This window comes from Talpa europaea, assembly GCF_964194135.1.
Source record: "Talpa europaea genome assembly, chromosome: 13".
NCBI classification, from domain to species: Eukaryota; Metazoa; Chordata; class Mammalia; order Eulipotyphla; family Talpidae; genus Talpa; species Talpa europaea.
This window is the reverse complement of record NC_140080.1, coordinates 82,339,559-82,411,013: the sequence shown is the minus strand read 5'-3', so window position 1 is coordinate 82,411,013 and position 71,455 is coordinate 82,339,559. Positions and strand designations below refer to the sequence as shown.

The 71,455-nt window shown below is 48.9% G+C and overlaps 1 protein-coding gene across 1 annotated transcript; it reads right to left on the bottom strand.

Moving 5' to 3' along the window:
- Nucleotides 1-27,263: 27,263 nt before the first annotated feature.
- Nucleotides 27,264-62,202, bottom strand: MAPK4 (mitogen-activated protein kinase 4; the record flags this gene model as incomplete). The annotated part of the gene is made up of 5 exons (XM_084252207.1): nt 61,648-62,202; nt 35,720-35,864; nt 34,261-34,422; nt 30,829-31,030; nt 27,264-27,960 (listed from the first exon to the last, which is right to left on the bottom strand). Exons 1-5 carry the CDS (start codon nt 62,191-62,193, stop codon nt 27,264-27,266), a joined length of 1,752 nt encoding a protein of 583 aa, XP_084108333.1. The 5' UTR covers nt 62,194-62,202.
- Nucleotides 62,203-71,455: the final 9,253 nt, after the last annotated feature.

The window sequence follows — 71,455 nt, the reverse complement described above, 5'->3', positions numbered from 1 at the left end:
ACACTAAGCAGAGGAACCAATTTAGTGCTGGGATTACTGACCCATAGAACTTGTTAGATAGTAAACGGATGTTATTTCAAGCTTCTCAATTGTGATTGGTTACACAGCAATAAACACAAATATACTATCTCCTGCATGAGCCACATTCTGATTCCTCGTAATTATCTACATTGTGCTTTACAAACCTTGACATTGATACAAATATCAGACTTATCTTTCAGATGGGTAGGCAATGATTCTGGAGTGAAACAATTTGCTAGCAACAGTTGTTATCTTTTTGTCTTGAATTGCAGGAAAACACAAAAGAACTGTGTGTCATTTGAACAGACATAATTAAATTGCCTCTCTTGAGGTCCTGTGTCAATCTGATTAGCAAGAAATTGTTTTTCTTTGAAATTTTCTGGGTTGTAAATATTCTCTATCTACTACCTCCCTTTTCCGAACTAAATTTATGATACTAAATAATAAAATAGTTTCAGGTGCAAATGACTTTTTTCATAGTTTCTTTTTCAATGCAAAGTTTATGTCATTTATGCATCTGATTTTATATTTCTCTTTCTAAAATAGGGACTTACATGGTCTAATAACATAGACCTCATGTAAGTGACTCCTGCTAATGGCTGTCTGCTAGGCAAAGGGCAAAGTCCTTTTTATCATGGAGACATAGCTGAAGTACAATCTGGACAGACGAATCATAATTTTCTGGCCTGTTCATCCCACCTTACAGGTCTGATTTACAGAGAAATGCTGTTGAATTGGAGATCTTGAGAATGGATAGAACCACATGGGCCAATTCTAGGCCACATAATTAAAACTAGTCAAGAACTCTGGTTTTGAGTTACTAGTAGGTGGGATTGACTGGATATACACTAGAAATCTGTTGAACAGTAAAAAAGATTTATTGCCCCCCAAATTCCAGAACTGGTTAGACAATCTAGGTCAACCCTCATAGTGCTTACAGAGAATGGGTTGCTAAACATATAGGATCCCCCCATATTGTCTGCAATTATCTAAATTGTGAAATTCCTTCTTTCCAATATCTACCTAAGAAATGACCATGGAGGATAAGCTACAATAAATACGCAAATGATTTAATCTATAGTTGGCAACGTGGAAGTTTTTTCAAGACATGTAAGGAAGAAAATTCTCTTCCACATGGAATAATCTACACAGCTAGGATAATGGGAAGATGTGAGCCATTAAGCTGCATGTCCTGCTGCAACTTCATCCTACCTGGGAAAAGTAGAGGTGAGGCAAGCTTAACCAACACCCAGGTACCACCCAAACCAGGATGGATAGGGAAGTGGCACTGTCATGAGGTGACAGTGGAGGGTGAGGTGCCAGAATACAAAGAGAAGGGTTAATGCTGTGCATACCTAATGGTACAAAATGCAACATAACAGGAAGCAGCTAAGGCAAAAACCCTGGAAATAAAAATCTGTAAGTTATGTAAAATGATGGTGATAAAGTTGAAAATTGTCCTAGAAGGAACAGAAGGGAAGTAGAGACAAGATAAATGACTATCCCAGAAGGGTGACATTTATCTAATAGCCACTCCAGAAACACAGAACAGAAAAAAACAGGTAGCAGGAATTTATTAAACAGTGCAAGAGTATTTACCAGATTGTCAGATTAAAAGGGCCCACCAAGCGCCCAGCACAATAAATGGGGAGGAAAATCCATATCAGGGCCTGTCACTGTAAAATATTATAACAGCAGGGATAAAAAGATAATCCTGAAAGCTACCAGGGAGAGGAAGAGGAAAAATACAACCAGGGCAACAAAGAAAAACAAGCCAGGCTTCTCTACAGCAATGCTGGGTGCTAAGAGCAAGGGAGATGTTTTCTTCAAAATTCTGGGGGAAAATGATTTCCAATCTTGAGGTCTCTTCCAGGATATTATCAATTGAATAGATATAATAAAGACATTTGGGATGTGCAAATCATTTAAAAAAAAACAAAAACTGCTGTAGACTTGTCAACCAGTAATTCCATTCTCCTCTAGCAAACTCCTTTTTCCCCTTTGAGTTGGTTGGGCCATGTGAGAGAGTACACCCTCCTAGTGGTTCACAGTCCTTGAATGCTCTATTCTGTTTTGGTTTTTCAGTCTTTGTTCTCTCTTTTTTTTTTAAAGATTTATTTATTTATGCATACAAGAGCTGGGGTACAGGCCAGCTCTTGCAGGGGGTGAGAGGATCCACCAGACAGAGTGGGGAACAGAACAGGCAGACTGAAGAAATACACTGCTGAGGGGAGAGGCGGGCAAGGCAGGAGAGGTCTGCTGCACCATGTGGGTTTCTCCCTGTCCGCCCGGGGATCAAACTCACACTGCAGAGACTGCGAATTGCTTCATAGTGCGGTGCTTCACCCCCAGCGCCACCAGGGAGGCCCAGTCTTTGTTCTCTTTGCTTGTCAACTATGGAGGTTTTTATTGAGGTATCTTCTAGCTCAGAGATTCTTTTCCCAGTCATGTCTAGTCTACTAATAAGTCCATTAAAGTCAGTCTTCATTTCTGCTGCAGTATTTTTGATCTCTAGCATTTTTTTCTTTCCCCCTCCTTAGGATTACCATCTCTCTGCATTGCCCATCTGTTCTCGCCTATTGTCTACTTTATCCATGAGGGTCCTTAGCAGGTTAATTATAGTTGTTTCAAATTCTTGTCTGATAATAATTTCAACATCCCTACATATCTTGTTCTGGTGCTTGTTCTGTCTCTTCAAATTGTGGGGTTTTTTGATTGCTTTTTTTTTTTCGCCTTTCGGTAGAGCTTGTAATTTTTTCTCAATAGCTGGACATGATGTTTTGGTAGAAGGAATTATTACTGGAAACAGTGTTTCCCTTTCCTCACTGCAGCACTAGTGATGATGATGCTTCCATAGCTCAGAGTTGGCCATGGGAGAAGGGGAAACTTGCCTCCAGCTAGGCATCTCCAACCATTCATTTAAGGGAGCAAGAAACAAACCTTCATTGTTAAGGGGCTAAGACCTTAACGCTGTGTATTACTGCAGGATAACCTAGTTTAACCTGACTGATATACCTCCCCACAATTTTTTATAAGAAGCTCCTAGAGGATATATTCCCCAAAATTAGAAAGTTAAAATAAGGCAGATGGTATTCCAGTAAAGCTGGGATCTAACTCAAGAGAGAGGAGAGGATTGGTATGTAAAGTTGACAGCTCAGCAGAGGCCTGGAGTCAGGAATGTCAGGCCAGAATGGAGAGGAGCCTAGGGAGCTCTAGGAGGGATCTCCCAAGGGGAAAATGGAACAGATCATCTGATGAAACAGCTTGACTGTATAGAAATTTTAACTGAGATGTATTTTAGAGAATTGGAGGTTGTGGGAAGATCTTCCCATAGGTTTGAAGAAAATAATTAAATTTAAAAAGAGACAATTATTACTCCAGCAAAAACAGAATACAAGAAAGGAATCACAGAACTTGACTTAGCTCAGCAATAAACACTGCCAGAGCAATAAATTCTGAATATGGGCTTAATTCAAGATCATTATTTCACTGGGATAAAGGCAACAGAAGGAGGTGTGGTATAAGATTAAAAAAAAATGTTATATATGGTGATTGGAATTCAACAGATAATGGTGACAGTTGCTAATCCAAAAAAATGTGTGAAACTCTGTTAGATGCTGTTGATGGGCAATGAATGATAGCTGCAATTTTTTCTTGCTTGTAGTTCTATGAATTAATAACTGTCTTATTATAGCATGTTGCTCATATGTTATCAAGTGTTTATTTCATCTCTGTTGCCATCTGGCTTCCCTATGCTCATCTGCCCGGAGGGCTCAACAGGGCATAGTGGTGTTGCTGTTATGATTATTCTCCCCATTGACTAAACAAGGTCACAGGAACAGTTGATCCAGCGGCCCCGATGGTTGGGAAAAAGATGGAACAAGTCTCCTCCACAATCATGGCGATGCCTGAGTGTGGTTGTGTTGTAACTCACAAGGATGTGACTTTTTGCAGTATTTCCCAAGGTGAAGAGGATGAAGACCTGTTCTCTTATTTCAAAATCTTGAGATATCCTTCAAACAGTTGAGAGCCTCAGGGATCCCATTTGTTGGGCAGAAATGAAACTAAAGGCAGAGATGAGTATCTTCTTATACCACCTATTTCTGACATCCGAGGGTTATGCATGTGCATGAGTTAGCCTGGAGAGCAGAACAGAAGAGTGACAGAGAGAATCCTGAAAAGGTGTCACAATTCGTAACTCCCAGTAGGCTTAACAAGTAATTGAATGAGTCCTGAAAGCAGATAATGCACTAGCCTCAAGCCCTGTTCAGCTGTCAACAGTGGTACATGCAAAAGAGTAGGAGAAATTTTAGCTGGGAAGGAACAGAATTAGGATGTGACAGGAAGAGGGCAATGATGGTTGGGTTGGGCCCAGGTTGAGCCTGCCACCAGGAACAAGAAGGGTTGGGAGTAGGGGACCTTGGGCAGCCTGAGAGCTGTGCTCCCTGTTGAGAGGTAAGTTGAGTGCTATCTGATATGGAGGGCCTAGAGGGCCTTTGGTTAGTTTGGGGATGAAACCCAAGTACTCTGTGAAGCCTCCAGAACTGACCAAATTAGTAGATGTTCTGTACCAAACTCAAGAATGTGGTTTCCACTCCCAAGCCTTGAGCCTTAGGGACCTCTCAATCCAGACTCCACCTGCTGACAGCCCGCATGGAGGGGCTGTGGACCCCATGCTTGGAAGGATGGGAAAAAAGGTGAACCAAAGACTGAGCAAGCAGGATCGAGAGGCCTGAAGAGAGGTGTCTGCTCCTTTTTACCTTCCTGCACTTTCACCTGTACCTATTTAGATTCTGCAGAATTCCAAAGAAAGAAAGGTGGATTAGTCCTCTTTACTGACCACCTGCTTATTTACTCACGTCCTCCAGCTGTGGATTCCCCTCATAGCTTATCGTCTATGTCTTGAAAGTGCCCAATTTTGTCCCTGCTTTACCTTTTGACTAGTTTAGATTCATGTCAGAAACTAAGAGGTATTTTGCTGTTGAAGATAAAGCAGAGGCTGGAAGCCTTCACTGGCAGCACACAGGTCAAAGGATCATTTGGGGCAGCCCAGATAACTCACACAGACTTAGCAAGACTTTTCACTGCTCAACCAGAACATAACAAGCAGCTTCTTTGCTTTATCACTTCCCAAAGACCAGACAGAGTCCTTTGGTCCAAAGTACTCTGAAAGCATGGAACACTTTGTTACTTTTAATAAAATTTATTCTGATATAATTTAATATGCTTCCCTCTTAATCTAAATAGGACTGGAATCCATAATGTTTGCCAAAGATCCACTGATTTTCTTGAAGGGGTTTTAACTATTCATTGTAAAGACCAGAATTCTCAGTTTGTTACTTATTTTTCACTGGGAAATTTCTTACAGAAACCATAAAAGTGGGTACTCATCTGATAATATTTCTTTGTGCAGCTGACCTCTCTCCTGTCACTCACATTACCTTGGAGTTTATGACTATTGAGCTAGACAAAGAGATTTGTAGAATCCAATCAATTGTCATTTTGATGGATTCAAATGGATTCATGGGTTGGAGGAACACTGTGAATAGGACAGAATTCATAATAAAGTCAAGTAAATAGTCAGATCCCACCCAGTGCCTGCCAGCCTGGTTTTGGGCTAGGTGCACAATCATTAGACTTAAGAGTGAGGTAATATGTAATTTAAACTCAAGCAACTTAATCAGTAAGATCACGCTGTCAAATTGTGGTTAAAGTTAATCCTTTAGAGTCACTTTACCAATAAATGCTTACTGCAAGAAGAAATTTTCCTTCAGCTATGTTTCAAATGTCAAGAAAACCAGTTCATTCCTTTTCCATGGTCTGAGTTAATTTGAGCCAGACAAGTGATGTCATAGTGAATTAATTTGTCATCAAGGTTATTGGGAAAAATCAATTTCCTATGACAAATTTAGCTTGTAACTACTCCAAGTGAACAAGCACCGTGTTCTACAATAAACATTCTTTCAAATGTAGTTACATACAACAAACATGTTAGTCTTAAGATTATGAGTCAAAATACTAGAAAGCATAAGAATAAATCTTTCAATCTAACAGCAAAGCTCTTGGCATTTTAAAAAGCCAACTAGATGGGATTTCAACTCTGATGACAAGATACAGAATGTGGATAGAATTAGCTTACATTATTTGTTCACAGGTGTGTAAATATTCACTATTATTTTCTTTTCAACCCTAATAAGATATAATGACTACTTCAGGACTTGTTTTTACAGAACACCTGTATCAACAATCTCTCTCTTTTTTTTTTTTCAGGATACTTCTTTAGCAACAGTTAACTGGGTCTTGGAAATTCTGTTCCACATTTTCTAGCCAAAGCTGAATGAAAGAATTTGTGGTTTATAATTCATGTTTCACCACTCCATTCAGGTTCCCACTGGCCTGGTGATGGTGGACAAGGCTCTGTGTCCTGGAGACCCACAGTTTATGTCCTCAAATCCTGCCAGAATCTCTGGTCAATTGACCAACTGAAAGGAAATCTCAAAGTTTACTGGAAATTCTGTAATTAATTGCTCCCTTAGTGGGTGTTATGGATTGAATTTTGTTTTCCAAAAAAGAGAAATTGAAATCCTAATCTCCAGGACCTCAGAATGTGACCTTATTTGGAAATAGGGTCTTTGCAGATTTAACCAAGTTAAAATGAGGTCATTAGGGTGGGCCCTAATCCAATGTGAGGAAAATCTGGACAAGATACATATGGAGGGAAGACAGTGTGAAGACACACAGGGAGAACACCATGTGGAAGTAGAGGCAGAGTTTGCACCACTGCAGCTGCAAGCCAGAGAACACTGAGGGCTCTGGCTGCAACCCGAAGCCAGGAGGGGCAAGGAGGGACTCTTGCTATCTCAGGAAGCTTGGCCCTGCCAGCTCCTGTGGGAGAATAAATGCTAATTGGTTTAAGCCACCACCCCCCCAGTTGGTGATACTTTATTATGGCAATCCTAGTGCATCTTTAAACCTGAGGATGATTTGGATTTGAGAACAGAGATTATAAAGCACATCAAACCCACTATTTTGTGAAATCTAAGATTAGCCTGTGCATATTGGTATTGGTCGTAGGCTGCATTCCCTCTTGAAAGCGGAGCTACCATGATGGCTTTGGGCCAGGTTGTTTATTTTGATAAGAATCCCAGGGAATAGGAGTAAAACAATAAAAGTGAGTGTTCAATTGAGTTGGTCATTGCTGTGGGCAACTGGGGCTCCATCCTGCAGGTCCCTCAGAGGAGCCTTGTGGAATGTAGCAGAGAATTGTCTGGCCAAGGAATGGTAGGGGAGAGCACTGGATTTTGCCTATGGGGTGTCAAGCTGCTTAACCTTCAAGGTCTGTGCATAAATGAACACAGAGCGGTTCCTGAGGGGTCCTTTGCCAGGAGTCTGAAAAGCAAGATAAGTGTAAAAAGCAAGAGATGGAGGATGAGAGGCGCTGTTAGGCCTCGCCTGTGTGAAGCTGGTGGCTACAGCGGACATTAGGATAGGCAGAGAGGGTGTGAGTGGGACATGGAGTTATCCAAAAGGATTTGGAGAATTTGTATTACTAGAGTCATGAGCAATTTAGATTTTAAAATGAAAGTCTAATGGTATCTGCAAACACCATTGGAACATTTACAAGAAATCAATCATCCTACCAGTAATTTATTAGCTTTATAAAAATTATTTAAGTCCCGGGCCTCCCCGGTAGCGCAGCGGTTGAGCCCTGGGTTGCGAAGCTGCCCATAGCCTCTGCAGCGCTGGTTCCATCCCCTGCCGCTGGATGAGGGTCCCACATGGCGCACAGACCTCTCCTGCCCACCCGCTGCTCCCTTCAGCAGTGTACCTCGTCAGTCTGCCTGTTCTGTTCCCGCTCTGTCTCTGGTGAATTCTCTCACCCTCCCATGCTTCTGACTATACCCAGTGCTTGTATAAATAAATAAATAAAATCTTAAAAAAAATTATTTAAGTCCCTGGGGAAGTTGACTAGTCAAGCAACTGTATCACTTTAAAAAGGAAATTGAATATATGGGCTTTATCAATACAGTTAAAACACTTAAATGAATTTAAAAGTCTGCTGAAAACTTGTCATGGAAACTTGCAAGATTGATAAATAGAATGTTGCTTCTAAATCAAACTTAAAAATTTAAGGGAAACCAGGCCTTTGCATAATTTGAATATTAAGTTTAAATTTCAAAGTGACTCTTGAATATTCGTGTCTGTACAAAAATAGCCAATTCTAAAGACTGAAAAAATTCATTACACCTTTCAACCCTGTGCAAACCAGCACTCTTACCTATACTGTTCATTTAAAAAACTGGGTTCTTCAAAAGAGGGATATGTATGTTATCCATTTAATTTGCAGCTTTCGCATTCTATCAGTTGGGGGTCTTTGGTTGCAAACAACAGAGACCAATTTTGGCAAAGCAAAGGGGATTTACTGAAAGGACTGAGTAGCTGAGAGAATCACTGGGAAGGAATCCAGTGTGTGAAACGGACAGAAGTCGGCTCTGGGAGACTAAGCAGGGTGCGCGGACTCGGTTGCAGGTGGCTTTAGTGGCAGTTGTCCGAAGTTACTCTGGCTCTTGTCTGCAGCAGAGAACTTAATGCTGCTCGTGGGGTGCACACACAACCCATGGAAATGCTGGAGGACTGAGCTCTAGAATGTGCAAGACCGAACTGCCAAGGGAAAGCTAACTTTGCCACTGTCAGGAAGGTCTAACCAGGTGTCCTTCCTCCTCCACTACCCTTAGAGCTTCTTGGTTTCTCACAGGCTAGAGGGACTAGAACTTTGTCCCGACATGCATCAGAGTCTTCCTTACCACTAGGACCAACCTCAGCCCAGATGCCTGAGTTGGATCTGATTGTTCCATTGCTGCTGAAATCTGCCTCAATACCTATCAGTGTGGAACTGACCGTATTATGTCATGGATCTTGCCATGTTCTAGAGCTTTTCTGGTTTTGACTTGCACCCAGAGACTTGGAAGAGACCTGCAGAGACACTTGGAAGAGATGTGGGTGAGAAGCACATGGGGAGGTGGCTCCTGGTCCTTGGAAGAGACAATGGCAGCCATTACCTTGATTATTATATTTTGCATTTTCTCCCTTGTCTTCTGTCCTAGCATCCTGGGACATGCCTAATCCCTTTCTTGTGGCTCCTGCCAGAAGTTACCTTAGACTAGTGGCAAGTTTTCAGGGCCCCTCTTCAGGCTGACCCTATTTGGCTGGGCATTTGCCCATGAGGGCATGGGTGATTTTTGGAGAGTTAATTGGAATAGCCTTTCTTTTCTCTCTCCGCGCACACCAATTCTATTTTTTAAAAAGCTGTCACACTCAGAGTCTGCTATTTTTTTCCTTTGTGCACACAGATGGGGGTTTTAGAGCATGTACCCCTTAGAGTATGTACCCCTTAACAGATTGGGGTATCTGGATACCCTTTGGTTGTGCGCTGAGTTTCGCAGGTCAGGAGATGGCAGTTTGGGAGGATGAAGGGCATGACATCAATTTTGAGTGATGGGAGAGCTTCAGACTGACACTCGCTGAATTGCCAATTGTCTTTTGGCCTCCAGATGTCCTCATTTCTTATTGTCTGTGTCAGCTGGAACAACAAAGCCCAAGGATCAAATTTAAATTGTGACAGCAACAGAGCACAACCTCTCTCCCCTATAATCAGTTCCTGCTCATTTAACTTCTTCCCTAATTCTCATGAAGTTTGACTCCAGGTGCCGGGTCTGCAAGTCGGAGCCTTGGAGGCTGAACAGTGCAGGAAGCTAGCGACCAACCTGCTGGAGAAAGTACTGAAGTGAGGGATGAGCAGCACAGATATCGGCAGGGACCTAATTCCAAGGGCAAGGGAGCCGCACGCCGCTTCTCTCACAGCCTCTGGCTTTCCCTCTCGGTGGGCGCCTTCTGCTCATGTCCAGATACAGGCCTGCTCTTGGCCTCCAGAAGGGCAGATTGTGAATTAGGGGAGCTAGCTGGGAGCATGCACTTAGAGATGCTTATTAGGACAAATGGTTCGTGGGGGTAAATACACAAAACCTAAATAGAGCAACATTCTAATTCATAAGAAAACAAGCGCCTGGTTGGTTTGTGCTGGGTGAGGTAAGTGGAAAAACACAATGTCATTCTAGCAGGGCTTGGTCTCTCTGTCACCCCTCCCCCGCGGCGCCCCTTTCCCCTGTGTCTCCTCCCTTCATCACCCTTCACTGGTTCCTTCCCTCTCTCCACTCCTTTGAGCCCAGGGTAAGTTCCCTCCCTGCTGTCATCACTCTTGGGGGCAGCTTCTGTCTTTTCCCAGGGTCCTCCTGGAGACCCAGGCCTGCAGAGTATTTCCTTAACTCTAAGGTGCATTCATTAACACTGAAGTGCAGACAGCTGGTAAGGCATGAAATCTTCTGGTTTCCAAGGCACTAACTGCACTGACTTTTTGGCAGGTGACGAGCATCTCAAATCTCCCTCCGCAAAGAGGAAAGGGTGCTTAATAGTGGCACTTTCTGCGCCTCCTTCTGGGCGGGTGTGGTGCTTTTTGTGTTTGGCTCTAACGTAGAGCCCTTGAAGTCATATTTTCTAGGTCCGTGCAAGGCCAGCGAGTTCAGAAGTCAGCTGAGCAGAAAAGCAGCTGAGGCGTGGAAGCAGGGATGGGGTTAACCCCTGAGTGAGTGGCTGTGCGGTGGGCCTGTGTACTGCCCCTCCCAGCCTGGAGCAGGTGGTCAGCAGACATGGGGCAGGACTCTCCTGCCTGATCCTTTGTCCTTGCTCCATTGACTCAGGTCTCATTGTTCTGTCCTCAGGCTTTGCAGCTGCTGCTGACTTTCTCAACTCTTCCCTGCCCCTGCCCCTCCCCTCCTCCATCCTCCTTGCATTTTTCTGGTAATTCCATCACCAGGCATTTGATCCAATTTTGGGTGCATGGCTTCCTGGGAATGGCAGGTGGAAGGCACCAAAGCCCCCAAATGAAGGGCTGACTTGGGACTTAGCCTGTGTCAGACCGTGACGCTGGACGCAGAGGAGGAGCCATAGCAGAAAAGCTGCCCTTGCTCACCTGCAAGTCCCTTCGGGGTGGGAGCGGGCCAGTTCTGTTCTGCTGTGTCCCCAGCACTAAGTGCTGTACCTGGAGCAGAGGGGACACTTTATTATCTGTGCTGGTGTGTCAACCACTGTCCCCTCCTATCCAGGCTCTTGTTACCATGGAAACTTTCCCAGAGAAAACCCTGTGGGCACTAGAGCCATCCATCAGGTGTGTGTGCACCTTAGCTCCTGCTTTTTAAGGATCCCTTCAGAGTAGAATATGTTGCACTTCGCGGCCCATCATCTCAGTGGGTCACCTCCATTGGGCCACGCTGGGTGGGGTCCAAGCTCTTCACAATGCAGGTGGCCAGGTGAAGGGTCCAGGATCCTCTCTCCAGGCTGCCTGTACCAGTACAGGGCTTCCAATGGGAGGCGCTATTTGAGGAATTCTAAGTTCCATTGCATGCACTGTCTTCAAGACAGACTAGCTTACCCCAAATAGCGACCTGTGCATGACTGATACAAGATTTGTGGCCCCTGCTCACTTGTTTCATGAACAGTCTGTGTTTTGGAGGGAAATGAATAGATTCTCTAATGATTTTCAAGCCCTTGAGAGTCAGTGAAGGTAGATGTCCACCTGTCTCGTCTCCTGCATCTTAATGAACCAGGGTCTCTGATGCAGGAGAAGAACCTACCACTAAAATCTCGTGTCTCCTTGCTTTGGGTCCACTTCTGTTCCCAAAACCTTCACCACATTTCTGCAGGCCTGCAGTCCGCCTCACCGCCCCTGTCCTGACCCACCCCGCCAAGTTCCAAGCTGACTATTAGTGTAGTCCTGTGTCTTATGACCCAAATGAAAACCAAGCCCTGCTTATCTTACGCAAATCCCTGGGGTTTCACAGCTACCTGCACCCCCCCCGTGCTGCGTAGGACCAAAGCAGAAGCAAAGCTGAGGCTTGTGGTTTCCTAAAGAGTGGGCTTTGTTTCTTCCATGTGCTGCCTTCCCCCCACCCCAGAAGAAGGGAGCTGGGGGCCAGGGGAATGGGGCATGGGTGTGTGAAGAGGGGCGGCTGCCTCCTGGCATGGTTTGGTGAAAAGTCTCCCCTCTCAGTAGTGAAGGAGATCAGAATGTGCCACCCCCAAATATGCCACTATGGCCTGAAGGTTATTTTGAGCTGAAGGCAATTGAGAATCAAGAGATGTAGAAAAAAGCCTCTTTCCTTCATGTAAGAGCAGCAAGTCCTGGGAACTAAGGCTGCCATAACTCCCTTCTTCAGGACAGATCTAGCCCCAGAAGGGAGAATGCGAGTAAAACCTAGGCCATGTTCCCACTTGGGCGGTGGGGGGGGCTTTTATTTAAAGCCCTGAAAGAGACGGAAAGTTCACTCAGTCCTGTAGATAAACGATACCAAACTTTTATCACTTGATTACTCTCTGAAAAGCTCATTTATTTTTCCTAAAGCTCATGAAAGCTAGGCCTCCCCAGTGGAGCAGCGGTTGAGCGCTGGGTTGCGAAGCTGCCCGCAGTCTCTGCAGCGCCGGTTCGATCCCCGGCCGCCAGGTGAGGGTCCCACATGGCGCGCAGACCTCTCCTGCCGCCCGCTGCTCCCCTCAGCAGTGTACTTCGGTCCTTCTGCCTGCTCTGCTCCCCGCTCTGGCTCTGGTGAATTCTCTCACCCTCCCGCGCTTCTGACTGTACTCAGTGCTTGTATAAATAAATAAAAACATCTTCAAAAAAAAAAAAGCTCATGAAAGCCTTTTTCTCCCTCCTCTCTTCCCCTATTAAGTCAGGAATGGAATCCCCTACCTTCAGTGCTGTAATGGACCGGCTCCTTCTCTTGGGGGCCCCAGCACATATCGCCTTGGCATGGCTGTATGACAGGGCTATATTCTCTTTTTTTTTTATTTTTATTTATTTATTTACACAAGAGCCAGGGTACAGGCCAGATTTGCAGGAGGGTAAGAGGATTCGCCAGAGACAGAGGGGACAGCAGAGCAGGCAGACTGACGAAGTACACTGCTGAGGGGAGCAGCGGGTGAGACAGGAGGGGTCTACCTCACAATGTGGGACCCTCCCCGGCCGGCCGGGATCAAACCCGCGCTACAGAGACTGTGGACAGCTTCACAGCGCTGTGCTCAACTGCCTGCGCCACCAGGGGAGGCCCTACAGGGCTATATTCTGAGCCAAGTGTCATCCCATCATTGTGCCAACTTCACAGAGTGTGATTACACGGACCGGGATGGGATACCTACTCCACACCCAGGCTGTGTGGCCCAGACTACTGGATTGCCACAGAGAATGTGGCCCTTCTTGACCGAGACATCATTAAGTGATACATGATGGGCAAATAAGCCTTTTCTTCCCGCTAATGTGTCCTTTGTCAGTTTAATTTACAGGCCCCTGGTAAAGAACCTAAAAGGGGAGAGGAAATGCTTTCCCTCCCTGCAGCTGCCTGTCATGACGTGGAGAACGAGAGCCAGCCGTTCCCAGAGCTGTGGTCTGTAATAGGCCGTGTCCTCCTGTATGGACACCCACTCACCTTCTCTTGGCTACTGCAGATGATTGCCGCTGAGCAGAGCACCATTTTCTCAGCCCTCAACGTGTATCTAGTGTTCGGTGTTTTACAGAGGTGAATTTATATAAAATATAAAAAACCTTCTGCGTTGTGATCTTCGCATACAACAATCCATACTCAGTCCTTATTTCTCACAGCATCCCTGAACTGCAAGAACAGCTGTTAAAAACACGGTCTCTGACAAATAAGGGTTTGTCAACAAATCCCAGTCTGATTGCGTTTAACCCATCACTTGTTGGTTCTTTTAAAACCCCTGTAATGTTTTGGGCCTATAATCGATTAAAAAAAAAACAAACAGTGTCTCACTTTCCTGGGGAGGTCAAGGCCTGGCCCTGTCACAGCGAGTAGGTGGTGTATGTCTCGGGGAGGGGGAGACACTGAAGGCAGCTGTTGGCTTCCAGCCGTTCTGCGTGGCTATCATTTTTGCCTTTAGTTCAAGAATGAGACTGAAGTCAAATCAGGGGCCTGGACGTAGAACTCCCTCCTGAGATGATGCCAGGGCTATTTACCTCGTAAATTCCCTCAAGGGGAATTCCTACAGGTGCCCAGACTCTCCGCCGTCCCACCTACTCCTCCTGGCTCCTGCCCCATGTTATTCACCTGCTCATACATCAGGAAGTGGAAGTCCTTTCTCCTGTCGCTCTTTCTCAAGTTGGCTGCACCTGGGCACTCGCTGGAATTTGTGGTTGGCACTGAGATGCGACTGGCAGAGGTGGGGCTGGGTTGGCACTTGAGAGCAGAGAATTCTGAGCCTGATTCTGATCTGTCAGCCCAACCAACCCAAGAAACCTCCCCCTACAAGAGCCCATTCCTAGGACCCCAGGCCATGAATTTTGGAGGCTGCTGTGTGACCCCACTGCTTTGTGCAAAGGAAATGTCTCCCCCATCTGGGCTGAAGCAGGTGGTAGAGTGACAGGAAGACAATGAAATGATTGATTTTGCCAGTGGCCACCATGGAGGGAGGGTGTGAAAAGAGAAAGCAAACTGAAAATTACACAGAGCAAGTGGGAGGTTTTCCCTGCAAGCAGCCAGAGGTGTCAGCAGTGAGGGCTCTCTGCTCAGAACAGGGCTTGGGGCTTGGGACTCGACTCTGCTTTTCAGAAGCAGATTGGTGTGGGGGAGGCTGGAGAGGACAGAGAACAGCTAGTGGCTGCTGCGGAATAATCGCCCTCACAGCTAGGCTGGGAGTTCATAAAACTTTAATAGTGGCTTCACACAGCCTAATTCTATAACCCTAGCAGGCTCCCCTCTCCCTCTTTAAGTCAATAGACTTTCTCCCTTGCACAGCAGGAGCTATGCAGAGGCTGGAGGGCTGGGCTCTGCTCGGAACCCTTTTGCCTCAGGGGATCCAGGCCTGTCTAGTCATCCTGCTCCCTCTGTCCAATGCAAGGGACTCTCAAAGTAAAGAGGCAGGAACCATAACATCCCTGCAGCCCCCACACAGCACCAGTTGACATTAGGCCCTAGTGGCCTCACAACTAACATGACCTTTCAGAGCCTGAGCTGGAGAGGGAGGACATGGTAGTGGACACAGGGTGGCAAAGATGTCTTCTTTGGTGCACACATGACTATGAAATTGGCCAAGGCAAAGTCCTTACTACTAGGCTAGAAAATAAATAAGAAATGCCCTCCTGTTTGTTGTTCTTGTTACCACAAAGCCAGCCTAGCTCTCAGGCAACTGGGCCTGGACACATAGCAACCTTGTTTTTAGAAGGAGAAATAATCTGGGCTTCACCACTAAGGGAACAGCCACTTCAGGGCTTCAGATTAGTAATGAGGCCAACCTGAGGAGGCAACACCTGTGGTACTAGTTGTTTCAGGTGAGGGAGAAATGAAGGTCAAACTCTGACACCCCACAGTTCGTGAGGTTTCCAATCTGAATGCACTTCCTCCCCCATTTAACTCCGTTGTCTGCTTTCTATGCGGCTCCACGTCAAGGCAGGCCTTGCTCTTGGCCTGACCTGGCTCTCTCTCCCCTGGAAAGGATTTTAGATTCTATCCCTTTTTTTTTTAAGATTAATTTATTTACTTATACAAGCACTGGGTACAGTCAGAAGCGCGGGAGGGTGAGAGAATTCACCAGAGACAGAGTCTGGAGCAGAGCAGGCAGATGGACGAAGTACACTGCTGAGGGGAGCAGCGGGCGGCAGGAGAGGTCTGTGCGCCATGTGGGACCCTCGCTGGTAGCCAGGGATCGAACCAGTGCTGCAGAGGCTGAGGGCAGCTTCGCAGCCCAGCGCTCAACCGCTGCGCCCTGGGGGAGGCCCTGTATCCCTTTTCTTTAGGGGCATTCCCGTTTGTTTTCAGTCCAGTTCAGCCTCTAGCTCCCCCACCAATTGATCCATTATTCCTCCACCTGGTTTTCATCTTTTTTTGTAAAAAGGTTCCTATATGGGAGGCAAAACGTTACCTTATCCCTCTTAGGTTTTCACCTAGGATTCTAACAAAAAGACAGATTAACAAGAGCAAAAGGAACAATTTATGATGTGCGTAGTGCCCATCCAAGAGAGAAACCTAAGGCAAGAGTAACTCAAGTTGGAGGCTTAGACCTCCTGTTTATACAGTGTCTTCAACGAGGGACAATATAGAGAAACGACAGGACAAGGGAAAGTAGTTTGGGACCTGTAAGAACAGCACAAAGAGGGACGGGAAATGTGTGGAGGAACGAGGAGAGAGTGAGGTCTGTTCGTGGATTCCCCAGGTGCCTTCTCCGGTGTCTGTGCGTCTGCCCCCCAAAAAGGAGAATTTACATCCTGTCTTTGGGCAGAAGAGGGGAAAGGCAGAGCTTTCCCGCATCTGCTGTTCTCAATTGCCTTCAGCTGAAAGTAATCATGACACCAAAGCAGCATATTTTGGGCTGGCATAGTTTGCATCCCTTCATTCTGTTCCAGGCTCTTCTTTTCTTGCCCATTTCATCCATACTGGTCTGATCTCTGTGCCTATTTCTAGGGCTTGCCCTCAACCTAGCCAAGCCAGTTGGGGTCCCAAGCTAGTACATCATATTGTTTTTTGCAGGATGCATGTGAAAATGGAATGACTGTGAAGCTGGAAGTGTTGGCACAGTGAGGCCCACAAGAGCAGGAGGGGAGGTTGGGGTCCTCTCTGCAGAGCTGTTGATCCATTTTTTTTGGGGGGTGGCATCTGCCACTCTCACAAGAGGACTAACCCTGGCTGCTTTTCTTTTATATCTGATCAGGTTCCTTTAGCTTTTTAAGGAATGAAGTTCTGCTTCCACAATCCCTCATATATGCAAATTTTTATAATTATCAGTTATCCTACTATTCAATACCTTTTGCCCTAGTTTCTCAAGCTCCCTGAGAATTAGAAAGCTTGCTCTCCATTAAATCAATGGCCAGTGCTTGACTCAGCTTCTTCCACTCTCAGATTTACACTGAACATTTCCTCTGTGTGCACAAAGCAGTCTCCTCTCATTGTCAACTCCAATAAATCACAGCTCAGAGCCAAGGGACCCAAATGTAAAATGCAATGTCTGGCACCACTGGAGATAAAGTAAATTACCTGTAATCTGGGAAGCAGGTCATTTTGATCCTCCACCCTCTTTTGGTGACTTCAGTGATTGATTTTGCTAAATTCAGATGAAGCAGAAGGGCGTTCATCTGCAGGGCGTTCATCTGGTTGGGACAAGAGATGAGATAATAGCACCTTTTGCAAAGGGAGGTGAAGAGAACCTTGATTCTTGGCTTCCCAAGGGCTTATGTTTAGTCCCTCATGGGGCTTGCTGGACACTTCTTGCTTCCAGATTTAGAGAGACTATTGTATCTGTTTAAGAGACACGCTTTTTAGTTCACAGAAGTTTAAGTGAGATTGTAAATAAACTTTAAGAGGCCAACACACTTACGATTTAACTTGAAAGAGACCTGACCACCCGCCCTGCCCCCTGCCAAGAACTGCACGTTCTTCTTTAGTTTGAGAAGATGAAGACCTTGCTGAAGTGAAACATTACTGTAAAAGGGTTAATAATTATGGGCCATGATCAACATTCTAGAACTGTGCTGTCCAACGGAAGTCACCCATGTAATTTAAAACTTTTATACTAGCCAGCTATATTTTAAAAAGTAAAAAGAAACAGGTGAAGTTAGCTTTACTATATTTAATATATTTAACAAGACATCAAAATGGCACAATTTCAGAATGTAATCATCATCCAAGAATTATGAATGAAAACTTTTACATTCTTTTGGGAGGGTACTAAGCCTTTGAAATCTGTGTGTATTGACACTGGAAGTGTTTCAGGGCAATCCCAATATGAAACGGGTTGCCTGACCGTGGGTCCTCACCCGCGCACTTTAAAGGGACTTATTAATACTCAACTGCAGACACACACAAAAGAAAGGGAAATGAATATCTCAGGAAGAAAAAGAGGGAGATAAATTCGTGAATGTGTCCTACCAGTTCCACTGACCTGGAATCCCAATGGCACGCCGAGAGCCGTGAGGCCAAGAGAGCCCCAAGGCCCACATGTCTGATTTTATACCAAACCTGGCTGCTTAACTCCACCCTCAGGTCCCAGCAACCTTCCCTTTGGTGATCATGGGATTTGTAGTTCCCGGTGTCTTGATGGCTTTGGTCTGGAGTGGGAGTGGAGTCCACAAAACCTGTATGGAGTTTGCTCAGGACATCCTTTCCCCCTAACAGAAGCACGTCTCAATTGCAGGTGACCACGTTTCACGTGCTCAGTAGCCCCTGTGGCCAGTGGCTACTGGTCTGGACAGTACAGACTGGGAACATCAGCCCACCGGATTTCAAAAGGGCTCTACAGATGCCTTGTGATGGGAGAACAAAGAAGCCAAAAACCTCGTTAAAGCAATGACGGAAAAAGGGGTCCTTCTTCATCTTGGGTGGTTCTTAGCCCTCCTCCCCACCTGCTGGATGGGCAGCGTGCTTTGGGGCAGGAGCACAGAATGAGTGAGTCTGTGGGCGGGACCTTGCTGTGTCCTCCTGTTCTGTGTCACCAGGCTGCTCCTCGCTGCTCAACTTGAAGGAGAATTACAATGGACTCATGAGAGACTGGATGTTGCATGTGGGAGTTTCTCTGGATAGATGTTTATCTTCTCCCAGCAAATGCAAGAAGGGAGACAAACACAGAAATGAAAGTCAGGAGAAGAATTTGAAAAAAGGGTGTTGTATCACCTCCCCCTCCCCGAGAGGAGCTAAGTACACATCTCAAAAAAATAGGCTGGGGAGACAACACGGCTAGGAACGATGAGGCTTCGCTGGGTGGCGGAGGTGGTGAAAACCAACACATGACTGTTTAGCCTGCAGGAGAGCTCTGAGGCTCAAGGGATTTGGAGCTGTTGCTCATATTGGTCATGGGGCAAATCGGGGAGCGGGGAGAGGGTTTGCGAGGCCTCACCTGCATACTTAAGAATCCAGGACAAGAAAAGCAGATGCAGAGAGAATCAAGAAAAAAAGTATCAAAAAGGATTTATTTACACCTGGAGTGAGGAAAGGGAGAGCTTAGAGAGAGAAGAAAATGTACTGGCCGGCACATGGCCGAGGCCCTCTGTCCTACTCCTAGGTAGCAGGCTCGGAGCAGAGACCCAGGTATACTCGGAAGAGATTTGAAAATACCTGTGCTACAAAGAGTAAGCTCGATTCACTGGGTTCCTTTTGAAGTCCGAATGGCGGCTCTGCTCCCCCCTCCCCCCCCATTCCCAGCAGCCTCTGTTCAGGAAGGAAGGGGGTGGAGTCCAGAAAGCTCCAACTTTCACCATAGAGTTGGCTTTTAGCAACCCTCTCTGACATAGTGTAGGGTAAGGTAAAAGCTATCAGGCTTTTCTGCCCTCCCGCCATCAGGATAGATGAGGGAACCCTGTGATCCTGAATGCATGCCTGATGGCGGGCACCTGAAGTGGGTACACCTGGGCTGAGACTGTGCTTTTAAGGGCGGCGTCACAAGGATGCCAGAAGCCGAGAGAGCAGCAGCAGAAGCCGAAGAGAAGCCGAGATCACCAGAGAGCCCAGATAGAGTGAGGATTTGCTGGGGCCTGGGAGGCCTGCCAGCCTCCCGGCCCCCCTGCCTGCCATATGCCTGGTGAACCCCAATAAAAGACCTGCAAAAAACCCACTGAGGACTCTGACTCCTCCTTTACCCGGTCTGCATGGGATCAGAAAACCTGCACTGTGGTCCAGTCCTGACCTTTACACCTGGAGATTGTTCTTCATGGTCCCTCTTACCATATGTTCTAGGAAAGGCCAGGTTCTTTGCAAGCACAGACATGATCTGGGCAGACATATGCCCCTGGGCTTAGTGATGTGGTCACAGGACATGCAGCAAAGTTTACTAACTGGAGGTGTTGGAGAACAAGACTGCACCAAAAGCTTTCCAGGCTGGGAGCCCAGACTGCAATGGTGACAGGAAAAAGGCAGTGTAGTGGCTGGAAGACACGGAGCAGGAGCTCTATGATCCGAGCAGAAGGGGTAAGGAGGAGAGAGTCCCAGAGCCCTCAGTGGCTTTTGCAGGCTTTTATTGGGATTACCAGGTACACGGCAGGCAGTGGTCCTGGCAGAGACTGGCAGGCCTCCCAGCCTTCACAAAGTCTTCACTCTTTCTGGGCGCTCTCTCTCTCTTGTGGTTCTCTACTTTTGTTTCTCTGCTTCTCTTCTCTCCTGTTTCTGCTGGAGCCCCCGTGATGCCGCCCTTAAAAGCCCAGTCTTAGCCCTGGTGAACCCCATCTACATAGGCCCACACCCCACTCCAGGTGCCTGCCATCAGGCATGCATTCAGGACCGCAGGGTTTGTCATCTAGCCTAATGGCGGGAGGGCAGAAAAACCTGATGCTTTTACCTTACCCTACGGTGTCCAAATTCAAAAGCAGGAAGCAGCAGGTAAAAGGTTTTTCTTTTCTGATGTCCTTTGAGGTACTGAGAAGCGTCTCAGGAAACATGCCTTCATAGCTCATTGGTCAGAATTGGGCCACTTGGCTATAGATTTTTCTTTCTGGGAAGGCTGGGAAAACAAGATTTTCAGCCACCTCAGGATAGACAGGTGAAAAGGTCTGGAAATGGTTCTAGAATAGTCAATCACGGTGAATACCTCAAGTCTCAAGATAAGGAATCAGCTGTAAAAGGAAGAGCAATAGTTACTGAGCCAGGAGCCACCAGCCTGCTATGTGACCTTCTCACCTACCTCCCTGACCCTATCACATTATTTCTAGCCGAGGGTTGTACCCATTAGATATTCTCTTTCTGCTCTAATAACCCTGATTTTATTAAGATTCCTTGAGGGTGTTGAATGAGCTGTCCAGTGTAATGTAATTAATTTAATGAGATCCATTTGGTAAAGGCAGCTGTGGCCCATCTCCTTTTCATGGTTAGCGGACATTTGTTGGCTGGGTAAACTCTCATGCTCACAGATTTTGATGGAAGTTTAATTACAACAGTAAATTGGTGTCCTTGGTCTCTCCAGTCTGTTCCTAGCGAGCATGCCACGGCCTCCGTATGTGCTAAAACAAAGGGACTTCTTGACAAGGACTGACATCGCCCTGCTCGGGTCATCAGCCCAAGGCAGAAATGTGGAGAAAATGAAATTGGCCCCCTGAGGTCTTTCCACATCTTCCTCTCCCCCGGTGTTCATTACTCCCTGCTTTAGGCTCCCCTGACGCTGGCCCAGCTTCAGGCCAAATCACTGCTCAAATCACTGCTCACAGAGGGCTGAACTACCTGTGCTAAAATGTGAATGGATGCTGGGGGACATGGCCCCCCCACTGCCAGTCAGGTGTGGGTGTTCAATGCAGGCTCCTGAGGGCCAGGCCAGGCTCAGGAGGGGACTAAGTAAAGGCTCCTCCCAGTTGCAAGTAACAGAGTCCCCTCAGAGGAGCTGCACATCGAGGGGCTTCATGGCTCTATTCCAAGGTCACAGGCTCTGGTGGGAAGGAAGGGGAGAGGGCGAACTTGGGTCCTGGCAAGGGACTGACCAGCAACACGAGGGGCAGTTTCCTCTCTCTCTCCCTCTCCTTTCTGCAAAGGACCAGATAATAAACATTTAGGTTTTGGGCTCTTTAAAAAAATCAAAATTATTATGGCAACTCTGGATCAACAGCAACATTTGACTTTTTTATTTTTTACTATGCAAAATGTTTTAATTTTTCTCATAGAAGAACTATAGACTTAACTGTCTGAATATCCCACCACAGAATATAAATTCCATAAGATGGGCCTTTGTTTGTGAGGCTCCCCTAGGTTTCGCACTGACACGTGCCCTGCCCTGTTCTGGGAGACACAGCAGCTAATCCACTGAACAAGGCCTCTCTTCTCGTGGAGCTGATGACTTAGTGAGGATGTCAGCAAGCAATAGGTAAGCGCACCCAGTTTAGAAGCCCAAGCTTCTGTGAAGAGATGAGAACTTCTAAGAGTTGCTGGCTACCCCAGAGCCAGAAGTCCAAGAGCACAAAGCATAAAAATTTTAAACAGACAGTGTGATATTGTGATATAATAAGAAATATTTGGACTTTGTCCCTGGATCCTCATACAGGAGCTTCTAAAACTCTTGAATTTCCTGTTAGGGATGCAGGGAGCTTACTTTGGTACAATCTCCATCTTAGTTCTGGGTTCTGATATAGAACTTCTAAGAACCTTGGAATCTTGGACTGAGAAGAATGTCTTTTTGGATGCTAATGAGGTGACTTTGATGGGCCCTGTAGGGTAAGGAAAAAATGTCAGGCTTTTCTGCCCTCCCGCCATCAGGATAGATGATGGATCCTTGCAGTCCTGAATGCATGCCTGATGGCGGGCACCTGGAGTAGGGTGTGGGCATAGGTAGATGGGATTCACCTGGGCTAAGACTGGGCTTTTAAGGGCGGCGTCACGGGGACGCCAGCAGCAGCAGAAGCCGAAAGAGAAGCCAAGAGAGAAGCAGAGAAGCAGCAGCAGAAGCAGAGAACGCCAGAGAGCCCAGATAGAGTGAGGATTTGCTAGGGGCTGGGAGGCCTGCCAGCCTCCCGGCCCCCCAGCACCCCTGCCTGCCATATGCCTGGTGAACCCCAATAAAAGACCTGCAAAAACCACTGAGGACTCTGACTCCTCCTTTACCCGGTCTGCTGGATCAGAAAACCTGCTCAGTGGTCCATTCCTGCCCTTACAGGCGCCTAGATAACTTCTGGATGGGGGCTGGTTGCCAGAGAAACCAACCAGGTGCTGGGAGGTGGGGGGTTGTAACTTCCAGCCCACTCCCTGCTCCAGGGAGGGGAGAGTGTTGGAGGTTGAATCAGTTGCCAATGGCAAATGATTTAATCACTTGTGCCTGCATAATGGAATCTCCATAAGAACCTTAAGGATGGGTTTAGAGAGTTTGGGGATACACCCATGTACCGTGGGTGGCACACCCTAAACTCCATAGTGACAGAAGTGCCTGCACTTGGACCCCTTCTGGAACCTCCCTCTGTACCTCTTCATTTGGCTATTCATCATTTGCCTTTACAAAATCCCTCCTAATAAACTAGTTATTAAAGTGTTTCCCTGGGTTGAGTCATCATAGCAAATTGTTGCACCTGAGGACGGGGTTATGACAACCCTGATTTGTAGCCAAATCAGGCAGATATGTGGCTAGCCCGGGCCCCATGGCTTGAAGTTGGCATCTAAAGTGGGAACACTGCGCCTCTGGGGTCTGTGCTACCTCCGGGGAGTTAGTGTCAACGATCACCTGCAGAACACCGTGTCCAGAGGCCTAGAGTATTGTTTGGTGTGGAAAACTCACACCTCTAGTGTCAGGCAAGCGGATAGATTCTAGGGTCAGAATAGAATAAGAAAAAGCCTCAGGGGAATAAGGAAGACTCCAGAGACAAGGGCGACAAATTCCAAAGGGTATTAATCAAACACCCCCCCCCCCACTCCACTAAGGTAACAGGACATTCCTAGATAAGGGTAATAAAAAAGTTAAGTACTGAGATGCAAGATGTAATTCTGGGCACAGAGACTCTAAGACAGGGCGAGTGAGACCACTGAGAACTAACCCATCACAAAGAGACTTGAAGGGGCTTTAGAATAACTAGGGAAAGAAGGTATATACTCCCCGAGGCATGACTTGCGGGCTTCCCTGCCCCTCCCTGGCCTGGTCCGTGGGCCTGGATTCCCATTTTGTTTCTGTTCCTTTTCTCAATAAACTTTTCCTAATCTCTAAATAAATTTGCCTCTTTTTACTTGCTTGCCTGAGAGTCAGCAAGTTCCTGTTGCAGCTTTGCTGGACACCAACCTGTCGTGGCCTAGTGGTGGGAACTCAGCGCTGCCCCTGCAGCCTGGGATCCATTCCTGCCTGGGAGACTAGGCCTGAAAACCTCAAATTACGGTATCAACAGGAGACAGAGACAAATGAGTGAGGGAGCTGCCTTCGCTCCTCTCGCTCCCCCCCTTAGTTGTTTGCTGTTGGAAGTGTCTCCACTGCTGCCCCAAACCCCACTTCCCATATTCTAGCAGCTGGGCCTTCAGGCCTCTCTGGTATCACCTCACCCCAGCCCCCGCAATCCACCCTCCCCCCCCAACCTGCCCTCTGCCCCCTCCTGCCTCCACAGCCCTGCTCCAGTCACTTTTCACTCATGTTCCCCAACAGGGAGACAGTTACTCTCCGCTGGCCCTTCGGAGGGAACCCTGGAGGGAATCCTGTCTTAACAGCATGCTCCTTCTGACCCAGATGCATTTCCAAATGCAATGGAGCAACCAGGCACAGGGCGGGCAGGAAGGCCAGGGGGCTGGGGAGCCTGGCAAGTCCCCCCCAACCCCCATTAAATTTTTGGGCTCTTTCTCTGGGCTCTCTGGCATCCTCTGCTCTGTCAAAAAGGGTCTCACCTTTTCTGTAGTCAAGCCGCTTGTCGTCATTGCTGCCACTGCCGTGGCTTTTAGCCTGACTCTAGGCTCAGGTGTGCACACTTGCACATGCGTTGCACACCCATACTCCAGGTGTCCATAATCAGGCACGCACGCCCCATACCCACGCTCCCAAGCGCCTTCTGCACTAACACTATTTTTTTTTTTTAAGAGGCACGTATTTTATTTATTTATTTGTTTGTTTGTTTAAGCACTGGGTACAGTCAGAAGCATGGGAGGGTGAGAGAATTCACCAGAGCCAGAGCGGGGAGCAGAGCAGGCAGAAGGACCGAAGTACACTGCTGAGGGGAGCAGCGGGCGGCAGGAGAGGTCTGCGCGCCATGTGGGACCCTCCTCCGATGGCCGGGGAGCAGCCAGGGATTGAACCGGCTCCGCAGAGGCCGCGGGCAGCTTCGCAACCCAGCGCTCAACCATTGCGCCACCGGGGAGGCCCTGCACTAACACTATTAAGGCAGCAAGTGATAGCCACAGAGGCCAGTGGCACAAAAAGCCTGATTAAATCATTTTCCCTACACCAAAGTAGAAAGTGTTTTTAATCAAAAGACCTTTCAGGGAAATAAACTCAAACAAAAAATTAAAACACTCTCTATTGCCTTTATTTATAATTGCTGAATAGTGCATGAAATTAAGGTGACTACTTTGACTTAGGTGTTACAAAGAGTGAATGAACCTCAGGTATCTGGGAGGTGTGGCTCAGGCAGGTATTTTGTTCTGGTTGATTTTCCCAAAATGCATGATGCCGGGAATGCAGGGAAGGGCCAGCCTTGGTCAGGTTGGAATTGGGTCTAAGGTCTGGTCTGAAATCTACAGTATGGACACCAGGCCTATCCAGGTGCTTCTGCAGCTACTTCCCTGATGACCAGTTGGTGTAGCGTGTCCCCTGCTTGACCCTCTTTCCTCTGGACTGTAATCCCTCAAACACTGGCCTCTAGAAGCAGGGAGAAGCCAGCCAGGCTGTGATGAATCAATTGCCAGAGACAAGATCAGGTAACGCATAATACTGAAATGAATACATGAATCTATGTTCCAATAAAACTTTATTTGGCCGGTCCTGATCAAGTTTAATAGATTTTTTTTTTTTAAACGTGAGTAGTAATAACAATTCCTCTGCAATAACAATTATACATGACCTCCCGGTCAAGGTCAGCAGCTTGTTCCTTTACCACAAAAGTAAAGCCGCCCTCCGAGGACAATGGCACATGAGGAGCGGGGTACATATTTCCTTTTCTTCAATTAAAAAAAACCCAAACGCTTTATATTTACATATTTTTCCATTGAAAAACTGATCAGTGTGATTAGTTGTTTTTAAATAAGTTTCTAATGTGTTGCAAGTTTCAATGTACAAATCCTAGTTAGCGGATTAGGTTTAAGGTGCTGTTGAGGTGAGGATGAACACAGCCCAGGTCCAAGCCTGGCGAATCCCCTGCTTACAAACTGGACTGACTTTCTGGGAGGACCTCTGGGGGTGTTGGGAGAACAGCTTAACACAGGTGGCAGAAAGGGCAAAGTATTTCAGGGGACTGGATTTTGCTTTCAGAGAGAGCCTGCTGGGCGCCCACACCACCCCGGGGCTGTGTGTGAGGGCACCTCTGGGTTTGCATGCTTCAAGCTCCTGCTGGCCTAAACTATGAAGGGGCATGGCTGCTCTGAGTCCCCTCCTTTGTTGTGGGGTCCCCATGCTGGTGTCTGATTCCTAAAGGCCCTCACTATTGGCTCCCCACTTCGCAAGACCTTCCAGCCTTTCTGGATTCTTGGTCCCTAGGTCACACTTGCAAGGCTTTGCTTTAGTGCCCGCTCCTGGCCAGGGCTACATGGACGGTCAAGGGCCAGGGCGGCATCAGTGGCATGTGATGGGTCCCAGGGGGAGATCTTCTCTTCTGACACACTTGCTCTGCGGTGGCAGCACCTGTGGGAGTGTTCCTGAGGTGGGCTTGAAGAGGAGCTGTGGGTGGGGATGGGGCGGGTTGAAGGCATTCTTGGGGTTGCTGTCTTCAAACTCTCCAGTGCACAAAGTCCCCTGGGGAACGCAGGCTGTGTCTCCATCAGTGGGGGCATCAGGAAAGTGCATAGGGCATTATTCTGGAGGAGGTATGCGCATGGGCCTGGGAGAATGAGCTGTTTTACCCACGATCCCAAACTGGTCAGATCTGAAACCAAGAAGTCCGGAGTCCGGTTGGGGGGTGGGGTTTGGGGGGGAAACAGGCTTGGTGACTAGGGGGAAGGAAACCGGCTGTTTCCAAGTGCTCTGAACTTCAAGACATCGAATGGGTCAGACGGTAATGGACGGGGAAGAAACGTTCTTAGACCAAGTGTTGTGCCAGAACCACCAGGGGAAGACTTTAGGTAGTGGACAGACAGTGGCCTTGGGGCCCTGAGGCTAGAGTTCAAGGCTGGCCCATGCTGATTAAGAGTCTTATTTGCATCCCTGGCCCTCACTGACCTTCCTTATGTCTCAGTGGAGGCTGGGTGGGCCAGGGCATTTCAACACTATGCCTGCAAGATTCCTCTGCACCCAGACACCCCTGCAGGGAGGGCACTGCAGTCTAAGACTCATTTCTTCCCTGGGCACCACCCATCACGAACCTCCTCTTTGCTGGGAAAGTGACCAGTCCCCAACTAGGCTCCTGTTCAGACCCTCTCCCAGAGGTTAAAGGCTAGTTATTAAGGCAGTTTAAGAAATGGACATTCCTCTCGCTCCTCGGATCCTTCCTGTGTTCTGCTAGCGCCAAGGCAGCAGAGAAGGGCTGAAGGGGTGGTGGAGGCGCAGGGACAGGTGGCCCCTCCTGTCAGGCCCCGTTTTTCGCGGATGACCTTCCACTCGGCACCCCTCCACCCTCACCACCTCTCTTTGGAAAAGGCCTCAGTCTGCACGAGATCGCCAGGGTGCTCAGTGATGCACGCGCCGTTGAGGTCGCCCAGTTTATTGTCCGGCAGGTCTTCGGGCTTGGTGCACAGTTTCAGGGCGCGGGAGATGAACACGTCCAGGTCGAACTGGGGGCTGGCGCCCCCGTCGATGGGGGCCAGGCGGCCGGGCGGAGAGGCTGACAGGCGGTGCTCCGGGCCGTCCGGGGGCGGGCTGGCGCGCTCCGGGCCGCCCTGCGTGCTCTTGACCCACTGCGCGATCTCTAGGAAGAGGCTGGCCGGCTCCTCCTCGCGCGCGCCGGGCTCGGCCGCCACCGCGGCGCTGGGGGGCGCGCCGGCCGCCTGCTTCCAGTGCGACAGGTCCAGGATGAGCTTGGGCTCCGAGTAGTGGTGAGGCTTGTTGTCGCGCCACAGCAGCTTGTCCAGGTAGGAGGGCGACCCCACCTTGTAGTCGCAGGAGCGCCCGTAGTCGGCCTCGAAGGCGCGCTCCATGGACGAGTGTGACTGCTCCAAGAAGCGCTCGGAGCTGCTCTGCGAGTCCTTGCCCGGGTCCACCTGCACGTCCTCGGCCAGGGGCGCGGAGCCCGCGCGCGGGTCGCGCTGCACCTCGCTCACGTCCTGGCACCGATCAGGTCGCCACTCTAGGTCCGACGACAGGCTCACCGGGTACCTGCAAGGGGACAGACGTAAGGGAGATTGGATTTCCCAAGCCCAGTGGCTTCGCAGAGTGAGCTAAGCCCCCTCACCCCGTCTGCCACCCAGAAGGGGTGGTGGAGGTGCAGGGACAGGTGGTTGGATTAACCCTTGGATTAACAGGGACTGGTTGGATTAACCCTTGTGTCTCTTAGCATTCACTCAATACCCTACACACGTTTCTTGTGCGCTTACTATGTGCCCAGCACTTTTCTAGGCATCACCCAACACAACAATGAACTAAGCAACAAAATCTCTGCCCTGGTGGAACTTACTTTCTAAGGCGCACCTATGCAGAGCTCCTCAAACTTTGATGTACACACAAATCACCTGGGGGTGGGGGTGTCTTGCTACAATATGGATCTTACTAAAAAGCAGATCTTGATCCAGGAGATCTGAGATGGGGTGTGGGACTTTGCATTTGTAACAGGCTCGCAGGTGATGTTGATGCTGCTGGTCCTTAGCCCACATTTTGAGGAGCAAGGCCCTAATGAATGCTTCTCAGCTCTGCCTCAGGTTAGAATCACCTGGGGGAGTTAAAAATAAAATTCCACGCCTGCCCCACACCCCCAATTCTGATTCAACAGGTCGGGGCCTGAGGTCTGGGCGGGAGGGAGATGACCCCTTCAGTAGAGACCAGAGGTCCTTGGAATTATGCTTTCAGTCAACTGTCCTGCAGCCTCGGAGGATGAAGTCAGGTAGCAAAGAGCAAGAAGGGCAAGTGGGTAGCTGTCAACTCAGGGTGAGCGCTCCGTCCTGTGCCAGGTGCTTCCTGCAGAACCACTGACAGGGACACAGGGAGCACAGAGGCGCAGCAGTCAGCTGTTCCCAGAACAGCAGGCCCGGTGCTCACACATGGAAACTGACACAGCAAGGACAGGCAGGTTTGGCTGTGAAGGGGCAGGTGGCCAGCGGCAGTTCTATAATGTGGTTGTAAGGTGGGCACTGCTGCCTTCCCAGAGCAGGGGTCACTCCAAGAGGTGAACTCTGTCTCTTCCCATGAGGGTCCTCGAAACTGCTGAGACTTAACCTTTGATGCCACACACCACCTTGATAGCAATTGTGTGAGTTTGTAGTACAAAAGAGGATACTGGTGTTTAGGGGTTGAGCAGTTTGCCCAAAGCAACAGAGGTTTGTCATCACCCCTGTCATCCTCCCTGTGCAGGTGTGATGGGGAAGGGCAGGGGTGGACTTGTGCCAGGTTTGGAAGTGGTCAGAGTTGCTGGGCAGCAACCAAAGAACCCCTGCCATGGTTCTTCATGGCACCAATCCTATGCCACAGCCTTAGTAAGCACAGGATGGACTTTGCTGAGCTAATGCTCTGTACCCCCAAATGCTGTGGAATGGATGGGGAGAGGCTGCAGGGAACCACAGTCGAGGGCAGACTGAGCAAGGAGCAAGCAGAAGAGAGTTTCATTAATCTCTATTTGCTGACAACTCTTTTTTTTTTTTTTAAGGATGTGCTATATCTTTTTTTTTTATAATAAATTTTATTTTTATATTCCCCATACAATTGCAACCCCCCCATTCTGACCCCAATCCCTCCCCTCCCGCCCCCCACCCCCCAAAAAGTGTCTCTGGTTTATAGTTTTTTGTTGATTTTGATTTTCACTTTCTTATAGTTATTCATTTTCCTGGTCCCTTATTTAAGTTTCTAGATTCCTGCTATGAGTGAGACCATCCGGTATTTTTCTTTTTCTTTCTGGCTTATTTCGCTGAGCATGATCCCTTCCAGCGCCATCCATGTTGCTGCAAATTGCATGTGTTTATCTTTTTTGAATTATTTGCTGACAACTCTTGATAACCACAATCGACAACAAACCAACAAACCAGTCCAAAAATAGCCACAATGCACTGGCCCTCCTCCTTTGGTGCTTCATTAATCTGAAGCCCATCATCTGTCATATGACTAAAAAGGAGAAATTGCTCATCTGTCACTTATGTAACTGGCTGTCACATTCCCACAACAGCGGGGCTCCCACTTATGCCCCTGAGAACCCTAGTTGCTAAGTCCTTGACTCCTATTTCTAAACTGAGCAGCTATCAGCCTCCCCTCCAAGGATTAGCAGATGGTGCTGTCCAAATGTTTAGCTGTCTGATCTACGAACATCAAAGCAGGAAGGGACCGAATTATGTGCCTACATGGATATTGTTAAAAAAGCATATCTTTATCCAACTCTGATCCACTGGTAGTAACTTCCAGGGACACTGTTGGGCTTGAGCCCAGTTTAGCAGAAATGAGTGTTTTGATTGTTCAGCAGTATGTGATGTGGATACAGATCAGGGAAGGATCCACATGGGCTGGGTGTTAGCTGTGTGACCCACTGCCCATCTCTAACCTCTCTGAGCTGTAGCTTCCTCATGTGAGTGGCAATAGTAATAGTAGTAGTGATACTAATAATGGCTCCTCCTTTAACAGCACTCTCAGGAGGTACAAATGATGAGAATCATAGCAGAGTATTGTGTTGTGGTAAATTCTGCATTGTTTTCTTGCTTTGCATTGCTGCAATTTATTTTTCAAGGGCAAATTCCCAGCCTGCTAGAACAGCACTCCTGCAGTAGGTCCTCATTAAATGTTTTTCCAACATTGCATAGTCTGTGTTCAGTACACTCAGGTGGGGAGGAAGCCTGGTGGAGGCTGGATTGCACAAAGGACCCACACGTGCAAGACATGGCTGGTCATACTGCGAGTGCGTGGGGATAGGAGAGAGACAGGCAGGGAGCTAAGTTGTGGATTGTGCCCAGAGACAGAGGGAAGGGGCATGGAGGATCTGAGGCAGCACAGAAGTGGAAGGACAAGCATGTGGGCTCTGGATGGCAGGGCTGGGTGCCCCTGAAGCCACACCTGTCCCAGTTGGAGAGCTGGCTCTGGTTGGCGGCCATCAGCAGGATGTCGTCAATCTCATCCTCAATGCGGAAGGGGTGCTGCGAGGTGGGCTCGTCCTCGGGGCAGGAGTAAGGGCTCATGTAGGGGTGCTGCAGCGCCATCTCAGCTGTCAGACGATCCATGGGGTTAAAGGTCAGGATTTTCTCCAGAAAGTCAATGGCTGTGGGAGCAGAGCAGACAGGAAGGTCATTTGTTGCCCCTGCCAAGCTGAGAACACGTCTCCCTGCACAGTGACATTCCCAGGTGTTTGTACTTCTCTGTCTGACAAAGGGTCATAGCCGTTTCTCTCTCATAACACTCACTGCAATCCAGTGACAAGTGCAGAGCAGCGACTGCCTCTTGACTTCACAAGTGAGCAGAGGCCCAGAGGTTGCTATGGGTTACTCTACTGTAGGTTGGATTTCTCCAGAACAAGGATTGGGGTGTAGGTGGTTTATGTGGCAGTGACCCCAGGAAGCACAGGTAGGGGAGTGGGGAAGAAGCCTCCAGAAAATGTGCCAATGAGCTGGCTCCTCTTGTGGGTACCTGGGGTTCAGTCCATTGGGGTTCCCCAGGAGACAGTGTGGGGCAAACACTAGAGGTGGTTCCACTTGGTGGGAGGGAACCTGGGATGTCTCCACACTCACCCCCATTCGTCATCAATTGAGTGCTGCTGGGGTGGGCAGGGGAATCTGTCCTTCCAGGTGCTGGCAGTAAGAAGACTCAGTGAGAACCCCCCGGAGGTGAGGGTGTGGGGCAGGGCCTGACAGCCCAGGGCTCTCCTATCATCCTTGGTCCCCGAAAGTTTGACAAACAAAGGCAGGCAGGCTTGTTATTCAAAATACCAAACAGGCTGTGCTCCCCTGCTGTGTGGGGCAGTGACCACTTAGTGGCTAAGTGGGCAGTCCTGGGCAGCTAGGTCCTGGGGATGGGAAGGGACACCTGGAGGCCTTGGGCAGTGGCTCTGTGCTAAGCAGCAGGAAAGCACGTCAAGACTTCAGCTGCAGTCGGGTTTTATGGAAATGTGCTAGCTGGACAGCAGTTCTGCCAACAGGTAACGGTGCCCTTTTCCTGAGGAGGGGTGGGAGCACCCTTTGAGCTCAGCCTTGGGTTATTTCAGGGCAAGGTCCAGCCTGGAGATTTTTATTACTTCTCAGTAATAAAGGGGGCTCCTCTTTTAAATCGTGACTTGACTAATCCTGGACAGCCCCATGCAGCTGACTTTCTCCTCGGAGGGACTCTGGGTAAAACCCAGCACACACCATTTCCTTGCTCCTCACAGCGCCCTGGATCTCTTTGCAAAAAAATTCATCAATGATTCAAGAAATCAATGGATTTTGAAGGTCAGTGCCTCCCAGGAGGACACGGTGATGCTTCGTAATCTTAGACAGAAAGATCAGTTGAGTAGAGTTGCTCTGATCATCCCCCAAAGCTCCGGGAGCTTAGAGGGTGCTTCTGGGCTGCAGACTTGAAAGAGTTTCAGCCTCCCAGATCCCAGGACTGGGGAGCACTCTGGTGCGGGGGGGAGCTCTGCATGGCTGCCAAGCCTTTCCCTCCTCGGGCCTGGCCCCCCCCCCCCATCAGCCCCACCTAGTATACTGAACCCGCTGACAAGGGAACGAGAGCATTAGAGCTCTAAACACTGGCGGGCCGCCTTCTGCCTGCTCTGCTCCCCGCTCTGGCTCTGGTGAATTCTCTCACCCTCCCGTGCTTCTGACTGTACCCAGTGCTTGTATAAATAAATAAAATAAATCTTTAAAAAAAAAAAGAAATGACCCAGTGAAACTGGAAGTTGGAAAGAGCCAATACCCAGGGGCCCTGACCCCAATAAGGATAAGAATGTCCTCCAGCCGAGCCGGGCTCTACCCTCTGGGCCCCCCACTCAGCCTGTTCTCCCTTCTCCATGATTGCCGCTGTCATGTCCCAGGCAGCTGTCATGTCCCTGCAAGCCTCTGTCTGCTGGCACCAACATCCCCCAGCCTCTCTTGCACTTAGATGTGGCTGTGTGACTGGTGCCAGTGGAAGTGGGGGTGGAAGTGATGTGTGTACCCCACTTCCAGGCCTGACCCATAAAATCCTCCTGTAAGGGCCTCTGCTCTCTTCCCCTGGCTTGGTTGCCAGTTGGTGCCCAGGGGGACCCTGAAAGCTATGTGTTGAAGATGGCAGACCCTCTGACACCCAGAGCCCAGGGCAGATCCCCCAGGTTACCCCATTTTGTTGGGACTTGAGGAGTGAGTACACTGCTAGTGGGGTAAGCCTGGAGATTCCAAGTTTTTCTGCCACAGTACTAGCTTTATTTTAACTCATAAAATCACCTTACACCCCCGACCCCCAAGTCCTTTTCTCTGGGCTCAACCTCCTCGGTTGTTTTTAAGGCATTTCTAATACAATGAGGTTTCTGTGTAACCTCATCACCTTCCTGTGGCCCAGTGGATTCCAAGCTGGACTCCTCTGGTGCCCAGGGGTTCTGGGGTCAAAGGCCTGGGATAAATGGTCATTTCACAGCCTCTCTGCAGCATGGTGGGGGTGCATGACCAGGTTCTGGCCAACAGGGAGCAGAAAGAGATACACGAATTCTGGCTCATGACCTTAAGGGCAAGGGGCCCTGTGCTCCTCCCCCACCTTCCTCCAGGGGGTGAGGACAACACCCTAAGATGGCAGAACAGACTGAAGGGGCTTGGCCCCCACACAGCCTTGCAGAGCAGGCCACCCTTGTCAGGTGACTGTCTGCTTTGGGATGGTCAGATGAGCGAGAAAGAAATGTCTTGCTTCTTTCTTAAATAACAAACCTTTTTGGCGCCATCGAGAATTTGGTTGAACCTAAATTTGACCACATGGATTTGTTTCCTAAGGAAGTTTCTGGGAGGTAGGCGGCCTGGGGAGCAGATACCACCTAAGATGAAGGAGCAACAATCCCAGGCCAAGGTTAGTTCTGTTTTACTTACTCCTCACAATGACATGTGTTACTACACCCATCATATAGTTAGGGAAACTGAGGCAGAGGGAAGGCAGGAACTGTGTTCACAGCCAAACAGCCAGCCAGGTGGAACTGGTCACAGAAGCTGAATCTGGCTTTGCACGACAAAGCTCCCATCCTCTATCTACACCAGGCCCGCCAAGGGCCAAAAAGTAAAGGAAGGCAAAGGAGGACAGGGAGGAAGATGATAGGGAAAAGGAAGCAAAACTGGGGGCTAGAATATGGGGGCCAATAAGGACCGCCCTGAGGGCTCTCTGATGGGCAGACTCCAGAGGCCTGGCGGTAACCAGGGCAAATGTGTTGAGGGACGACGCCTGGTGCTTGGTCCTTTTGAAAGGAGGTGGCCTACGGAGCTCGCCTGCCCCTCCCCCGCACAGCAGAGGTGAAGCCAAGGGCCAGCTCCGGGTGCTGGCCTGCCTCGCAGGCTCGGGTACCTTCGCTGTTCACTTCGGGGAGCAGCTTGCGCAGTGGCCTCTTCACCTCCCAGGTGCTGCTGACGAAGGACGGCATCACCCTGAGCAGCTCGTCCTTGTCCTCCTCCCGGATCACAGGGATGGTCTCGAGGATGAGCTGCATCTGCTCCAGCTCGTGAGCCCCTAGGAAGGCAGACGCCAGATGGTTTAGTGTGTTGCCCAAGTGACTGGGGTGTGCGAAGGCCTGACAGTAGCATCAGGAGGCCTGGGAAGGGTGACCGAGACAAAGACACAGCACAGCGGGGACACCCTGGGCTGGGAGTCAGGGGACCAGTTTTCTGGTTTCACTTTGCCACTCACTCACTGTGTGACTGTGGGCAGGTTGCCTGCCATCTCTGGGGCTTGGCTTTGTCAGTGTCTCTGCCTCGGGCTTGGACCAGCGTGACGTAGATTAAAGTGATCACTAAAGTAATGGGAACAGCCTGAGACTCAGACTTTCCAAGCGCTTCTCCCATGTGCCCTCTGCACGTTCTTTACCAGGCTGGGAAGGAAGTGTTCTGAGGGGCAGGAAGAGCCTTACTTTGTGATTCCAAATTAGGAAGATTCCAATTAGGAGGGAAAAGTCAGGACTGACAAGTTGGGTCTGGGGTGTCTTGAGCACACTGCCTCTGTGCGCCTTCTGGCAGAGGCAGCAGGATGGATATGCCAGGTCTGCGGGAGCAGCATGGCAGCGCAGCGTGGAGAGAGGCATTCATTCATTCATTCATTCATTCATTCATGCATTCATTCTCAACAGTTCTTCACTGCGCGGCTTCTCCCTGCCAAGTATCATGCCAGAGGCTGGGTGGAAGCAGCGCTCTCACCCCGCTGCTGTTAGGCTGACCTCCGCGCTTTCCCAGCCTCATTACCTCCATCTTCCCTGGCAGCTGCCATGACCAGGTTAAGTTCTCGTCCGACTCACTCCTTCGTCCAGACGTGCCCGGACTCACCCAGCTATCCCGCCTGCTCTCCCCTTCCCTCTGGTGCCCCCAGGGTTCCAGTCTTAGAGCGTGTCCCCCGGGTCCCTTTCACCAAGGTCCCTTTCACCTCTCCCTGCACTGGGCTCTTGGAGGGGCGTTCCAGGACTATGGGAGCCCCTTGAAAGGTCCCCTTTCCAACTGAGCACAGGACTAACTGCCCCCAGCAGCAGGGAGAGAGAAGGAAGAGGCTGAAAATGTGGGGTGGGCGTTTGCAATGATGCATGTGTTGGAATGCAAGGGGTGACTTGATTTTTGGGTTCTGTGCTCCAAAGGCTACTCTTAGCCTTGCCAGTATTTTCCAAGAGATGATAATAAAGGGCTTCCAAGTGGTGCTGTGAAAGCACAGGAGTAATTTCGAGGGAAAGACGAGCACGCTTCGCGGTTAGCAAGCGTCTCTGCGCCCAGCCCTCCCCTTGCACAGAACATCAGCGGAGAAGGAGGACGGCGTGACAGCCACTCACCTGCAAAGAGCATCCTGCCTGTCAGCATCTCCGCCAGGATGCAGCCAGCGGCCCACATGTCGATGGCTTTGGTGTAGTTGTTAGGGGACAGGAGCAGGCGCGGTGAGCGGTACCACTTTGTTACCAAGCCTTCAGACAGATAACCCTGGAAGACAGAACCCCTGGTTCTGATGAGCAGCCATCTGCAGAGCGCCTCCCTCCCGTGCCTCTTCACGCGGAGACAGAGCCCCCTTCTGGACCCCTTTCACCGTACCCGTTGATCATGCAGGCGCATAACAGCGGTCTGGCTAGAGAGGCTAGAGAGGGTTGTGGAGCTCAAAGGCTCTGGTGGGGGAATCTTATGAGGTCTGGGAATTCTGTATAGAAAGAGATAAAGGATTCAAGGATCCACTATTTTTGAAGGAATGCTTTCCCACTCCACTGGCGGTAGTAAGAAGGTGGGTAACTAGGAGTCAAACCCAAGCTCATCACCTCCACCAACAGAGTAATGACGAGACACTGGACCTGCATTTATCCAGTGACCGCATTGCAGAAATAGCTGTACATTTGCAACTAGCCAGTTGTGCCGGTGCTGGTGAGGTGAATGAATGCTGGATGCCAGGCTCCGAGCCTGTGCTAAGAACAGGTAAGCCCGGCTTCCTAATGAGTGCAGGTCAGGGGTCCAGGGAAGCAGTCGTCATGACAGAGTGGACACAGCTTTGGTTGGCCTGGAGGATTCTTTTTGGGAGATCAATGCTTTAGCTGATTCCAGCTACTGTTCAATGATTTGTGCTCTGGGATGGAATCCCTCGCTGTAGCATATGGTGGAGGCTGGGGTGAGGTTGGCGGACTGTCAGGTAGACAGTAGGGGTGGGCGGGTGAGCGGGCATGGGCAGGGCAAGCTGTCTGCAGGATGGCAGGCCCCGTGTAAGGCTCTCTGCTCTGAGGACACGGGCACCGCAGCTCCCCGGGGCCACACTCTGCGCAAGAGGAGAGTGGAGTTGCCCCTCCCCGAGTGTCCCTGTGCCGCTGCCCCCTGTCCTGTGGTGTTCCTATTCAGGTGGGTCCAGAGGCACCCCTGGGAGGCATTTACTATGGTTTCCTGTCTAGACCTTATAGTAGGCGCCTTCAGGCCTTGTTCAGCCGTTGCTCCAACCCATTTTGTTACCTTTCAGATTCAGGTACAGCCAACTTTGAAAGCTTCCAAGGTGTTTGGGAAATAATCTAGCAGCAGCTGCCCCAGGAAGAGGATTATTAGGGGACCCCAAATGCAGAGGGAAGAAAGTATAATGAAAGCTCTGTGCGTTCTCTTTGCAGAGGGAGCAGGGGAGCCCACACTCAGCCCGGCTCTCTGCCAGGGAGCTCAGAGAAGCCTTGTTCAGACTCACCCCAGAGTGGGGCACTCATGGCCGCTCCAGCGGCTGGCACCTGGGGGTCGGGGAGGTCCAGTAGTATTCGGCCTGCCCTCTCCATGACTCTGCCCATCCTGAGTCTGGTTGTTTGTGTCTGGGAGTCAGGAGGTTGGGGAGAAGGTGTGACTCCATAAACCTTCTACTCACCCTTTACTGGCAATGTGCTCCTGGACCCTCGCAGGGATGGGGTGAATTTAAATGCAGACAACATTTAAAGTCCAGTCAGCTGTAGCCCTGTGCTCCTGTTGTTGGTGGTGGTATGGGTGTTGCTGGGGGTTGTTGTTGGGGGTGCGGTAATGGTGGCCTTGGTGGGGATATTGTTGTTATTGTCAATGTTGTTGGGGGTGTTGGGGGATGCGGTGGTGTTAGTGCTTGTGTTATTGGCATTGGTGGAGGTGTGTTGGTGCTGGTGTTATTGGGGGTGTTGGTGCGGGGGTTTTGGTGGGGAGATGACAGAGTGGGAAGGGTTGTTTCTTGCCTCCCACTAAATGGCTGTTCTAGGCCAGGGTTGGCGGGGCTCAGACAGGCTCACTGTCTGGATCAGAAGTATCTGGCTTGTATCCCAAAGCCCAACACATGTCTCCTCTATGTGACAAAAAGGAGGATGGATAAGATCTTCAAAGAGCAAGTAACAAGGTTAGAGATGAAATGTTCACTATGCAACGATGATTACGATCAGTACTTATGCAGGGTTTGCTCTGTGCTGGGCACTGTGTTCACACTTCCCATGAATCCACTCAGGCATCCTTCCATCAGCCTTTGTGTGCAGGCTCTTCGAGCGGCAGTAACGTGGCTTGCCCAAGGTCACAAGGCTGGGAGTGGTGGAGGGTGTCCAGCCCACAGCCATACTAGAGTATGTCCGCTGCTGACCTCCACCGTCCTGCGTGCGCCACAGTGGACGGTAAGCAGCCAGGAGCAGGCAGGGAAATTTGCACAGAATGTGGATGGGAGATATTTTGTCCTGAGGTGGGTTGGCAAAGGCTTCATGGAGGTGAGGTCTGAGTTGGTCTTAATGGAAGGGGACACCTTAGAGAGCTGGACTGGAGGACATTCAAGGTAGAGGTGGTGCTAGGAAGCCAGAGTGAGTGAAGTCAGGGGGGTAGGAATGTGCTTAGGGGACAGAGAGATGCCTGAGCATACAGACAAAGGGAAGGGGTTGTGAGTCAGTGGTCCCGAAGAACCCCCTGCAGCAGAATCAGGGAAAGTGCTTGTGAAAAGTGCAAACTACCCAAATTTACGGGTGTGGAGGCCTCTGACCTTCATCTTGAAGGAGCTTGTTCCTATACCCGCTCCCAGTTTGAGGAGCCCAGGAAGAACACAGGAGTTTGGAGAGTTGCCCAGTGGGGAAGGAGGGGTGGTAGGGAGCCCGGGATGAGGAAGGGCCACCTGCCTCTCTGCTTTTCTCCTTAGTCCAGGGCAGGCCTGCATCTGTGGGGAGCCCTGCTGATTCCTCCTAGTGGGTGGGGTGTGCCTGGAACAAAGTGATTGCAGGCTCTGCACTCCTCGTCACTCCTGCCTGGAGACGCTTGCAAGCTGGACTGGCAGCAAACACGCTGCTGTTCTCTGGACAACAGGGGTTCGTGGGCTCAGGAAGGCCTTGGGAAGGCCCCTGGGCAGCATGTGTCCTTGGAAGGGAGTAGGATGCCCAGATGCACCCCTGCCCAAAGTTGGAGGAATTAGGTCAAGGGCAAAGGAAAGCGGGCTATGGAGAAGTGACATTCAGCCTTCGGCGCAAGTGGGGCTATTGTGTAGATGCTGCGATCTTGCGGAGGGGCAAGTCCCCGGGAACCCTCCTGCTGCACGTGTCCTGGCGTCAACGGCATGTCACAGAGAAAGGGAAAGGCCAGGCATGTTTAGTCTGCACAACGTGGGCACTGGGCTTCTGAGAGTTGCCTGCAGGCTTCTGCAAGGCTGTCGGGTGGACGGGGACTGAGCTTGTTCTTGGAGGCTCTGGGCACAGAGGAGAGCCAAAGAAGGAGCAGGATTCTGTGCCTGTGGTGATGGCTCACACTCACCGACTACTCAAACTGCTCTACCTTATGCTGATTAACTCATTTCATCCTCACAACGCCGTGAGGTAGGAATTCTCATTATAGTAATTTTCCAGTAAGGAAATGGAGGCACAGCAAGGGTTAGCAACCCCTCCAGGGTCACACAGGCTTAAATGGCGTAAGTGGGACGCAGCTCCAGGCGGTGCAACACAGCACCTTGCGTCTAAATAGGAGGCTCAGCTGCCTTTCACCACAGAGCCCTCTAAAGCCACCAGGGCTGTCCAAGAGGGGACTGGGCTCTCAGACAGGCAGACACATCCAAGCACAGACTGGATCACCTCATGGAGAGATCTGCCAACACCACCTCCCCTCCTGGGAGGTGCCTCAGAGCCCAGGATCATAAATCTTGGCATGCACTCCAAGACTGGAGCACCCAACTGATTTAATGCAGATTTCATTTCACCAGGGAACAAGGTGACGCCAGTGTGCAGGCCACAGCACCGCACTTGCGCCAGCAACGCCCAAGGTGGTCTTTACTATCCTGCACTGTCCTGAAGGTTTGTGATTTGCCTTGTTCACAGTCCAGGCAGTTTTCTCCACCTGAACAGGAGCCTGACCTATAACAGGGGTTAATTCTTTGTGTTACAGACACTCATCAAAAGCTCACTTAGAAAAGCAACACCCTCCCAGAGGCCCAGTTTAAGCAGAAATAATATGGCCTCCCTCAGCAGTCTTCTCCCTCTGAAGGTATAATTCCTGTCTGTGCCAATATCTGTATCAGGCATTTTAGAAGCCTTTTTAAAAAAGAAATAACACCACAGCCAAATAGCCTTTCTCATTGCTGACTCCAAGCTCATTCTATTAAACTCATTTCCATGAAAATACGCAGCAGGGAATCTCTCAAGCTGAGGGAAGGAACACAATCTTAAAAGCCCAGCACACTCCACAATCTTGGGCAAGTCATTGGTACATTCCACTTATGCAGCTGAAACACACACGGTGAAGAAAGAGTACAGTTAAATGAGCTGTGCTGGGTTTTCAGTAAATTTTCAGACAGCCTAAATGCTGCTAATGCTGCCCCCTTCCCCAGGGTTACCTCTTCCCCAGCCCATGCTCCTGGGGATCCTGTCCAGTGAAACCCACCCACTTGTCCCTGGTTTCCATGGAAATCAACCAAAAGCTCAGTTAAGTTCCTATAGCCTACAGATTCCATGTGTTCACTTTTAACTTTAAAAAATGATGATAGAACAGCTTTTTAAAAAATAATTTACTGTCATCCCTTGGTATCCAGGGGGACTGGTTCCAAGCGCCCCACCCCCATGAGCCATGAGAATATTAATCCAAAGTCCCTTATACAGAATGGCAAAGTATTGCATGTAACCTCCACACAGCCTCCCACAAGCTTTAAATCATCGCTGGATTACTGATCGCCTCTAGTACCATGTGCATGCTATGCAAATAGTTGTTACATGGCATTGTCTGGCAGTGATGCCAAGGAAAGAAGTCTGTCTTTGCTCAGGACAGAATAAGCACCACAGGCCTGACTGTGCAGTATGGGTTTTCTCTGTGGTTGGTTGAATCAGGCCACATGAGACTTGGGGATACAGTGGAATGGTTAGATTTTTAATTGTGATAAAATAGGCATAATATAAAATTCACCATCTTAAGTGTACAGTTTAGTGGCATTAAGTACATTCATATTGTTGTGTAATCATCACCACATCTGTCTCCAGACTCTTCATCTTGCAAGACGGAGGCTGTACCCATGAAACAAGTCCCCAGGACCCCAACCCCTCCCCAGTAGCCACCCTCTGCTTTCTGTCTCAATGAATTTGCTACTCCAGGTTGCTGGCATAAGTGAGTCATATGGTACATGTCGACTTGTGACCGGTTTATTTCACTCAGCATAAATATACTTCCTCTTTCTTTTAAAAAGCAGGAAAGTGGAAGTGATGGAGTTGGCCCTTTTTTTTTTTTTAAAGCTCTTTCTTGAAATGAGGTTGTTTTCTATTTCAACTAGAGCACACATTCACAGATGAGAGCTTTGGATATTATCCTCAGGGGATCCAATCTGGAGCTCTGCATTCCTTTACAGTTCAAAGTCATGGCAGAATGGTTTGCTTGTTAGGAGATGCAACAGGATCACCAGCACTGTTACCACCATCCTTGCCAGGACCTGGTGTTGGATGGTTAGAGACATGAATAAAGGAAGGCTCTGGCCTCAGTTTCCCCATCTGTTTGAGCTGGCGCTCTCCAAGTTTCCCTCTGTGGGGCACTAGTGTCCAAGGATACGGCACCACACCAACGGCCATCCTTTAAGTGAAAGGCCCTGCTGGGCCACAGTGATTAATTTTTAATGGGCTGCTCTGTGAGCAAGTGGCTCTTTTTAGGAAGATGCATTAACTGCCAGGACATAAATAGACATTTGTCTCGCTAACTCTGGCACCAAGAAATCTGGAGGCACCCTGGAGAGGCAGGTCACAAAACTGCTACATATCAGAAGCTCCTGGGCAACTTAAGAAAATCCCCATGCTCAGACCACCCGCCTAACCAATTACATCTGAGTCTCTGTGAGTGGGAGCCAGGCATTGGCCATTTTTTTAAAAATTATTTTATATATTTTTTACATCATTTTTCATTTTTGCACAATGTATGCATTTTCATCTTGGTTATAGTCCCCATACAATTCCCACCCCTCTTATTTTGACCCTAATCCCTTCTCCCCTCCACCCCCGCAGTGTGTCTCTGGTTTATAGGTGCTTGTTGATTTTGATTTTTTCTTTATTATAATTAGTTTTTTTCCTGGTCCCTTATTTAAGTTTTCTAAATTCCTGTTATGCGTGAGACCATCCAGTATTTTTCTTTTTCTTTCTGGCTTATTTCGCTGAGCATGATCCCTTCCAGCTCCATCCATGTTGCTGCAAATTGCATGTGTTTATCTTTTTTGAATGCTGAGTAATATTCCATGGTGTATATGGGCCACATCTTCTTGATCCAGTCATCTATTTTTGGGCATTTGGGTTGTCTCCATAGCTTAGCTATTGTAAATAGTGCTGCTGTAAACATAGGGGTACAGGTGCCCTTTGGAATTAATGATTCTGTGTCCTTTGGGTAAATACCTAGGAGTGGAAATGCTGGGTCATATGGAAGCTCCATCTTTAGCAGGTTGAGGAATCTCCACACAGCTTCCACCAGCAGTGCAGGAGAGCTCCTTTTCCTCTGCATCCTCGCCAGCATTTGTTGTAGTTTTTTTAATCTGTGCCATTCTCACTGGTGTAAGATGGTATCTCATTGTAGTTTTGATTTGCATTTCCTTGGCCATTTTTAAATCTCCCTAGGTAACCCCAACATGCAGCCATATTTGAGAGCCAGTGTCCTAAAATTCTCTGGCTCACTGGTTTTGGAAGGGTGATACTTTCACGGCCCCCAGTTAGTTCAGGCTTCTGTTTCCAGCTCCGCTCAAGATGCGATGAATCCTGAGTAGCCACAGGGGTCTTCCCCAGAGGCTGACTCATGGGAAATAAAAACTTACTGGCAAATAATCAATAACAATAAAGCTGCCATTTGCTGGGAACTTAATGATATGCAAGGCACTGTGCCAAGTGCTGCTTTATTATTAGTGCATTTAATTATCAGAACGAGCCTACGAACAAAGGATAGAGAGGCGAACAACCTGCCCAAGGGCAAATTAGCTAGTAACTGGCAGAGCTGTGAGCAAAACGGTCCCTGTGATCCGGGACCATGCATTTTAGTAGGAAAGACAGCGGAAGGTATTAGTGCATAACGCGTCTGGTGCAGATAGTGACAGGAGTTAAAATAAAGAGGGGAAGCAGAGCTGATGGTTTGGGTGGGTGATCTGGGGGGGCCTCTGAGATAAGGTGGCATTGCGCAGAGACCAGCGAAAATCAAGGGAGTGACCCCAGTGGCCGTGTGGGTGAAGAACTTCAGAGAGGTTGGCCTCTGAGCCCCAGTGTCCCCTCCTTGTCCCCAAATGAGGCTACACTCACCTTTCTCCTCCCACAGAGCCAACCTTCACTCTGCTCCCTCATTAATATCCAGGTATAAATAGCTGAGAACATCTTACAGGGGGAGGAACTAACACTTGCTGACTACCCATCACGCACAAGGGATTTTGCCAGCTCTGGCTCAGCTGACATCATCACAACCCTGTAAGACAAGTATTTATTTTTCCATTTTCTATCTGGGGAAATTATTGCAGGTCCCCTACCCACCTTGGTTTGGCTAACCTGGCAAGCCTTTGTGTTCCTTCACCCCCTCACCTCTAAATTTACAACTTGAGTAGGGGAGTCCCTACTGGGGGACTGATCTCTCTGCGGTGAGCAGAGCTGGTGCTCACTTAAATAGGCTGCATGAATGGAATAAAAACCTTCAGCTAAAGGAATGACTGATAGGCCCATGCGGGATTTCAGAAACGGCCACCACTAGTCCAGAGGAGATTATCTGGCACTGTGGTGGCCCTGGGAGAATCACAGGCCACAGGACAAGCCTCTAAGATCAAGACAGCTCTCTGAAATCTAGGGGCTTTCTCCGAGGTGGGGTGTGGCTATAGAATCTATTTGGCATTATCTTGATGCACCATTGTGGTAACTTGGGGCTAATCTTGCCCAGGGCCAATCTGGAGGTCAGGCCTGGTGTCTATGGCACCCCCTCCCTCTCTACTCCTCCAAAGAAAGACTATGGATCCCAAAGAACTTCTGAATAATGTACATACTAATCACGAGTATTTGCCAGGTGCTGTCCATAGGCGAGGGAGCAGCTGAGCTCGCCCTGTTTCTTCACGTGATTATGGGGTGGGGAAGTCTACAACACAATGTCTGCAAGTCCCCCAGGAGACAGTTCAGTCCCCAAAGTTCCTCTGCTCCCACACCATCCCCCTAACCAGAGGACCAGAATTCCACCCACCCACCATTCAGCAAAACATGTTCTGAAGAATAAAAGGACCTCCCTTGGGTGTCCCCTGCTCAGAAGGCTCAGGGGTACAAGCCACCAAGTTGCTGAAGATGACTAAGATGGAATCAATAGATTAAGAAAAGTACAGAAAGTACGTTTCTCTACACGTCATTGTCTTGCATTTTCCTATTGATGCAGGGTCAGGTGTAACTTAGAAGGGTGTGGCAGGTGTTAGAGGTTCCAGGTGGCTTAATTACACAATGGCACTGGGAGGGGCTGGCACTGGGCCCAAGAGAGCTTACCAAGAGTTAGCGTCCCACTCTCACAGGGCAGGGGCAGATTCCCGATGAAGGCCAGGAGTCTGGGAAAGAGGCACTGGTCCTTGTGGGGCCCTGCAGTGGGAAGCCTCTGGACCAGGGCCTGTGGACACAGCTGCCTACAGACAGTGGTAGAAGGAGGCAGGCAATCCCTGCTACCTCTGACCTTAGCTGGCTGCCTCTCCTGGAGTTGGCAATCGTACCTAGAGTCACTGCCTTTCGTTAAAGCAGTTTTTCTGAAATGGGTTCATGTCGCAAAGATACTAATGGGGGAGGTAAAGGTGAGTGGACAAACACCCTTGGGACAGGTTGGCAGCCACCAACATGTTTACTTATACAGACCCAGGGCCTCCTAGACCCTGATTTAGGATGCAAGGCTCCCACACGTCTGGTCCCCAAAGTTCCTCTGCTCACACACACGTCTGTGTCCACCTAACAATATTTTTTCCCCGGGAGACCCAATGTTTCTCTGGGGACAGTGACCTGTTTGGCCCACTGTCTTCTGTTAGATCAGCCAGGCTGTGTGTCATTAAGGCTCAGCTGAAGCTGCTCTGTCGGTCACAAGCTTCCCCGCTGATCTCTGAGGCCCCTGTGGGCAGGGTATTTGGACCTAATGTGTCTTCTGGGGCCTGGAGGCTTGACGAAGCTGAAGACTACAAAAGCCTTTAGCAAAGTCAGTTACCCTCAATTTAGAGGCTCCGGTCCAGAGAATAAGAAACAGGGACATTTGGGCAGAGGAAGGGCATCTGGGCAAGGTAGGTAGGGCGGTAAGAAGCTCTGAGGCCCCCTCGCACCAGGCAAGGCTGCAGAGATAGAGGGGGCTGCAGGGATAGAGAGGAGCATGACAGAAAGGCCCGGAGACCAGCCCCAACCCCTTCCAGTGCTGCTTCTGTCGAGGTGGAACTCAGCTCTTGGCTCAGTAACCCTTTTCCACCTTCACAGTGAGAAAGGTCTTCTTTCCCCAGGGGCTGGATAGCTTTTCCAGATTACATGATGAATCAGAGACTATCTATCTCTCTGAAAACACTTCTCTTCCTAGAAAAACTGCAGGTCCCCCGCCTGTGTCCTGCTTTTGAAGTCCCCACACACTGAGAAGTTGCTCGGGTCACCTGCTCCTGGGGTCCTGGCCCCCATTCAGAGACTTTGTTGACAGGCATTTCTTAGATGTTTCCCGTGGGTCTGGCTCTGGATGGGGGCTCTGAGCAGAGGACTGTCTTTGGGGCGCTTACAACCCAATTCTGGGCAGTGAGTTTGCTGTTTGTTTCAATGCAAAGACAGTCATTCCAACAGGGACTGTCAGCGCCAGTCACTCTGAGAAGGGCAGCGCAGAAAGGGGGTCGGGGTGGATCCAAGGGTGGGAGCACCTCCTAAAATATGAAATTGTGAACACAAGACTAGGTATCAAAGTGAATATTCTGAATCTGAAAACTGCAGCAAATTTTAAAAAGCTGCCAAATACCACAAACATCACAAAATTCATAAACATAACATGTTTACTAATTGGCTGCTTGACAAACTGCAGGCAGCAAACATGTGAACGTGCTGAAGCAGCTCTGATCCTCTCTTCTGTGACAATTTTGCAATAGAAGGTTTCACAGAATTTAAAGCTAATTCGGTCTTTGAAAAGAGAATTGAAAATATAATTCAAAAATTGGAAAGATTTCCTCTAATATGATTGCTATTTTAGAAGTTCTTCTCACCGTCAAAACTAGTTATTGAATGGATAGTGGGGGATTATTGGTGTTTTGGTGGTAACATATATTTGAAGAGGTGTGAACCTCTACCCCGAAATCATATACAGAGTGTATGCGATTACTTCAATAAGAAATAATTTCATAAAAAATAAAAATATTTTAAAGACATTTTATAAAAATAAACACAAAAAAATGAAAATAGTTATTGGTAATGCCATATAAATTTTCAAGATTATTGTCAAATTGGGGGAAAACCCTAGTAATTATTCTTTTCTATATGAGTTGTTAGGTTTGTGGGTATTTCCAGTTTTCTTACATGGTGACTAAACTTCTCTTCTTTGAATTAATGACATTTATTAACCAGGCTACCCATGATGTCCTAGTTGTAGTCGTGTATTAGGAGATGTAGGGAGTCTGTGTTTTCACTGGGTTGAGATATTCTATGTGTTAACTGGGTGGCCCTTGGGCTCCTATAAGTCATTCCTGTGGCTAGAGAGCTGTCAATAATTAACCTGTACATAGAAGTAAGCGTAAATCACATATCATATCCCACTAAACCTAACCTCCCTTAGATCTGCCAAATACCAGGTCATGCCAACACCATCATGAGGGAAATATGGTAGAAGACACGCCAGCATGGTAACAGATCACACTACCTGGCTCTTTGCTCTCCTAGTATCTCAATTTGCAAATATTACAAAAATACGTAACCATTTCAACACACGGTTGGGTCCCTCCCAGGGGTGTACAAGGGAGGGGCCCTGAGGTTGAGCCTCATAAACTTTAAGGTCAAGTAGACTCTGACCAGGAGTAAAGAGGGTCCATGAAGAGGTTAGGATGGAGGAGGACAGGGAGGCATCTTGTCAGGATTTGCAAGTTGGAAAGTTGGTCTATATTCTAGGAAACTTCTTTGAAGTGAACCATGGTGGGGCCCATCTTCTCATGGGCTGAGGTGGACTGTCTGGAGAGACTGTGAAGAGGCCCTGGGGCGAGGGAGTGTGTATGCAGCACTGTTCACAACAGCTAAATCATGGAAACAACCTAAATGCCCCAAAACAGATGACTGGATCAAGAAGATGTGGTACATATACACAATGGAATTTTATGCAGCAATCAAAAAAGATAAACTCATGCCATTTGCAGCAACATGGATAGAACTGGAAGGGATCATGTTCAGTGACCTAAGTCAGAAGGAAAAAGAAAAATATCCAATGGTTTCACTTATAAAAGGAATATAGAGAAAACTAAGAAGGGGTCCAAAAAAAATAAAAAGACAAAACTAGCAAGCAAACCATAAATCTCTAGCAGCAGGAGAGGGGAAGGATAAAGGTCAAAACAGGAGAGGGAAGAGCACAAGAGATTGTGATGGTTCATGGGTGATGTGGTTGGAGGGAATTTTATGGAGACAGTGCCACTCTGGGCCTCCCCTGCACTCCTACAGCAGCCCAGGCTCCAAAGTTGAAAAAAGCTATGTTGGAAAAAGCACTGGACCTTTACCTGGAGTAAAACCCCACCTACCTCTTCCTAGATAACCAAGCCTATGCAATTCTCAGTTTCCTCATATATAAGATAGGAGAAAATAGCAGCCACACCTCTAGCACAAGATTTTCATGGGGATCAAATAATAATGCAGTAGGGAGCAAATCAAATGCTTGGAAGGTACATGTAGACTCAAAAGTGTTCCTCACCTAAGACTCTACGGTCACATTAAACACACAACTGGCTACTTAAAATACACTGATTGTGGTATTTGGATTTGCCAGGCACTCCACTTAGTGCTCTTCAGCTGCAGGAGCTCAAGGGGATCCCCCTAGAGGAGGACACTAGAACAAAGCTGGGTGGATTGAAACAGGTATCCTTGTCCCAAGTTCTCCAAGCCTGGGTTCAGTAGTCCCTCTGTTTCTTTTTGTCCCACATGCCCCAGCTCCTTTCCACCCAGTGGTAAAAAGAACTCCCTGCTAGGCAGTGGGAGATACACACTTTGCATTCTTTACTCCATTTAGACCTTAGAACAAGCCTATAAAGCAGATACTGTTAAGTCCCTTTAACAGGGAAGAAAACTGAGTACAGAGAGGGTAAATAACTTGCTGACACAATTTTTAAGGAATTGCCCCTTGATTGTTCCTCTCTGTAGGAACAGGAGAACCCTCTCTCCTGGGTTCTCAGCAGTGAATTCAAGGTCCTCTAGACACTGCTGTCCAGATTTTCTCCGAAAAAGGCACAGTGATCTGAACCAGAGGCTTCATAGGCACCATTTTGCACATGGAAGGCAGCTATGCTCACCGCTATACCACCAATGCCACACAGTGCGGCCCCATGGCACATGGCAAACAACAAATGATTTCCACCAGAGAAGCAGAGGGGGGCCCACTGAGAGAGGTGAGGCCCTGCACTGAGACTTTGGGTGAGAATGCCTAGGGCCTAGTCTACACGAAGACAGTAGTCAGGAGATGTGAATTCTGGAGCAATAGAAGGTTGCTTAAAAAATACTGCCTCCACCTGCTAGCTGGTGCCTGAAAATTTCTTTCCCCTTAACAATCAAAAGTAAATAAAATATAATCACCACCACTGCCTGTGTGGCTTTGAGTTAAAATTCATACTAAAGTGTAAATGACTGATACAAACTCCCTTTTTAAGATCTATGGAGTTTTTTGAGGAGGAAGCACCCAATGGTGCTCCTCTGGGTGTGAGGGAGAATGGGAAGAGAGATAGGCGACAGTAAACTGTGGGTGGGAGCTCCAATTCAAAGAAAGGGGTACAGGGAGGGGAGGCTAGAGGATTGAAGCCAAACTACCAGCTCTGCAGTTTTGTTTAAAATCAGTTCCATTTCTAGACATTCTCATTCTTTTAAGCCTGTGGAGCTGGTCTCTTCACAAAGGACCAGAGCCTGCTGGTAAAACCTGAGACTAATCAAAACCTATTTTGCAAAGGAATTCTTCAGGCTAAAATGTCTTTTTATATATGTATACTCTGACACAAGGCTGACTGGTTTTGGAAAACTGCCTCTCCTTGAATACCTCATGGGTATTAAACTGATAGTGTGAATGTGTGGGACATTCTGTTACACACAGAACAGCTTTTACACATAATAGGCCCCAGTATTTGTTAAGTTCTGTGGTACTGACCTTCATAATCTTTTTTTCTTTCCTCAGACATTAATAATAAAAAAGTCAAATTTCAAGTGACCAGGAATCCTTTCCTTATAGAGTTAAATGCAACTCTTGCTCATCCCTTCCTCTCAGTACCCTGCCCTTCCTAGCTATGCTTTGCCTTCCTGCCCAATTCATTTCTGGAGTTTTCATTTTGCCATCAAGAAGGAGAGGCTTGGGTCTCCCCGGTGGCGCAGCGGTTGAGTGCTGGGTTGCGAAGCTGCCCACAGCCTCTGCAGCGCCAGTTCGATCCCCAGCTGCTCCCCAGCCACCGGAGGAGGGTCCCACATGGCACACAGACCTCTCCAGCCGCCCGCTGCTCCCCTCAGCAGTGTACTTCGGTCCTTCTGCCTGCTCTGCTCCCGCTCTGGCTCTGGTGAATTCTCTCACCCTCCCGTGCTTATGACTGTACCCAGTGCTTGCATAAATAAATAAATAATTTTTTTTTTTTTTTAAAAGGAGAGGCTTGTATTTTTTTTTTTCCAGTTGCAGAAATGGTACAGGATCATTTTTTGAAAAGTTCAATCATGAAAGAAATCATTCCTTGACTCTCAGGATACCTCCGGCCCCATCTCCTAGAGGGAATCACAGCTCAGTATAACTTTCCACCTTCCTCCCTCCCTCCAAAATGAAAATCATTTCTACTACACTGTGCCTTAACCTGCTTTCCTTTGTTTAAAAATCTCTGTTCAATGTTCTTTAAATTGTTGTCCCAAATATCTTGTTCTCTATGTGAGACGGGGCCCTCTGAATATCTTATCCTTTGGTCCCTCACCATGTCGTGGTGCTGTCAGCGGCAAGATGCTGTTCAGAGAAGGAAATCAGTATAGTTTGCATCAACTTGCACCTGATTCTAAAATAGTAATGGGAGTGGATTAGAAATGTACACTCAGGCCTCCCCGGTGGCGCAGCGGGTTGAGCTGCCTCTCTGTGAAGCTGTCCGCAGCCTCTGCAGCGCCGGTTCAATTCCCGGCCGGCCACGGAGAGTCCTACATGGCATGGCAGACCTCTCCTGTCTCGCCTGCTGCTCCCCTCAGCAGTGTCTTCAGTCCGTCTGCCTGTTTTGCTCCCTGCTCTGTCTCTGGTGAATTCTCTCATACACACCCCGCCCCCCCACACCTCTGACCTGTACCCCAGTTCTTGTATAAATAAATAAATCTTTTTTTAAAGATTTATTTATTTACACATACATGCACTGGGTACAGTCAGAAGCGCAGGAGGGTGAGAAAATTCACCAGAGCCAGAGCGGGGAGCAGAGCAGGCAGAAGGACCGAAGGACACTGCTGAGGGGAGCAGCGGGCGGCAGCAGAGGTCTGCGCGCCATGTGGGACCCTCCTCCGGTGGCCGGGGAGCAGCCGGGGGTGGAACCGGCGCTGCAGAGGCTGCGGGCAGCTTCGCAACCCAGCTCTCAACCGTGGTGCCACCAGGGAGGCCCTAAATAAATAAATCTTTAAAAAAAATTAAAATAAAATTAAAAAATAATGTACATTCATCCTGACCTGTGTCACTTTAAAATGGAGGTTCAGTGACTAGGTCCCTTTTCTACTATTTATAAGGAAAAGACCATGGAGAAAAATCAGGTCAGAACTGCTGGCCAGAAGGTCACCTTAATGATGGGAAACAGCCAAGGCATGTGGAGCTATATGGAGCAGCGGGCAGGAGCCCCAGTTGGGGCTGGATGACACTTGTGGGGCCCTAACCCAGTTAGAGACAGGTCCTTCACCCTCTTTCTTTGGGCTTTATGGAGAAGATATGGGGGGCACAGTCTTCCCTCTTGGACCTCCCTGCTCAGAATTTGGGATGTCGTTCCTACCCCTATATCCCTCTCTAATATGCAAAAGTGGAGCAGGAGGAACCAGCTTCTCTTTCTCCGATGGTCCTGGGCACCCTTGTGAATAAATAACCGAGATAGGCTGCAGGAATGTCTCAGTGCCTATTGCAACAGGAGCAGTGAAAACCTGGGCCCACGCTGGATGGAGGAAAATCTCTCTCTGCTTAAAATGCACAAGCTTAAAGGGAACTGCAGGAAGACCGTTTGCAATTTTTGGTTTTTGGATGCCAACCAACACGCCCTTATTTAGCACCCAACAAGCACAAAGTTGGGTGGATTTGTGGCGCTCACATCAGGAGCTACATCTAAGAAGAAAATTCACTGTTGGGAAAAAAAAGAAGAATGTTGCAAAGAATGTAATGTAGATAAAGTTTCGTTGCTGTTGAGGAGGCTCTGGTATTCTGGCTGAAGGAGGGTTAAGTAGAAAAGACTGCTTCAACCCCAGTTGCTGGAAATATCGATAAAAGGTGCCCATTCAATTTCCTGCCTTGGTACACAGCACTCGGGGACCAGAATTCAATCTTTCATGACGGAATGACTTCTTCAGCTTCCAAGTCTTTCTGAATTTTAGATCCTTATGGTGCAAGGCCACAGACAGAAGCAGGGAAAACACGGAAGACATGTGGCACGGTCACGCTTGGTGTGTAACATCAGCACTAGAACTAGTCTTGGCCACATGGCAGCACTGAGAGGGGCTCCCTAGCTGGTATCCTTTGGGTTAAACACACTCCCTCAAGTCGGGACTTCCTAATCAATCCGTTTTGACCAGCTGATTCAAATAAAGTTTTCTGCCTTGTTCCCACTTGTCGCTCCTTCCATTTCTATTTCAGAAGAGAAACCAAAGCAGAGCCAATTGCCTCAATAAAATAGAGTTAGTGGTGGCGTTCCAGGTATCTGAGAAGGCAGGAACCCCCTCCAACAGTAACAATCATAGTTTAAAAAAGCCAATATTTACCGAGTGCTTCTCAGACGCCTGACACAGTGCTAAGAATTTCACACACATCATTTCAGTGACTCTTCCCACAGCCCATGAAGTGGAATCACAAGGGACCAAACCAGCCCGAGGCAGGTTCAGTAACTTATCCAGGGCCACCTGATACCAGTCTCCCTCCTCCCCCCTAAGGAGGGGCCTCCTGCCTCTCAGGGGAAGGGCACACCCAGGCCAGCCCCAGGGCACACCGGGGACCCGCAGGGGCAGCAGTGGAGGCAGGGCTGCCACTCTGGGTGGGGAGGCGAGAGTGGGCACCTGGGGCAGAATGGAGCTGTGGGCCAGGGTGCACGACCGCCTGGGCCAGGTGCCATGCATTTGATCTTCTCTCCTGGGAACCACATGATTTGGGTCTACCCTCTTTTTTGCAAGAAACACGTTCTTGGTAAACTCACTCTTGGAGCCAACTTTCCCAGCCTCTCATCTGAAAAGGTGATGGAAATAAAAGCAGACGTGTTCATGGTGAACAATTTTGAGAATTATAGAAATCTAAAAATGCAGGGAAGAAAGCATGTGTTGTCTAACTGTTGGTAATATTTGGGAGTTTTAATGTCAATGTGTCCTTTTTCTTCTTGTTTTAAACTACTGATCATACCATTGATATGATTTTGCCTTTTTTTTTTTTTTTTTTTAAAGATTTATTTATTTATTTATACAAGCACTGGGTACAGTCAGAAGCGCGGGAGGGTGAGAGAATCCACCAGAGCCAGAGCGGGGAGCAGAGCAGGCAGAAGGGCGGCAGGAGAGGTCTGCGCGCCATGTGGGACCCTCCTCCGGTGGCCGGGGAGCAGCCAGGGATCGAACCGGCGCTGCAGAGGCTGCGGGCAGCTTCGGAACCCAGCGCTCAACCGCTGCGCCACTGGGGAGGCCCATGATTTTGCTTTTTAAACCTAATCATTATTACATAAACATTTTCTATGTCATTGTAAATTCTTCAAAAACAGTGAGCTTAACAGAAGTTAACTGGTCACAAGCTCAATAATCGCCAACAGTATAATAAGGTTGTCCCCCCCAAATCAGCGGCAGCATGAAGAGTGGAGATTTCACACTCCCAGTCACCCTGCCCCACACGCTGTCTGTACTGGAAGACACTTTTTTTTTAAAAAATAGTGTTTCTTTCTTTAAAAAAATTGTTTTATATAATTCTTACATCATTTTTCATTTTTGCACAATGTATGCATTTTCATTTTGTATGCATTACATTCCCCATACAATTGCACCCCCTTATTTTGACCCTAATCCTTCCTCTCCTCCCCCCCAACCCCATAGTGTGTCTCTGGTTTATAGTTGCTTGTTGATTTTGATTTTTACTTTGTATTAATTAGTCTTTTTCCTGGTCCCTCATTTAGGATTTTGGGTGGGAGGAGATCAGTGAAAGGACAGACAGGATAGAGTGAGCTCTGTGCACACTGTCAGTTAAACAGCCAGCAAGGCAAAATGCTCAGTGGCTAAAACATGGCCCCCAATGTCATGGGGGGAGGAGACAGACCCAATCCTTCCATTTCCTAGCTGGGTGACCTCGAACGAATGAATCTCTCTGCCTCAGCATCTTCCTCTGTAACATGGGGAGAACAGCACCCTTAAGTTAGAGTATGAAGCAGGTCCATACCACAAGCACTTAGAACAGTGCCTGAATATTACTGTGTGAAGACAAAGGGTCACAGATGAGGAGATCTGAAGGGGCAGATGGTTTCAAACATTTGAAAGCTTTATTCTGAGAGGTTCCTGAGGACCGTGCTTGGTTCAGTGGAAAGGCAGAGGTGTGACTTCTTTAGTGAGTAACTATTTAATGTGCCTGTGTCATGGGTCTGATGCTGGGAGGCGTCCAGAGAGGAACGAGATTCATGCTGTAGGGAAAATGGAATGATTCAGGCTCTTTTTTGCCTCCCACCGCCAGCCTCTATGGCTGCCACCTGTGGCCTTGTTTTCCTCCTAGGCTTGGCTGTCCACATATAATAACGTGTTACTGCAAAAAAAGTGCTTGGAAGTGTGAGCACGGGGCACACACACCTATATAGACAGACGCCTGGGCAGGGAGATGCTGGAAGAGAGAGCAGAGAAGCCAGAGAGGGGAGGGAGGGGTGAAGAAGAGTGAGGAGAGAGGGGGTGGCGGGCAGGAGGGTCTGTTGCTGCTCGCCTTCCTGCCCACTGGTCTGCCTGTATCTGGTTCCCTGCTTCAGCATTAAAGGCCTGTCAAATCTACCAAAGGCGCCAAGATTCTCTTTTTCTATTTGCCTGAATCCACAATGAACCTCCCACCCTGTGCATGGTCGCCCCCACCCATGCCCTTTGCTAAGGGCCCCACCATCTGTGCAGAGAGGGGTGATACACAGCCCCTCACAATCCGAGGAGAGAACCACCCTGGGCAGCAGAGGAAGGCATGATTCACTCTGCCTTAGGGGGCTGGGAGAGCTTTTGCAGAGAAGGGCTCTCCAGCCAAGTCTGCAGGAGTAAGTAGGAGCTACCGTGGGGGCAGAGGGAACAGTGTGTGGGACCAGAGCTGTTGCCTAGAGTTTATTTTCCATGGTACGGTGACTAGTTAGTGATTACACAGTAAAAGGTGAGTTCAGTGGCGGCAGAAGCAGCCAAAGATAAGAGCTGGCCTCTCGGTGCAAGAAGCATGGCTCATGTAGAAGATGGCTGGGCACATCGAGATAATAACAACAGGGCACTCAGCCTTGAACCTTCCATTTCTAGACTGCTGTCCTCTCAATGGGCTATCACAGCAAAGTCTGAATCAGGAGAAAATTGAAAAGGCTTTGCTTCAATTTTCCAATCACTCTTCTTCGGTATAAACACCGGAATAGCTGCTTATAAAATAAGACAATATCATGTTCCTGAGACATTTACAACCTGGGTGCACCTAAGGGGAAAGCCTGGAGCAAGGACTTGAGGTTAGCAAAACTAAATATATTATCTGAAAGGGAGTTCCCTCACTGACACATCTCAGGATGAAAGGGAACAAGGAGCACAGTTTGCTGCACCTGTCTCCCAGGTCTCCCACTTAATTCCATTTATTCAGATTCATTAAGCCACAGGGGATGGTGAGGGAGGGGCTAAGCAGGTCATTAACACTTCCTTCCAGGTGCTTACAATCTAGCATGAAAGACCAGCCGCACAGAACTGGATCCCTAAATGTCAGGTCTGATCATGACAGAGTCACTGGTCCTGGCTTTGCCCTCCTGTTGCCAATGACTCTAAAGCAGGACAAAATACAGAGCAGATGTTTTCAGGCATCGGACAGCAGACCGGGCAGGCTCCCCAGCAATGGGGAAAGCACAGGAGGTGAGCTTCACAGTGGCCCTTCCACTCTGCCTGGGTGGGCTTCACTGTCACAGCACAATGGGCTGGAGCAGAGGACTTGAGAATGTGGAGACTGGGGCAGTGGAAGCCTCTGGAGCTGGTGGGACAGGTTGCTGGAGAGGAATATAGGGCAGAGGCCCAGAGTTTGTGTGTGTGCGGTGGGGCTGGGGGGCTCCCTAAAGATCTCTGGCTGAAGATGGGGCTGCCCATAGACAGGGTGAGAGACTGTGCATTATTTAATCAACTGCTCACCCCAAGTGGAGCAGCAGATCCACAGGCACTTGCACAGGGTCACCTCTGAGATGAAGCCGCAGTACAGCTGGCTGGCATGCACCGGGTGCACGGCCAGTTGTTAGAATCGTAGAATGCCGGCAGATAGGTGGGCAAATAGCCACTGCTCCAGGCACCAAGTTTCCTCGCTCATGAGATACTCAGTCCCAGATACTCCCAGGTCTTCCTGTGATCTGGCAATAAAGGGTCACTTTCTGGTAAGCAGGGCGCCTCTAGGCCCCTGGCTTATGACTCTGGCTGGCTTCCTTTCTTACTGGCTGTGCCTGATTCGAGCCAGTTGTTAAAGATTTATAACATCACCTCCAAGTGGGATGTGTCCAGGAAGGGTGGTCTGGGAGTGGCTTGAGACCTTGGGCTAGAGTGAAGATTCTGGTCCTGGGGGCTGGGGCTGCAATGAGTTGAGGAGAGGAGGCTCTGAAAGCCAACATTAGCTTTCCAAGTCCGCATAAGTGTTCAGGGACACTTGACTCTCTGGTACAACCTCTGTCCTAATCCCCTAGGTCATATTGTTCCCTTTGAAAAAGGGATATTTCATAGCCTTTTAAATAAATATCTTCAGCTCCACTGATTTGGAATAACACACTTAGCAGCTTAAGAACTTCTAGCTGGGCCCTCAGTAAGCTGTTCTTCCATGAGCCCTTTTTCTCAAGAAATCCTGGCCTCTGAGCATAGCTGGGCCTCTCCGAGTGCCAGCACCGCAGACCCCAGCTCTATTCTGGGATCCCTGGACAGCCCTTCCTTAGTCCCTGCACCATGGGGCTTCCCTCTGCCCTGCAGAGGCCCCCATCACACAGGCACGCAGAGCATCCAATGGACAGAGAAAAGCGCACTCCTCACACCATTTCAGGGAGTTTGTGCTTTAGGGTGCTTTCTGTGAGTGTCCAGCCACAGGTGGAGGGAGTAACCGCGACCTCAACAGACAAGACACCATCAAGGACGGCCAGGAGAGGGAGGAGGTGAGGCTGAGCAACATGATTAAACCAGCCTGACTGCACTGACCATGCTCCAGCAGAGCCTGTTCTGCACCATGTGCCTGTATCTCCTTCGACTTAGCCACGAGCCTTCACAAACCACAGCAATTCACTGAGCCCCAAACACCGGCCTCGCTGAACTGTGAAACCACGGCCTCTGTTTTAAAATAACCTCTAGGGATGTACATTACCCCAGAACAAAAAAGGTATGGTGGCTAAAATCATTTTTCCAATCACCTAACTACTGTTGACATCTAATGGAAAGAGAAGTAGCACTCCTGGCGTGGGGTCCCTGGCCTGTGTCGCTCTGCACCAAACTTGAGTGACAGTGACCGAGGTGCTTTCCAACATGATGTGGTTGAGGTTGGGCAGTCATCCTGCCTCTGGCAATCTTCACAATTCCTTGGCAGGCCTGACACCCCCACCATTTACGTCCCCTTTTAGTTGAGGTACCTGCTTCAAATACACCCGGGTTATCTGGGAGGGGTTCCTAGTTTTCTTACTGAGCCGATCACAGACCCTGCAGCAGCAAACATGACAGGGGCATTGGCCTTCTGTCCACAGACAAGTTACTAGTGCACACCATCAAGCCAGTGTTTCTTAAAAGTTAGTGAGTTAAGTATCAGTCACCTGGAGGTTTATTAAAACAGCTTTTGGGGCCTTGCCCTGAGCATCGGACTTAGTTAAATGTGAGATGGGACCTGAGAATCTGCTTCTCTAATAAGTTTCCAGGTGATACTGATTCTGCTAGTCCAGTACCACACTCTGAGAGCCACTGGACCAGCTGATCGCCAAGGAACCATCATGAGATGCAGAGGCAAAGTGTGAAGCATTCTGGTCGTGAAATAGGAGGGCAGAAGACCCAGACAGGAAGGGGTCAAGGGTCAGGGGCCCAAAGGCAGGCCAGCCTCAAAGAAGAGAGACTTGCTCACATGACCTGCCAAGACACAAGAGCCTCTGGTGGCCCACGTTCTCATGGGCCTCTTGTCCTTTCTTTTCTGGGTGTTCTCTGCCTACTGCCTGCCCAGAATGGACCACCTGCTGATTGCCTCCTGTGTTTTAGTAAGGGCGAGAGATGCTCCTTCCTGGAGGGAGGCATGCATGCAGCGGATCAGGCTGCCAATGGGCCGCCCGGGGCTCTGCACCCTCTCCCTGGGGCCCCTGACATTTCTGAGAATTTACACGGGGCTCAGAGAAGTCTTAGGCATCATTTCTTTTCTCTCTCTTGAGATCCTAATAGAATAAATTCAAAGGAAAACATGCTCTGATCTTTCAGCCACCTCTTCCTGACACAAACAAGGAACTAATTAGCAGGCCTGCTGAGGAGGCAGGCAGAACGGGCTCTTAGCAGACCACAGGCTGGGCATCCCCTCAGGTGGGGACTCTGGGCTCGCCCTCTGGCCATCTTGTCATTATAGGGGAGAGAGATATCCCCAGAATAGTTCTGTTCGTGGTTAGCCCTTGGTACATCTGAAAGCACGCTGACACCCCACTTTCACAGGACTCTGATAACAACCCTATGAACTCGGCAGAATAGGAACAATGCAAACATTTGGTAGATAAGATCACAGGGAGTTGTAACACCGGCCTGTATGCCTGGCTCAGCCACCCAAGTGAGACCTTGAGCCGGTTCCTTGCCTTCCCAAGCCTCGGTTTTATCATCTGTGGAACGAAGGAGATGGTCAAGATGGCTGTGACCTCGTACCCTAGGAAGAAGCTACATAAGGAATAGGCCAGAGGTCTTGCAATTAGTGGGGTGAGTAATAGCATGAGACCAGCGCCCCCACCACCTCAACGGCACCCACTCCTTCTCCCGGTGGTGCGGGCTGGTGGTCACCCTCTGGACCTCACAAAGACCCAAACCACAAGGGGCTATGTAGTGGGGGATTCGTCCCCAGAACGCTCCTTGATTGACTTGAAGCTGCTTATTAACAAAGAGAAGGCCAGTTCCTTTGGCACCTCCCTCACCAGACAAACACAATGGGCAGCTACTTTGTGCCAGGCGTCGTACCAGATGAGGGGATGTGGAAGTGAAGGAGACTGGGCAGAAGGTCACAGCAAGGATACTGAGAGTCCATCTGCACCATATGGCTGGAGGGAGAGGGGGTGCACTAGGGGCCGGTCCAGCCTCTGGACAGCTCACAGAGCCTGACCCTGGCACTGGGCAGAGCAGCCTGGAAAAAGGAGTGCCTTGTCTGTGCCCTGCACACAGGTGGTACCTATGGCCCAGCTGAGCACGCTCTTCCTCAAGGTGAGTGCAGAATCCCCAGATTTTAGAAGGGGTCAGGTTTAGAGCAGTTTGCATATAGAGACCTCTCTCCAAATACACTGTGGGGAGCAAATGCACACTTCTGACCCCAATTAATCTGTTGGCAGAAGGAATGACATGCTCTCTGTCTAGAGTCAAACCTTCTAATGGAATCGAAGAGGAAGCTGGCTCCTATTTGTAATGTGCTGGTAAACATTTTGCTCCCACCTGTTCCAGAAAATCAGAGTCGACTGAGGGCTGTGGCCAGACTCCCTGGAGGAAGCAAGATGAACATGAGAAGTAAGGGGCTCTCAGCCCAGGAGAGCACAAAAGATGCAGAGTAGGGAGGGGTTGGTGCCAGCAGGCAGAGGGTGTGGGGTGGGTAGAAAGCCTCCACAGAATTTAGAGGAAGGCAAGGTTAATTCCAACTGGGCATCCAGAGAGCCTTCATGGAGGAGATGGCACATGGAAAGAGGACCCATCAAGACAGGAGAAGGCCTCAGTCCTAGTGTCCCTTCTGCCACAGTCAGCTGTGGCAGCTTGAGAAAACTATGTCTCTCCCTTTAAAAATGGGTGATTTGCCCTTAGCACTCCAAGCATTATGAGGATTAAATGAGAACTGATTTAAATGCACATCGGATAAATAAAAGCACCAAATTAAAGCCTTTCGTCATCAGTTGGGGAGGAGTGTGGAGGAAGCTAAAAGCAGAAAGTATACGAGGGAGGAACAGGGTGGGGGCGGGTGGTGCCTGCCAAACCCAGGGCTGATATAAACACCTACGGGCCTCATAACTGGCTCCTATGATTTTTTAAACTCCCACAGCTAATTTTATCGAAGAGAGCCCAAGAAGAGTAAGTCAGAACATGTAGTTTCTTCCACATGAGGAAAATAAAGTCCCTACTAGAGAAGTGACCTCCTGCCCTGCGTAACAAGGAACCAGTCACTCGCAGTGGGTGGGCGGTGAACCTGGGTGTCCTGCCCACTCCAGTGCGGGGCAAGCACTCAGCAGGTGCTCATGAAGTGAACCAATGGAGCCTAGTGCCTTCTAAGGGACTTCATACCTGCAGGCAGGGCAGGTATTCCAGATGGGGAGACTGCGAGAGCAGTGACTGTCCGTGTCCCAAGCCAGCACTGACAGAAGGGAGCCTCTGCCTGCTCCTGTGGGGTCCCTTCCTCACACCATGCCACCAAGAATTTTTACTAGAGCCAGTCTTTGCCCCAACAAATCCCCTTCCCTGACTTATGAGGTCGACAGATGGTGCTCTGAGCACTTTCTTGCAAGGCTGCACATGAGCAGACCCTCACAGAGGGAGCGCTGGCATCCCCAAGCCTGCCAGTTTATTCCAATTCAGAAAGTAGCCCTGTGCATCCTAGATGAAGGAATGTCATGAAATCTGTTTGTTTGTTTGTTTGTTTGTTTACCAAATAAGAAGTGATTTGGGTTAAAACCTTTGGGTCCATTTTTGGAGTCATGGCTCCTCACAAAAAAAAAAAAAAAAAAAAAAAAAAAAAGGTAGCTAGCAGAGGGCATCAAGGGCATCAGGAAGACAGGAGGCGTTCCCAGTGCTGTTTTATAACCTCAGACATTCCTACATTAACAGAGTTGGCACTGAGTTTTGACAGATGACCTGGCTGCAGGAGGGAAGAGCAGAGGTTAAGCTCCTGGTTAATGTCACCTAAGGGCTAGAGCCATCTGGGCTGATTTGGGGTCTGAAATCTGGAATCTGGGCAGGAGTTCAAGTTCCCACCAGTGAGGGTGGTACAGGGAGCCCTTCCCTCTCCCCCTCCCCCGCAAATGCCCTCCCACTGCAGCTACCTGACAGGTCAGTGTCTGTGATTCTTCAGCCATAGGCTAGCAGAATGGAAGGGAGAACAGAGAAATGAGGCCTCAGAGGCAAGATGAAGCCTGTTCAAGGTCAGAGCTTGGCTCCCCTTTTATGACCCACCAGATCCTCAGCTGGTAAACTAACAGCTGAGGGTTCACCTACTTCCTAGGGATGCTGTCATTCTACCAAAAAACATGTAGTACAGAGGTTTGACAGGAGGCTGGAAATGGCACCTATCCCCAACTCTGTTGGTGCTCAGAGGCTCCCCTAAAGTAGCAGAAATTGGGGAGGGGAGAGACTTGAGGGCTCCCAGCTCTGGAGCGGAGCAATGGATTAGGCAGGAAGAAGTCTGAGCCTTGAGGACAAGTGTCAGTGTCTCTACCAATGTGGCCAGGTCAGCTCTGCCCTCTGCGGCTGGTGAAGTACTGGGCCACCCTCCAGCCCCCCATGGGGATTCAACAGTACCATCAGCACCCATATCTTTAATATTACACGAGGGGCCTGGGAGAGCTGAGCCATTAGCTGGATAAGGTGTACTGAGGATTCATGGATCAGATTCATCATTCACGTGCCCTGTCTAGTGATGGAGAGAATGGGACACTGATTGGGTGGGAGAAGTAAGACAAATCTGGGGGCATAGGTTTGTATGCTAGAAGCCTCCAAGAAGTCCTGAGCACACAGTAGGGAGAGGAGGCAGGGACAAAAGGATGCCAGAGGCAAATTCACCAACTGCATAATTTACAACCCTAGATTAGAGCTGGAGGAAATCTTAGAGATCATCTAGTCCAAGCTCCTCTAATACAGCCCAGAACTATTGATCATGGTCATTCAGCAGAGTCAAGATTAAGAACCAGAATCTCCCCCCTGCCCTCCCACCAATACCAGTGACCCTTCTGGATGCTCTATCCTCCCCTGCTACTGACCCCAGGTCCCTGATTCCATGGCGCGAGGAATACCCTCTGCCACACTCAGTGTTCTTGAGGATGCCACACACCACGCCTTTCAGCCAGACCTACCTTGTGTGAATAATGCTGATCGACGATCCTCGCCAATCCGAAGTCCCCAATCTTGAGCACAAGGTCCTCTGTGCTGATGAAGATGTTGGCAGGCTTCAGGTCCCTGTGTAGCACGTTGGCCGAGTGGATGTACTTGAGCCCGCGGAGCAGCTGGTACATGAACAGCTTGGCGTGCTCCTCCGTCAGCGTGCCCTGCTCCAGCAGGCGGGCCAGGTCAGTCTCCATGTATTCCTGGACGATGTAGGCCACGCTGAACTTAAACAGCTCACCCTGCAGGTCGGTGCCCTTGGGCCCCAGCACCTCGTACACTTTCACGATGTTGTCATGGTCCAGGCGCCGGATGATCTTGATCTCCCGGAGCGCATGCTTCATGCTGCGGGCATCGCTCAGGGTGATCTTTTTCACGGCCACCTTCCGGCAGGCCCTGCTGTCCACGGCCGACAGCACCAGCCCATTGACACCGAAGCCCAGGGGTCGGAAGTCAATGAAGCGTCCGCCAAGGTCATACCCATAGACACTGGCAATGGAGTCACCCTTCTCAGCCATTGTTGGCTCAGTGGTCAGGGGCTGCCCGTGCGACGAAGGGGCAGACAGGAGTGTCCACGTCCCAGGTAGTGGTTTCCCCAGCACACTTCATTCTGTCAAGTCCCAAAGCAGAGAGATGCTGCTTCTCCTGGTGATTTTGCAGCCACCAGCTCTTTGGAGCTGGGAGTGGCCTATGTCCATACCCGCCGAGCTGCAGAAGTTGGAGGCTCAGGCTGTTTTCTGAACCTGCACGGGGAGAGCTGTCCACCACCTCCTCCATATCCCGAGCCCATCCCAAAGCTTAGGATGGCTCATGCTTCTTGCAAATACAGACTCTTGAAAGAAAAAACAGTGCTGTTCTCTAGGTGAACATAATGTTTTCTGTCACATTGGATCACAGTAAAGCAGCAGAAACTCTCCCCTTTAAATCCTTCGTTCAAAGACGTTCCTTTGGCTGAAATGTGGCGCTGTTGCTGAGCTAGATTCCTTACGATAGTCCAAAGCTCAGCTGAATCACAGCCTCCGGCAGCTTGCTACCTGCTCTCTGTTGCCCAACCAGTTTGGAGGGGTCCAGACAATTGCTTCTGGAGGCTTCTAGAGGTTTTTTCCTACCTCTGTCAGCTCCACTCAGATTCTGATATCCAAACCAGCCCAGTGAACATTGATTGGTGAAGAGGGCTGGAGAAACCCAAGTACTTTTCATGAGCTCCACACCGAGTTATACCTGAAGTCCCACATCTGAGGGGTGCTCAGCTGCCAGGTCAGGATCCTCCGGAGGCTTCAGATGTGGGCGGCATCCTCTGTCACCCCCTCATCCATGCCTCCTCCAATGAAGCTGTGTTCTGCCGGACTTCAGAGAGACTGCAGGAACTTGGCATCTCTCGGACTGAGTCTCCTTCCCTGTCAAAGAAATATAACGTTGGGTAAATTTCCACACTCAGCTTGCAACACCTTCCCACTTGCGTGTCTTTTGTTAACCAGCCCAAGTGTTATTTGATCTGTCCAGCCAAGTGAAACACTGCTTGCTCAGGGGATTCCAGGCTTTGCCCTGCCTGGCCACCCCTCCTGCTGTGTGCAAAACTCCCCTGAAAGAGAGAGAAGATGGATTGATTTGATAAGACCATCAAATGGTGTGCCTTTTATGTAAATGCCTGCTCCCCGAAGGTTAACATGTACAAATGTGGGTGGGAATGATCAGCTCTGACCTTTACAAAGTTCATTTGTTAAGTTCTCCAAACACACACATCAGCCCTAGCTGGGAACAGTGAGAGTAATAAGTAACTATTTACAGGCAGAAAATAAATGATCAATAATCTTGCTTTTCTACTTGGACCTCTTTCCTTTCTTCTTTTGCAAATGTCTTTGAATATTTTAAGAGAGAATTTGCATGCACTGAGATTTAATTACATTGTATCTCTTGCTCACCACCCAGATGACATAAGCACACATACCAAATTACAAGCACATTTTATTGCCACCCTAAATAGGGGACTCTGCCCAGCAAACCAGCACCAGGTCTGCAAGGTGAACTGTATTCTCTTGGAAGATGGGGAGCAAGTTCTTCAAAGCAATGGGTCAAATCCTAGTCTGAAGGCTTCCCGTTGACTGCTGACTCAAATTACAGGCATAGGACCGAAGTGGAGAGAAAAAGCTGCAAAACTAGCAATAGAATTCAGAGCTCTTGAATAAAGGCAGTATCATAGTTTCTAAGGGGTGTCATGTTTTATAAGTTTATTAAGTCAACAAGTGCAAAGAACAAACACTACCCAGCACAAAGAGGTCAACTTAGTGAAGGCTGCTTCTTCAATCTCATCCCTATAGGGATACTTTCATATCTAAACCCTGCTCTGTAAATGGTAAGTGACGCAGGACAGCAGTCCACTCAATGTTCTGAAATTAAGGGGAGAAGTTAGGTGACACAGATGATGTGGAGTAGGGAGTAATTAGATGCCCTCTAAAGACTTCAAGTGAAAGAAATTTTCCAAGGACCTGACATACAGTAATTTCTCAACAGATGTCACCTTTTGCTGCCATTGTTAAAAACTCCCTCACACTTGAGTGAGATTTACCTACCATTCTGTATCATCTCATCTGGCACAATTCTACTCTGCAAGTTTCTTTTTTTTTTTTTTTTAAAGATTTATTAATTTATTTATTCATTTATGCAAGCACTGGGTACAGTCAGAAGCACGGGAGGGTGAGAGAATTCACCAGAGCCAGAGTGGGGAGCAGAACAGGCAGAAGGACCGAAGTACACTGCTGAGGGGAGCAGCGGGCAGCAGGAGAGGTCTGCACGCCATGTGGGACCCTCTTCCGGTGTCCGGGGAGCAGCCGGGGATCGAACTGGCGCTGCAGAGGCTGCGAGCAGCTTTGCAACCCAGCGCTCAACCGCTGCGCCACCGGGGAGGCCCCTCTGCAAGTTTCTTATTGGGCCCAACAACAAAATAATCATAGACTTACAGAATTATAGATGGTGAAGCAACTGTAGCATGTGAGTCCAATGTGCCTTCATTGGGAAGGGCCCGGCCCTCCTTGGCGCTTTTGATGAGGTATCACTATTGGCCTTTAAAGAGCAGGGTCAGATTTGGAACCATCCCAGCGGCATCCCCAGCAGTGAGTAGCTGCCACCCACCCCCAAGTGCCAACAGCATGAGAGGCAATGACTCTAGTACAAGTTCTCACTTTGCAGACAAGGGCACGAAAGCTCAAAGAGCACCAGCTCAGTGCTTCCAGCACGGAAACGGGCCAGTCAGTAAGCATCTGATGAACAGATAAATGAGTACCTTTTTCTGTTTGAGGATCCCGGCCAGTTGGAGGACAGTGCTGAGAGCACCCTTTGAGCCGCAGTCTATGGTCTGTGCTAGTGAAATCCCCTTGATACCTAACTAAGGGGAACAAAGAGTCACCCCTATACCCCTTTCCGTACCTCCTCTGACTCCTGCAGCCCAAGTCAGGAGACAAACTAAACTGGAGCTTCTATCACTTTCTATCCATATGTCAAGTCTGGTCCCAAGGGCACAGCAAACAGGCAATTATGTATTTTGCTTTATGAGAAGGGACACTTAAGCCGTCTTCCTTTTCAGCTCCCAATGGGTTGTAAACAGAGACAGGAATGAGCACCTGAGCAGGGAAGAGATGACATCACCAGCAAGCTGAAAGCAGGATTTGTTCAAGATCAACTGCAATGCAGATAGTCTGTGAACAATTAAGAGATGCTTTATTTATTTTTAAAACTCCTTTTCCTCTCACATGGGAGGGACTATCTCCCTTGTGTGTGTGCACGTTGGTGTGTGTGTCTGTGTGTGTGATCTTCCCAGCATGCTTGGGTAGGGTAGGTTCCATGCCCCCTTGGGAAAGCTCAATTCCAACCCCTGCACCTTCCTCACAGGCTCCTGAAAGCCTCCTTATTCCTGCAAATTCCTATTTGCTTGTTAATGCCCTACCAGTTCCAGAAATGTTCTCTTGCTTCCTCCCCACTTTTTGAAATTCCCATCATTTAATATGCACACAAAGACTTGCTTCCTCTCTGAAGTGACCTCAGCAACACTCCCCGGTTGCTAAACTGCTAAGGCATCTGTGTGTCTGCTGCATTTGACATTCACCACATACTAGCCAGAGCAGTTGCTGAACTTTCCATAGAGGCCCAACTTCCAACTAGACCCTAATAGTTGGAAGTACCTGAGGAACGTTAGCTATGGATACACAGTTGGGGGGGGGGGTTCACATTTCTTAGGGGGCCAGTCTTCCCTCCCTGGGACTGCTGTTCTGACGCAAGCTTCCCACAGCAAATCAGCTACTCAGGCGGACCAGCACTTACGAACTTTAGTCCCTTTCTCTCAGCTGAGGAGATGCCTCTCTCAGGGTTTCAACACTAACCAGGAGGGCCTCTTCTATTTCTCAGTGCCCCTTTGAGTTTACTATTATTCATCTCATCTCAAACCTCTTCATTTCCTATGTTTCCTTTTTAACCCCTGTGTCTGTTGTAAACCCTTTGCTTTTCTCCCCAGGTGAACTGATTATGAAACACCTATTATCTAAGAAGTCTCAGATTAGCGATTCAATTCTTGCATGATATACCAAGAGGTGCGGGCCCATTGATCCTGGGGAGGGGCAGACCTGGCATCTGAATGTGCCCACCTGGGCAGAGGAGTGGGCACAGCTGCCCTTGGCAGGATGCAGCTTCTCTGAGCAAAATAGTCACTTTTCATTTGGAGGAGTTGGCTCAGAGATGTTCTGAATCACAGGTGTGATTTCCAGCCAGGGAGCTGGCATTTTTCTTGCAAGAAGGAAAGGTCATCGGTTCAGCTGTGCTCGAATGACACCCAACAAGAAAAATGCACGTATCTCTCTGCAAGTGCAGACCAGGCACCCACACATCCAAGGTGAATGTCACAGTAAGAAACACAGGAATTAATAAATATACCCCCTAGGACTCCTAACAATGGAATTCATTCTCCCATTGATTTTTAATTGATTCTCCAGGAATATCTTATTTGAGGCCAATTAATTATTCTCTCATGCACCCACCTTTTAACACGTGGAAGGAAACCAGAGATGAGACGGTCTGTGCTGACGTCCTTTTCTGGGATTCCTGGGGCTCTGGTTTACAAAGCGGCTTTGCAAAGTCTAAATTTAGACTCACCTCCTCTGCCTGCTGAGATCCTCCCAAACCCCACGCTGTCAACTTTCAGCAGAAATTATGGCCCCTAGGGAGGTGCTGACATTTCATAGACACTGCTTTCTTCCCTCTCCTGAGCACCCAAAAATTTGCAGAAAATCCTTCCTGGGAAGATGGGGTGGGGGAGGGTGTTATAGTCAAACAGGTTTTACACTGTGCAATTCTAAGTGGCACCATTCAGATCTATCTCACCTGAAGCCTCAAGTTCTCTAGACCAGAGAAAGGTAATGTTTTTCTAACAAGAGAATAAATAACTTGGACTTTGCAGGACATACAGTCTCTGATGCAACTACTCAATCCTGCCTTTGTAACACACCTGACAATAGCTACATTTCAATAAAACTTTACTGATAAAAGTAAATAGGGGACTTGGCCTGGGGGCTAGTTAGCTGGTCCCTACTCTAGCTGGTATAGGAATATCCCCCAACTTATTCATGAGGAGGCATGAAGTTATAACCTACATTTCTTTCCAACTCTTCCCGCATTGTGTCCTCCCACCTGGACATCCTGCTGTCCCGCCTAGTGGCACAATCCCAGGCCTGCCCTCCCTGTAAGGTACCCTGGCCTTGGGACCCCACCCCAGGCTTAGGTGAGTTCATTGTAGGTTTCATGCCCTCTGGGCTCAACTGTTTACCACAAGCTACCTTTCAGTTCTGCGATTCCACTGCACTGTTGATGCACCTCACCCCTGAACCCCACTTGATCTAAACAAAAGCTTTCTGGAGAGGTGGCAAAGACGACATGAAAAAGATGGTGTAACCAATATTGACCTCTAATTTGGCATATATGGGAAATCTTTGTACTATCTTTGCAACTTTTTTTTAATAAATCTAAACTTTTCAAAAATGATAATTAGAGCCTCCCCGGTGGCTCAGCATTTGAGCGCTGGGTTGCGAAGCTGCCCGCAGTCTCTGCAGTGCCGGTTCCATCCCCGGCTGCTCCCCGGCCACCAGGTGAGGGTCCCACATGGCGCGCAGCAGTCCCACACTGCTGCCCGCTGCTCCCCTCAGCAGTGTACTTCGGTCCTTCTGCCTGCTCTGCTCCCCGCTCTGGCTCTGGTGAATTCTCTCACCCTCCTGCACTTCTGACTATGCCCAGTGCTTGTATAAATAAATAAATAAATCTTTTAAAAAAAAAAGATTAAAAAAAATGATTAATTAAAAAAAGATGGTGTAACCACACTATTGAGAGTTCACCACAGGCCAAAATTTGGTCCATTAATTCAGTTATGTCTCAAAACAACCCTACGAGGTTAGTATTATTCTCCCATGAATCCCCAGAGGGAAGTGACTTGCCCCAAGTCACACCATTAGCTGGTAATGAACCTGGGACATAAATTCAGGTGAGTATGACTCCAAATCCCCCACTATCATCACAGGAATACTTATCTGAGCTCAGGTGAGTGATTCTCACCATGAACCATCAAGATCCAGTGTGATTTACTAGGTCCAGTGAAGGACAAATTTAGGGGAAGCACAGCCTGTGGTCCCTCTCAAATGACAGCACAAGGCAGTCACCTTTTTAGCCTGTGCTCAGCCCCAGTGCAGAGGCCACGGTTAACAAACCCAATTTAGGGAAAGAGAAACTGATAAATAGAGCATTGAAATGAGATTAAGTGTTGAGAAAACAAACAAATCCAACTTCAAACAACGCTAACCCACCCTCCCAACCAGTTCTTGACTCCCATCCTAACAGTAAACCTGAGACAGCTGAGCCTGTGGCTGCAGGGACTGGGCAACTTAGACATGAGCTCCGCTGAACACTTGCCAGCTGGCTGACTCCCAGAGATCCTGCAGGTGACATTGGTCACCTACCCAGGAACCATTCCCAATTCCTCCAAATGAACAGAAACCAGGTCTGGGTCAGCCCCTGGGCAGCTGAGACTAACCCAAGGGTGACTTATGGTTGGAATAAAGCAGGCTTCTCAACCTCTGCAAGACTGACAGTTTGACTCAGATCATTCTTAGCTGTGGGACCGTCCTGTGTGCTGTAGGATATTTAACAGCAGCCCTCCACTAGATGCCAGTAAAAGTCCCAGTTGTGACAACCATAATGTCTCTAAACATTGAAAACTATCACGAATGGAAGAGGCACAAAACCACCTTCGGCTGAGATCCACTGGTCTAAGTCAGTAGGGACAGTACTGACATTTGAGCAAAAGAATTATTTTGTGGAGCTGGATGGTGTCTACTGTTGAAAGTTTGGCAACCCTGGCCCTGACCAACCACATGCCAGTAGCATTCCCTGGTGCCTGTGACAGCTACTCTCCCCCACCTCTCCAATTTTCAGAAGCCTAGAGGACAATCTCTTACACCCATCCCTATTGAGAACTTGTGCCTAAGCCAATCATGGTAATCCAATTCCTCTCTGGCAGTGGTTGACTTAGAGATGGCTATGCATGGATGATCCAGTTCTGGACAATACATTGTAAAGGGAAGGTCACCGGTTGGGTGGGGGTAGAAGTCTGGGGAAAATTTTTCCTTTCCTAATTCTAGTCCTTGGGTGCAGTTGTGGGAGGAAGCGGTGCTGGTGCAGAGTAACCACCTAGATGCCATATGAGCACAAGCCTGGGGACAGAGGCCAACATGCTGGAGTTGGCCAATCAGTGTGGGGCCTTGTTGACATGGCTGAGAAGCTGAGCCAAGCTGGAAATGCCTACTCTAGCCTTGCCAAGTGAGATCTCCATATCCTATTGTTGAAGACATTTTTATTGTCTTTTTTTTTCAACTTGAAGCTGAAATTATCTAACTGATAATAACTGGTTAGGTATGTGGTTGTGTAACAGGGTGATATCCATAGAGAGGGGAGGTTCCAGGTTCCCTGCCCCACCCAAGGGAGGGTGCAGCTAGGCGGGAGGAGAAGCTAGAGGACTGAGAGAAAGGAAGGAGATCAAGAAAAAGACCTGGAGGTGGCACAAGGAGCCTAGAGACATGTAAAGAAGCTGTGCTTACTTCCCTGCCTTGGGCTTGTAACAGCCACTTCAGACACAAAAAGGGAGAGGCTTAAAGAGACAGATGTGGGTGAGAGACCCGGGGGAGGCTGACAATGGCAGCCTTTATCTTGATTTTGATTCTTTTATTTCCCTTCCAGACTTGCCTGGCCCCTTCTGCCCTTTCCTGTGGGTCCCCACCAGAAGGTGCCTTAGACTTGTGGCCAGCTTTCGGGGCTCGTGGCCCCGCTTTGGGCCTATCCTGTTTGGCTGGGCATTTACCCACTAGGGGATGGAAACTGGGTATTTCCTCGGGAAACTTTTAAACTCCTCTCTATCACACATTAATTGTATTAACGTTCTTTTCCACTGAAGGTCTTAGTAAATTTTTTGTCCTGATGCAGCAGATGACAAAATCCATTTAAAGGGGGCAGGTTGGGGGCCCCAGGGTACCCCTCCTTCTGCCCAATAACAGTTGTTCTAAGTGGGAGATAAAGAGATGTAGAGCACATACCTCCCGGCCGTGAGCAGCTGCTGGGAGAGAGCAGCCCACCCAAGTCAATCACAGAAGCAGTTGCACAAACCCTCGGGGGTGAGCTGCCCAAGCCCACCGCCCGAGTCACAGGAGTCCGACTAGGCAGATCCCTCAGAGGCAACGCTGGGAAGATGTGGCTTCTAAGTTGGCCACCGCAGATCGCACCTACCTCCTGGCTTCAGGTCCTGTGTAGTCCCCCACTTTAAGAGTGAGCTAGATCCCTAGTGGGATTAGGGTCAAAATAAGGGTGGGGGGGGATTGCATGGGGACTATAACCAACATGAAAATGTATACATTGTGCAAAAATGAAAAATGATGTAAAAATATATATATATAATAAATAAAAAATAAAAATAAATAAAAAGAGTGAGCTAGACGTACTGACTCCTTCTAAGGAACAGAATATGGCAGAAGTAATGGGATGTCACTTCGGAAATCAGGCCCCATCTTGGCGGAGCGCCCTGGGGAAGCCAGGGCCATGGCAGGAGGCAGTGCTGTGGGGAGACCGCGGGCGAGTTCTCAGCGGCTCTTGGGAGGTCTGCCGACCACCGTGTGAGGGGCTCTGGAAGCACATCTTCCCTGCTCACAGCCTGACTGCAGTCTCCCGGGGGCCCTCATGTCAGGTACCGGCTAAGCCGTCCCCAGATTCCTGACCCCCAGGAACTGTGTGACGAGACATGCCATGTAAGCCACTAAATTTGGGGATATTGGAGAGGAGGGACTAAGAGACTTGCGGTTCTTGGCAATTCCAAGATGGGGAACAGGCCAACTTGGCCTGAGGCCTGGAGAAATTCTAGGGTTGGGGTCCTGGTCCTCCTGGCCTGGATTCTCCTCCCCATCTACAGCCTCTCAAAGGGCAGAAACCTTACCAGCCATTTTCCATTGATGGAGCCCCAGCGTCTGGAATATAGGAGGGACCCCGTAAACAAATGCCAGTTGGCACAGAAATGGCTACATGTTTGCAGAAAGGTTTTAGTTACAATAAACAGGAAGACAAAATGTGCCCTTGAGATCTAGAAAAGAAAGCTTTTTGAGTGCCTCCAGGGTAAGCAGGAGGTAAAGATGGGGGTTCAATGAGGATGCCGTACCGGACCCAAAAGAGCACAGTGGCTGGAAGATACCTCGCCAAGGAAGGGACCGT